Source organism: Dermacentor variabilis, chromosome 1 (assembly GCF_050947875.1).
Source record: "Dermacentor variabilis isolate Ectoservices chromosome 1, ASM5094787v1, whole genome shotgun sequence".
NCBI lineage: Eukaryota > Metazoa > Arthropoda > Arachnida > Ixodida > Ixodidae > Dermacentor > Dermacentor variabilis.
In genome coordinates this window covers 28,595,745-28,656,692 of record NC_134568.1, presented here as the reverse complement: position 1 = coordinate 28,656,692, position 60,948 = coordinate 28,595,745, and the positions used below count along the sequence as shown (strand labels likewise).

At 48.1% G+C, this 60,948-nt stretch overlaps 1 protein-coding gene across 1 annotated transcript; it reads right to left on the bottom strand.

Moving 5' to 3' along the window:
* Positions 1 to 9,687: 9,687 nt before the first annotated feature.
* Positions 9,688 to 25,905, bottom strand: LOC142570513 (uncharacterized). Its single transcript, XM_075678919.1, has 2 exons — positions 24,226 to 25,905; positions 9,688 to 9,711 (listed from the first exon to the last, which is right to left on the bottom strand). The coding sequence occupies exons 1-2, from the start codon at positions 25,903 to 25,905 to the stop codon at positions 9,688 to 9,690; spliced, it is 1,704 nt and encodes a 567-aa protein (XP_075535034.1).
* Positions 25,906 to 60,948: the final 35,043 nt, after the last annotated feature.

The following is a 60,948-nucleotide window of genomic DNA, read 5'->3' as shown; positions in this document are numbered from 1 at the left end:
GATAACTGCCAGAACAGAGGTTTCCTGAGCTGCACTGGCGTCATCCACATCCATTGTAAACACGGAGGCAACGGAGGAAGCTGAGGCAAGCAATGGGCGCGTGACCACGTGATCAAGCATGGCGGCGCCCACGGGATCACCGTCAAAAGAGTCTATAGTTACACCTTCCTGCCATTATTAGCTATGTCGTGCACGTGCGCTTTGAGGTATATTCAGTAGGTGCGGCAGAGACAACGAAGAAAGCAAAATGACGCCCAAGGTACACCAAGAGTGCACGTAAGCTTGCGGGCAGCGTAGTATGTTGACACTCGATGGCTTGCAGGTCGCCTCAGGGCCCGTGCTTAGGCAGTTCAGTCAAAGAAGGGGACTTTGAACAGGGTCACAGAGTCGGACGCATGAAATATTTCTTTCGTGTTCGTTATTACTTATATTTTCAAATTAAAAACAGCCAATATTGTGATTAACGCAGACGTTTATAGTAATACCATAGACGACCATGTGAGTATCTATGCTTATTCTTAACTGCAATCGGCGCTGAAACGCAGAGGCATTCCACCTTGACACGCAAAAACATGGTTGAGAGCACCGCGGCATAGTCATGTGTCATTGTGCCATAAAAATCTCGCAAAACGCCGACACTTGACACGTTCGCTCGTAAAAATGACAGAATCTGGGTCGAAAATTTTCTTTCTGTTGGCTGATATTTCCATTTAAATGGCGAAAGATACTGTGGTGATGTAGCGTTCTTTCTAGTCTTTGAGAAACAATTGTTCGGGGGGTTTGTACTGGTGCAAGACAAATATAAAAATTGAAAACAGGCTAGACTATAGAGGGTTACAAACAAAAATTGTATATAGGACTGGACCCACTCCGACTATATCAAGGTAATAACGGGCGAGAGAAAGTGTCACTATAATAACGATGGTAAGTGAACGAATATGATGACCTAAATGTATGCAAGTATCGCTCCACTAGGGTGGAAGGCATTAGATTAGCCAGCTGTGATTGTCTAATCAGATATCGCACAGGAGCTTGTTTATACTAGGGCCGCAATTTCCCTGTAAATACCACCTTCTCACGTACTCACCACCTGACATAACTTTTCTTCCTTTTCTGGAGCACGGACGTTTCGGAAAGAAGTCTTATATAGGTATCTCCTTTGCATTAACTCGAAACGAGTAACAAATAATTGTAGCAATGAAAGAAAGATCTTCCAGGTTCTTTCCCCTAAACTAGCATATGCACGCAAAATGAACGTGTGCTATGCAGTGCGACTGCTTTAGTGTGGCGTCGGTTCCATCCGTAGAACTAATTAGGGCGAAGTCGTTCTGCTTGCATAATCGTACGTATAATTGCTTGCGCCGTTCGGGCTGCCAATACGAAGATTTGCAAACCATGAAGACTATAGTATGAAGTTTCCAAAATCTCATTTAAAAAGCTTGCTATTGCAAGCCATTTTCATAAAGTCTGCTGCACGGAAATTAATTTTTATAAGTTATCCTTAGAGGAGTAATGAAAGTATACTTACTGTAAAGGTAGGTTGACCGCTTTGGATCCGCGATAACCATACACCAATTATCTGCGAAGTGAACGGTGTATTCTCCATAAGAATAGTTCCCTGGAAAGAAGTAGAATGTAAAGTGTCGAGGTTGTCATTTCACGAATGAAAGAGACAGAGAGAGATACAAAATAACAAAGGCAGGTTGTATAACCACAGAACAGCTTCCAGTTTACTACCCTGCACAGGGATGAGCGAAATTTGATTAAAGAGGTGGCAAAAGGAGAGAGAAAAAAATTTGTGTAGGAAGAGGGAAAAAAAATGTCGATGCAGGTCCAACGCACATGCTTGAATCTACGTGAAATGAAGCGGCAACTTAATGCTTTACAACCAACGGCGATGCGTAGAATTTTGTTTGCTTTCATCCTATGCAATGCAGAATTACATGGAATGTTTAGTTTATCCACACACAAAGGTCATAACTGTATTCTTATGGCATTTTTTGTTTTGTTTATATGCCGAAATACAAACTCCGAATTACTCTGTGCCGAAATACAAACTCCGTATCAGGCGGATACACTGTGTGAGGCGCCTACGCAGTGATGTCACGGGGCGGAAAGCGATGTGTGATGCTTGTGAAAGGAAGAATTCTGATGACAGGTGTGTGGATCTATAAGTAAAACAAGAAATATTTAAGGATTCTGTACCTAGTTGTGTCACTGTGGCACATACCCAAACTGTATGATTGACCAACCACGGGAGGACAGTGGCAGATACCGAATGGCTAAGTCAAAGAAAATAAAGTAAATCACTGAATCCTAGATATAATTCACAATTCCACTGACAGGTCGGTGTGCTTTAGAGATAACACTTTCAAATGTTGTCGGCTCACAGATATTGTAAACCGATTATATTTTAAGGTGTGACGTGGGAAGTAGCTTTCTTTCTTTTTTTTTTACGCAGAACAGGTGGTTCGCTTATTTGCACTGCTACGTCATTGTGCAATCAAGAGACAGAGAGACAGAGAGAAAGAGAAACAGTAAGAGAGAGAGAGAGAGCTCTTTATTTAAAGAAACAGAGTGGTTAACCAGCATATTTTCACCTACATGCTACCCTGTAGAGAATGGGAAGAAGGAGAAGACAGGCCCTAGAACTTGGACGTATTTACTAGCTGGGCGGGCAGGGGGAGCACTTGGCCCCTGTCAGGAGTGGAGTGGCAAACTATACCATTTGCCATCTTAGTAACGCCAATTTTTATTACGTATCCGCTGTTAGGGCAGCCAGGTTTGTCTTTCGCAGCTCGCCACGAAGAGCTGTAGCCAACGACGAATAGCGTGTGCCACACATTCTGGTATTTCGGAGAAGGCTGGCGCTGGGTAGTTCCCGCCATAACAAATTTCGCGTTGCGCTTCTTGCATCATGCCCAGCTTTTTTAGGCCGCGCAATCACATTTCAAAACACAAAATTAGCTTGCTATATTTCACCTAAGGGTGAGGGAAGGAGTGCCAGATAAAGTGCTATGAACAGCCGCGCTCAACATGAAATATCGCAACTATTCAATATATATATATATATGGCACCCCCGTCACATAAAAAGCTTCTCTGCACGACTTACATTCGCCCGCCATTCGAATACGCATGATCTATCTGGGATCCCGGTGGTGCTACACTGAGAAACGAACTGGAAAGAGTGCAGAATCGTTCCGTTCGCTTCATTTTATCGAATTATGACCGCACAGCCGGTGTTACCATGATGAAGTCACTACTTAACCTTCCAGAACTTACAATTCGGCGTAAAATAGCCCGGCTCGCTCTTCTTCATAAAATTTACTATCACAGCAATCATCTGCGCAATTAGTTCATTAAATCCCCTCCTTTGATTTCATCTAGAATTGACCACCTCCAAAAACCTGATGTTCTTCGTTGTAGAACTGTAACCTATTCACATGCATTTTTACCTAGAACCACCTGCGAATGGAATCAGCTGCCAGAAGCAGCTACAGCTATCACGGATACAGCGCGCTTTAAGGATTTCTTGAATAACATGCTTAACATTGTTTAATTATTTGTATTGAATTTGTTGTTCTCTTTTTTTGCTTATTGTTGTTTTAGTTTTAGATGTTCAAATTACTGTGCTTTATCTTGGTTGCGGCTGTTTCAGTTCATTTTTGTATTAAGCTGGTGATTGTTCATGCTTCTTATTGTGATTGTATCAACTGCTTTACCAATTTTCGTCTGTAATATGCCCCTCCCCTCTGTAATGTGCAAACCCTGAGGGTAAAATAAATAAATAAATAAATAAATAAACAAATAAATAAATATTCAATAGTTCCGATATTTCCTATTATGCGCGGCTGTTCATAACACTTTATCTGAAACATACGCAGCGGCTGCCAAATTTCATTCTGTAATCACTTATCTTAGGTATGTTGGCAAAAATGACCTTTAGAAATATCGGCAGTTGGGCGTGTTGGTGACCGATCATTTTGGCAGCTAGCGTTCGTCCTGTGCGGCCTTTCGGGGTTCCTGTGACGCGTTTTTGTTTTGTGCTCCATACGTTAAAAAGAAAACGACATCGTGGAATCTGCAGAGCCATTACAATACTATTACTATACCATCACAGCACTGCCTTGATTTCTTTCTTTTTTTTTTTTTTTTCGGCATGTGTCATTTCTCACGTTGTCTGTTCATTTTATTTTTAGGTTGTTTCAACCTAAGAGTTGCGCTAGCACACATTCCCTTGTAGCACCAAAAAAAAAAAAAGAGAAAAAGTAGAGACTTCCACTTTTGAGGAAATGGGGACCACGTTTTGGGTGATGTATATACCGAAAGCTTCACCTCTGTAGGTTATTTATGTACATTGAAAATGTTTACTACATACCTGCTTTTTCCCAACTTTTACACGCTATACAAAAGAATTGAGTTGTTTTCCCCGGGTTCCTCTTTAAATATGCGGGGTACGATGTTTATATTTCTTTGACGCAGAAATACGGTTATCAGTCACGAGCGATAAATGCTTAATCTGTGTGGGTTCATTGCAGCCTTTGTAGAAAGTTACTTATTCAAGCGTTCCAAGGTGCTATACTGCCGTTATTTAATATGTTTCCCAGACTCCTAAAACAACTGCACGAAGTAGCAACTTCAAATTCCGTGTATATAGGGAGAATTTTTCGTGTAAAGGCTGTTTCACATGGCGCGATTTTCAGTCAGCGACAAAGCGAATTTCGTCGCTCAGCGACTGCCGCGACGTCATGGGCTCTCCGCGACTGGATTCCAACAAGTTGGTCGCGCCAACAAAGTGCCGTTAAAACAGGCGCTTTCCTGTTTTACCGCGCGTTGGTAACTCTGTGGAGCAATATCGCGCACCAGTTTTAGTTATGTTTTAATAGGGCGTACCCACCAGCGCCTGAGGGTAATAAACATTCTTTTTCTTTCGCTTACACAATACGTTTAAAAGGAGAAGCTGCACGGTATCCAGGTCGGGCGAAGGACGCCGCTTCAACATAAGGCACCTACCCACTTGATCGCCACCGTCGTCAACCTCTTCGTAGCTACAAATTGTGCCAGCTGTTTCTTATACATGCGCACGCAATAGTAGCTTGTTCTTGTGCAAAAGCAAATACTCATTAGGAAGGCAGTTGTGGCTTCCACAGTAGCAACGAAACTAGAGTGTACTAAAGGGAACCACCCCACCGACGCCGTACAAGCCGCACGCTCATACTTGCGGTGTTGTGCAGCGTCTCACTCACCGCATCTGCAAGCTGTCGTAAAATCTCCATGCTTTTAAACATTTAAAAATTGTGTACTTATTCTATTATCTAATAATAATAAGAAAAATTCGAATATTTGATTGGTTCCCATGTTGTTTTCATTTAACGACGCAGGCATGGATACTTCGTGAGCAGGGGGCAACCTTGCGCATCATTGCGACGGAAATCGCGCTGCCGCAAACGCATGTGACAGCTCTCAGCGAAAATCGCTCTGCGACGTGCGCGGCAGAACGAGTTTTTTCGCCCCAATCTCGTCATGTGAAACAGCCTTAATGCTTTGGGAGACTCTCACGTACTCGCTTTAATTGTAACGTTATAAATAATTACTGAACTCTCATTTTCCCCCTATTTTTGTTCATCATAGACGAGGCTTGCAGTTTGTTTTTCCGCTGAATTCGGTGAATTATACATAGGGCACCTTATTCATATGTGGAGACAATTAGAGGCACAGTATTGGTAATATGGAGGCAACGTTCCAAATAGGTGGGCAAAATGCGCCTTTCTACAATAAGTTACGTGTTCGAGTGGTTCGGATAAATATTAGTGTGTCTTAAGAGCGGTGTAAAAGTTATATCGCTGCCCTGGCATAATTATATACTTACAACCGGCGACAAATTTTTCTAACATAGGGGGAACGCTATGCCAAGCTTGTGTAGGACGCTAAATACAGCTTTTTAAAAAAGATCTTTAGCGAGCGTTGGAAACCTTGAAGCTGCGGTTACAGGTATACGTTTGCTTAATTCCTAAGTTCGCATTTCACAAACTATATACTTTGAAGGAATGGCCGCAGCTTAAGTGCAATGTGTCGCGAAGTTTTACCATTTCTGGCTTATGTAGAAGCGTTACGAATAAAAATTGAATCCCCGTTTCTGATATTTTTTTTGGAGAGGGGAGGGGGGTTACGCGCGGTACGTGCATTAGATACACCTGGTGTCGTCATTGAACAAATCGAAGCAGCCTCTTTATGTTTGGTGACACTAAATACGAGCTAATGGGGGTTGTGTAATGGGTGGGTAACTGGGGCTGTGGTAGTAAATTCTGTTTGCAAACGCCCTAATGCGTAATGAGCGGCTCTAACGAACGGATAATAATTTAGCCCGTTGTACTGGCAGGACCACAAATGCCACGGAGAGGAAATTTAGCGAAAATGGGTGCAGCGTTAGGAAATATTTTTGTGGCCGAGTGAAATGCGTTGGATCAAGCACAGCTTTTCAAAAAAAAAAGAAGAAAATGAACTAAGCAAGTTTTAGAACGTGTGGTACGGCCGCTGGCAGCTATGCTTCCAAATATCTTGACATAGCTATAGGTTACAGCATATTTATATTTCGTGGAAATGGGAGGCGTGGTAATGGTAAGTGCCATGTCAGACAAGAGTTTTGCGTTCCTGGTTCAGTTAGAAGCGTTAAAAATAATTACGGAACTCGCGTCGTTCCCCCTCTCCCTCCTTATATCCATGGGTCATAAAACGTTCGTAGTTGGTTTCTCCTAGGTCCTCTGAGTAGGACCTTGGAGTAACAAGGCACCTTAGTTATATTTCGCTAAAATAAGGAGCGCGTTCTGGACAATGCGCAAGCTAAGTTCAAAGTGAGGGAACAAATTACAACACTCGCAGTAAATTACGCACGCAAACGATGTCTAACAATGTCTTTTCCAAACAAAGCAGCAGAATTTATCCCGCTGCTCTGGAAGAATCGGAAATGATACCGAATTCAAAAAGAGCAAAAATAGGAAGGGAGGCCATGGTTAATGCATGTGTTGATGAATTACTGGCTTTTAAAATGTTCCTAACAATGGGTGCTCGAAAGCGTTCCATGTGGGCAAGGTTTCAGACGGAACCGTCATATGCGGTAACTTTATAATGTGTAATTAAAGGAAACTGAAAATTTTAATTCAACTGCTCGAAGGAAATAGATTCGCTCGAAATTGGTTTCAAACATCTGATGACGGTTACTTCTTTTTTTTTCTTGTGAATATTGCGAGTCTTTTATGTTGATTGCACTTTGTTTTGTATAACCTTGACAATAGTATTGCCTTAACTAGCGGTAAACTTGTGCCGTGGACTTATACATGAAGTAGTATTATTCGCTGAAATAGTAAAATTGTAGCAAATGTCTATCTTTATATGCGCTGCACTACTGCTACTCTGCGGTGTCAGAGACTTCTGTCAGGCATTCATTTCCTTTTGTCACTGTATCACCTTGAGATTTTATATAATTTCACAAATACATTAAAATAATGTTTGGTCCGCCATGGTTCACCATATGTAATTGATGCAGTTTGTCCCCCCCCCCCCCCCCCCTATTTGAGAAAAAATAGTTAGTACGCCTCTGCCCTAGAAGAAGGTGGGCAGAAGAAAAAGGGAAGAAAAAGTGCAGGTCTTGTAATGTTATCGGCAGGAGAATAAGCGTCCGAGCTAGGCGATGAAGGTAAGTAGTCTTGTTAAAACTTGCCGGCTCATGAAAATAAAATAAAATGACAGTCTTGATGAGACGACGGGTGTAGTTGATAGTTTAGGGAGTAAAATTATTGAATCAATATAAAGAAACTTGCCTATCAAAACAGCTCTGCGCTGTTTTGATGAGCAAGGCCAGAATCCGTGTCAACGTCAAGGGGCCTTGGTGGAGTTTTTCCATGTTAATTTTATATCGATATCGCTCGTCTCTGTAAGCTGGGCACTCAATCAAGATGTGCTCTAGCGATTACACGGTACCGCAGTTCTCACAACACATGCTTGTAGTCTGGTCCTTGCGAAAAATAAGACTGTTCGCGTATGCAACGTCTAGTCGAAGCCGGTGACAGATGGTCTCCAGATGTTGTGGTAGACATTGTGGTAACCTTGTTTAGAGTTCTGGGTGGATGTTGAAGAAACAAAAATGTAATTGCCTGAAGGAGAAGACTATCTTCTGTGCCCTTCATTGACTGCATATCGCTTCTCCAAAGCTGAAGTCTCACTTTTAGTGAAAAACACTTTTATAAATTTTGTGAGATTATGGCCTTTGCGGGCTGCCGTATCCACTCTTTCCTTAACTATTACACGACAGTGTTGCTGAAGACACTGAAATGCTATCACACTTCCAGCGTCAGATGCCAAGTGTTGTATAGGTGTGCTATGTCCTGGACCAAATATAATTGCTTGATCTAGTGCTTTTTGTCCTAAGGCTTTCCAACGCTGTTTTGGAATATGTGAAAACTGTCCATTGTTGCTGAAGCTGCCCTATTACGTATTTCATGGCCTGTTTTCTTGCCTACATTTAAGACAATGTTGATGACGTTACTCTATCTCTTCTACAGACCAGACATTTTCATCGTCAGCATATAAATCAAATCAAATCAAATTTAATCGTATTTTTTTCACATCTATACATGATGTAAGTGGCACAGGCAAAAAGCCAAAATCAATTTGGCTTGACAAGGATCTGCACCCCTCTCGAAATTTGTATACAAAATATAGGAAGACAAGAATTAGCAACACCAATCGGACATTGTTAGGTAGCATTATACAAATGCACGAGAAGAATCTAAATGTACGCAATGAGAAAAGAGAAAAAAAAGTTTGTTTCAAGCAATGTATTACAAGGACAATCATCATTGTTGCACAGAAAAAAGAAACAATTCGAAACACCAATCGGACATTGTTAGGTAGCAGTTCAAATAGGACAAGAGAGGAATCTAAATATACGCAGTCAAGAATCGTAATCAAAGCAGTATAATACAATTTACATTCTTCATTGTTGCAGAAACATAAGGAACGAAGTGAGTAATCAAAAACCAAGTGAATTTAACAAGGACGGTAATGAGTAAGAAAGTAGTTGCGTTCCATAATTGGTGCGTGTCCGTAGTATGAACCAGGTGATATTATGACGAGTATTGTATTTTTTTATGCTTTTGGATAAGTTGGATAGATGTTCAGTAAAGTGATTTCCTCGCTTTTTTTCCCGTAAGGTACCGTTGCCAGAGTAATCCATTGAATAGTAAATTTACAGGAGCAACTAGAAGTTTCTTAAAAAGCGGTTCAGTGTGTTCGTCATAGGCTGAGTTGCTAACAAGGATTATATTTCGCTGGTACTTTAACTCAGCGCACATATAATATTAGTGTATATATCCACAAATATCCGTCTAGATACCGAGTTATTCAGCAGCCAGCCTCCTCGCCAAATCCGGGAAGGTAGGCAAAGTTTCGCTTTAATAAACAGGAGGCGCCTTGCAATTATAATGGCGTTCGCAGAGGCCGGTGGACCGCAGAAAGCACAGTAATGCTTGCAAGACCTTCTGCTGAAGAATCATGTCAATGGTGTGAAGCACAATTCTTTATTCCGACAGATGCTGGTATGTGAGAAAGTTATTCGTCAGCGGGAATAAGTGGGTTTCGTGTGTGTATCTACGTTTTATACTTATACGTTTATACTTCTGCGTTCCAGCTCACAAGTGGTAAACGATGGCCGTCTGCACAAGGCAAATGATAACAGGGGTGTTTGAAAACTTCATTTTTCTCTAGTGCTGTACTCATCGATTTCATAATCATGGAGAACTGGTGTGCCACGATCAGCCCGTTCAAGTGCGTGTACCTTACGCATCAAGTAAAGCCTCAAGTATCGAAAAAAAAAGCACGCAGCACAGTCACAGCGTGAGCTGCAGAAGCTGCCTCCTCGTAGGTCATCGTAAACTGTTTGATGATGTCTACTGCAATACTGATCATTAAGTAAGTTGTGTAATGTCCACATATACATCGTTATACAGTCATATATGGTTTGGGATGGGAAAAATACGACGCGTAGGACGTGGCAGTGTCCTACGGCAGCGAGCTGCGGCTTGTGCGGCTCTCTGCACAGTGGTTTGTTAAGACCGACGCTACCCGGCTGTAGACGCGTGCGTAGCTTTCTTCGCTTCTTAGCGGCAGTCCGCGCTTTGCGAGGAGGCGCAATTACGTGGGTCGAAGAGACATGGTAGTCTCAGCCTGCGCAATTCTATCGACGTTATAAAAGCTAGCCGAGCCACGTAGTCAGTGCGCTCAGTTGACATGGCGTGACGCCTGCGGCTACAGTGTGCAACTGCAACTAGTGCATGCAACTACGTAGCTGCACACACGACACCTCGCGCGATAGGATGCCTCTAAAAGCACAGCGTTAGTATGCCGACTTTAGAGGAAAAGTTGGTCGAAGAAAGTGGTGCTTGTGCAACACGTCGCGTGCGGCTGGTTGATCGTGACATATTCACGGCCCTGACATCAGGTCGTTTTATCCATTTGAACAACCCTTCTCGTCGACTTATTTTACAGTTCTTTACTTTGTAAAGCTCGATGCCCCGTTTCCAGATAAGCAATGCTTAGAAAATTGTACCACGAAAATTTTAGGAGCTGGTAGTAGTAGCGAATAAATGTATGCAAAACATGTTTCTCCGGAGCTTCTCTAGTTACATGAATTGGGATGTACGCTGGTGCGGCACACCGCCTGCAGCATGGAGACAGCTCTGATTGTTGCCACCTCAGTGATTGATACCTTACTAGAGTGAAAAGTTAGATATACAGTAATAACACGTTGCACATATGTAGCCTATCGGCAATGTTCAGAGTTCACTCGCCTCCTGCTGCAATCGCGGGCAGAGCTGTACAAGCGCCTCAGACCCGTCGCCGTTCGATATGGGGACTATATGCTAGCTCAAAGCTTAGCAACGACACACTAAGTTTCCCAATTGCAAAAACTTGTTGACACCTCTCAGGAAAACGCGAAAGCTTGCCACTCGTCAACAGCACGTTCTCCGTGTACTGTCCAACGCGATGCCACATACGAGCAGGGCGCCGGACGGTAGACGACGCTGTGATTGCAAAATGGCATCGCCCTCAATAAAACGGTCTGTACTGACTCTGGAGAAAAAGCTGAGCGAAGCAAGTGACAAGTGACAAGCGTAAAGGTGCCGCCATGTTGCGCCATGTGCGCCATCTTGTAATGCTAAAAATACACTAAATATGGTGCAAGAACAAGCATTTACAGGTAGCACGTACGTATTGACAATGTGTAAAATCAATTCGATATCGTTTTCAAAAAGATCTAAAGGTTATGTATAAAAATTTTATGTAACATTTACGGTGCGTGAAAGGGTGTGTTTGCAGTCGCCTGAACTAGATGGTGCCACGACACTGAGCGAGGCTCGGTATCACGTACGATTTCCCGTCTCGTGTGAATGGGCACCGAGAACGTTGAGAGCGCCGCATGCGGGGCAAAATTCAACTAGCGGGTGGTACGCCTCTCCCATCTCTCGTTCGCACTAAAGCTAAAGCCCCTCCATCCACGCGCCACCGCCGCTTTCTTGGTCGGCGGAAACGTTATAGGGACTTCAGTTCGCACCGCCTTGATTGCCTCTTGCACTGAGCGTGTTTGGGCACGTTTCGTACCGCGCGCGGTGTGTGCCTACGTGTGTGTGCTTGGACGCTTCATTCGAAGGGTGATGTACAGTCTGTTTCACATTTAGGGGAAAACTCGGAGTGCATTGCATCGCGATGCGGCGAGCGCTTGATTCAGGCGGCAGCAGCAGCTCGCGCAGGTGCTCGAGGGGCGAGATCTCGAACGGCGTCGTCTGCTACGGCGGCGCGCGCTGGCCGCATTGTCGGGAAGCGTTCGGCTATCAGTTGCAGTGCGCCGATCTCATCGTTACTGCGTGAAATGAGCCGGTATTCTTTACTAAGCGTTGTGCGACGCCCACTGGTACGCCTCGAAGGTAAGTTCATCGCTGAAAGGTGCAGGGCAGTCACAGACGACGTACTGAGTTCATACATTCTTGACGGCCCGTTCCTTGAAGGCGACTTTATATTCTAACACGATAGGCTGCCGATCCACACTGATCGTGTTGTGCAAGAACAGCTGGAAGAGCACGCCGTCAATCTCTTGGAGTAGCCGCCTCAAGCCCCGGGCGCCGACATCATTTAAAATGTCTGGGGCTCATTGAAAGTATCTCTGGCGCACGATGCCCTCTATCAGTCGCCCGAGGATAGGCTTCGATCCACCATCGTCAGCGACTGAGACGTGCTGCGAATGAACACATCCCTGATCAAGTCACTCTACACTTCACTGCCTTCCAGGATGAGCGCTGTCATCGCTGCCGCTGGGGACATGACGAGATACTAACTGAAGTTCGGAGCGTGACGTGTCCAATTCCCCGCCGGTGGCCAGGGTCTGTCGGGTGTAGTGATTGATTGTCGAGAAAAATCACTTCCAGCTCATTGTCTTAACCTAAAACATTCCTTTAATCATATCCGTTTGTTTCATCGTATTCAACCCCCATAGTTATCATTGTTGAGTGCTTTGTTTTCCTTTCGAGTCAAATAAAGACCGAGCACGTTGCGCGCACACCATGGTGCGTCTTGTCGCTGCTTATTACGGTAGCACACACAAGTATACGTGCACGCGCTCAGTACCCCGGCCTTTCGAAAGAACAAACGAAGCATGCTGTCAAAAGAAGTTTGTGGAACTCCATTATCGGCAATGAAGGCTCAGAGTTTGGCGTCGCACAATGTTTAGTAAAGAATATCAGGTCAGTTCCCGCAGTACCGATGAAATCGATGCACTGCGCCTGACAGTAGCACGTTTCCCAACAATGCGGCCATCGCGCGCCGCCGTAGCAGACGACGCAGATCACGACTCCGTTCCTCGAGCGTCTGCGCCTGCTCGAGATGCCGCCGCCGCACGACTCCATTGCTTACCGCATCGCGATATGCAATACGTTCCGAGTTTTCCCCTAAGTGCGAAACAGACTGTACACGCTTCTATTTGCCTTTAAGAAGATTGGTAGGCTTGACGAATATTTTTATGGCTGCAATGCGGCGAAAGGGCAGCGTCTGCTTAGCCATGTAAGTGACGCTGAGCAGGTAATAGGAAACGACATCGTATGTGCCGTCGGAAAAATAGTCGGCACATACGGTGCGGCGCATACGGGCTAAAGTCATTTTCGCAGTTTCTCACAAAAGGTTTGCTACAAATCCGTGTTGTCTCTGATGGCGACAACGGACTTCCATCGACACTGTGCAGAAATAAACAAAATATATCGCTGCATAGCACAAGCACGACATGCGCACACAACTTTAACTATAGTCGGATACAACTTTAGAAAAAAGGGGGCGTTTACTCCTCCGAGGCGGATGCACACGAGCATCCACCAATGGGCGCGCACTCTGGACCGACGTCATGCGCAGGACGGCCGCCGGTGACTTCGCCGCTTCGGTCATCTGGGCGGGGCCTCCCCTTTTTTCTAAAGTTGTATCCGACTATAGTACGTCCCCTACAATATAGAATAGAGGCAGCAACGTAAATAGCCTGGCCATTTTTTAACAGTGCTCAAGGGACAGAAGTTGAAAGGATTAGTAATCTTTGCTGCTTCAGCAATGCCGGCGCGATCAAGACGCGGGCGTGTATCGTCCAGTAACTCGATCGATCGGTGCAGTGGTGATGCAGGAATGAACTCCGGTCATGTTCAATGCATCGTGCACATATTCAATTTCTCGGCACGCGTGAACCTCGGTCACTGTTAGTGCATACAACAGAATTGGTTTCCATTATTGGGCAGCGCACACACAAACGAAACACGAGAAAGAAGACAGGACAAGCGCTGGTTGAACAAATGAAAGTCTTTATATGAATAAAAGGGTTATATACCGAGCAATTATTAAATTCATGTGGCTTGCATATAAAAACCGGCGTACACTCAGGAGTGATCAATGAACGAGCTCGCTCCGTTTGGCAGTTGTTTACTTCGTTCGGCGCACCGCAGTATCCATGTCTGTCGTCTGACTTTTTTGTACCATTTTATTTGTGAATCGGCAGAATTTCACTGGTGGCATCAACCTTTTCGTGTTTACATTGCTGTCGTGAGAGTTAACAACACAATCATAATTTCCGGTCATCCGAAGAGGCGACGCGTCGCAAACGAGACGTTTCGAGCGCAGCGCGAACTGAACGCGGGTGCGATCGTGAAAGGAAGCGGCGGCGGAAACCTACACCCGTAGGAGGTGAAATCGTTCCGCCAGGGGAGAAACGAGCGCTGGCGTCTAGGATGAAACTTGGCGTGCGGGCGTCCATGCCGTTTGTTCAATGGGGCTGGTTGTTTCCTTAGAATAAAAAACAGGTACAGCGCAACACATGACGAGCGAGTAAAGAGCAGAGGACAGGGCGCTTAAACGGAGCGTTTAGATAGTTGTTTAGCTCGTCTTGCTCCAGAACAAACTCGCATTGGTTGTTACGCGTCAAATCTATAGCTTCTTAAGCGCTCCGTGCTGGAGCTTTGTACGTACTGCGCTTCTTCCTGCGCCAAGATCAAGAGGCAAATGCTGAAGCCGAGTTAACTCGTGCCGATGCTTTCTCGCGCTTAGAACAACAGAATTCAGGTTGGAGTACAGTGCAGTACAGGTCGAGTGTTCCGAAATTAGCATTTATCTCGCGTACGCTAGCGCATATTTGTTCAGTCTTCGCGTTGATTAATCTCAGCTAATTGCTGTCTATGATGCTTCAGCGATAATGCCCTCTCACATTCGAGCCCGAACGACAATACCAGAATATGCTCGAGGCAATTTGTCAACGGAGAAAAAAGCACTTACCTGCCAATTCGCCAAAACCTCTACAATTGTGAAGTGCAAGGCACGCTCCAAGTAATGAAGTGACAAATGACAGTTGAAACGCGTCGACGGCCGTATTTGCTCACATAAGTGGCATAAAATAATGATTGGTTAACTCACTTTGGGTTCGACGTCGTAAGCATGCTTGCTTTGTTGTGACAAACACTTCGCAACCTGCGGTGGTTGCTTAGTGGCTATAGTGTTGGACTGCTAAACACGAGGTCGCGGGATTAAATCCTGGCCACGGCGGCCGAATTTCGATGGGATCGAAACACCAAAACACCCGAGTAATTAGATTTAGGTCCGCGTTGGAAAACCCCAGGTGGTCCAAATTATTCAGGAGTCCCCCACCAAAGCGTGCTTCCTCATCAGATCGTGGTTCTGGCACCTAATACACCATCAACTAAATTGAGATCATCGCTGTGATGTCCGTGCTGTTTACTTCTTTGACACGATATACATGGTTGTAGTCGTAAATTTGACGTCCTTTCTCAAGCGTCGGTGGTCCGAAATGGTCCTCGATGTTTTCGATTGCCTTAAAACCGCAATTTAGAACGTCCGACAGGTTTCAAACGAGCGCCGCAAAAGCATGCCTCCGCAGCAGTGACCGCCTCGGTGTTTCGCGGTACTGACAAGGTGGCGCTGACGGCTGAGCCGATCGCTGCGCCGCCTGACCATTGAAGGTAGCCCATTGGAGTGAGTCCAGCTTACGCTGTAATAAGCAAACGGTAATTTCTAGAATAGGTGGTATGACCCGTATGCGATTTACTGTAATATAAGACTCCCAAATTCCAGGCGACCATGTAGTAGCTCCTTTCAATATTGTAACGATGTTAATAAGACAACGATATTTATTAAGGGCGAACTTGTGCCCACAAGTAAAAGTCACTGCAGTCTAGAAGAAATCCCTGGCAGTCGCGTTCTCAAACTGGCCTCGAACCGTCTTCCTCTTTCTTCTCGCGTGACACCCTGTGCGCGTGACGAATGCGAGCTGGGCCCAACCCGTGCCACGAAGATCGCTGCTGTTGCTGAACAACACCACGGTTCGGCGTGCACAGTGTCCAATACGAAGGGCGTGCAACTTGAACGTGACCAAGTTGTCGCGGCACTATCCCCCTCCTTACCGCATGGACCCGATGCGTGAGAGGAAGTAGGGGTTGCTGTCACTTTTTTTTTTGTTCATGACCTTTCCTGGTAGGGTTTCATGCGGACAACATGCACAACTTCGGTGGGCTCTCGTGTCTAGCGGATTTTACTTCGTAAGTAACGTCGCTTATATGATGAAGTATTTCGTAAGGGCCGAAGTATCGGCGCAGAGGCTTTTCAGACAGTCCACGGCGTCGCACTGGGGTCCATACCCCCACCTTGTCACCGGGCTGATAATGAGCTTCACTACGGCGCTGGTTGTACCGGCTGGATTCGATGCGTTGTTGGCGGCGCATTCGGTACCTTGCCATCTGTCGTGCCTCCTCGGCTCTTTGCAAGAAATCATCGAGGTGAGATGAGTTATTGCTTTCTTCATCTAACGGCAACATGGCATCCAAAGTTGTGGTTATTGCTCGGCCAAATACAAGTTCAAAGGGAGCGACTCATGTTGTTTCTTGAGCGGTCGTATTATATGCGAAGGTGTTGTATGGCGAAATTTCGTCCCACAGCGTATGTTCAACGTCGACATACATCGAAAGCATGTCAGTCAGTGTTCTGTTGAGGCGTTCCGTTAAACCGTTTGTCTGAGGGTGGTACGCCGCAGTTCTCATATGATCACTATGTGTCATTTGCAACAAGCATTTCATTAGGTCCGCAGTAAAGGCTGTTCCACGATCGGTAATAACAACTGTGGGGGCACCATACCTGAGCAAGATATTGTTGACAAAGAATTTAGCAACTTCGACAGCCGTTGCACTGTACAGGGAATCAGTTTCTGCGTAACGGGTCAGATAGTCCGTGGCCACAACTATCCACTTTTTGCCTAAAGATGATGTTGGGAAGGGTCCCAGGAGGTCCATACCGACTTGTGGAATGGGGCTTTTGGTGGCTCTATTGGCTGGAGGAGGCTTGCCGGTTTTACGGATGGAGTCTTGCGCCTTTGACGCTCGCGATAAGTCTTGACATAGTGCTGCACTGTTGCTAATAACTTAGGTCAGTAGTATTTCAGACGAATCCTGGCGAATGTACGGCTCACGCCCATGTATCCAGATGTCCGTTCATCGTGACATGCATGCAAAATTTCTTCTCACATAGCTGTGGGTACGACAAGTAACAACTTTGTCTCGCTGTTCTCCAAGTTTCTCTTGTAGATGACATTTCCTCGCAGACAGAACGAGGATAGCCCTCTAGAGAAAATACGAGGGAGTTGAACGTCGAGTCCCTCCAGGCGCTGTATAAGTGGAAGCAATTCCGGGTCATCTCGTTGTTCTTGAGCGAGTTGCGACGCGTCAACAATGCCAAGGAACGGGAAATACTCTTCTGCTGACACAGTTGTCTCGAGTGGTGCGGCGCGTGAGAAGCAGTTGGCATCGCTGTGTTTCCTCCCGGATCGGTATACGACAGTAATATCATACTCTTGAAGCCTAAGGCTCCGTCTTGCTAGTCGTCCGGATGGATCCTTGAGATTTGCTAGCCAGCAAAGCGAATAGCAATCACTGACTGCTCTGAATGGTCTACCATAGAGGTAGGGCCAAAATTTACATATTGCGCAAATGACTGCAAGACACTCTTTCTCGGTTGCTGAGTAGTTTGGCTCTGCTTTAGAGATCTTACGGCTGGCATAAGCTATTACTTTCTCCTGGCCGTTCTTCCACTGTACTAGTATTGCACTGAGGCCGACGTTACTCGCATCGGTATGAACTTCAGTGTCGGCTGTCTCATCAAAATGGCAAGGATTGGAGAAGCTTGCAGGCGTTTCCTTAACTCGCCAAAGGCGTCTTGTTGTTCGTTTTCCCACATGAGCGGTTGATCTTCTCTTGTTAGTATTGTTAGGGGCTCAGCAATCTTTGAAAAGTTTTCCACAAATCTTCTGTAGTATGCGCATAAACTCCAAAAACGTCGCACTGACTTTTTGTCTGTGGGCGTCGGGAACCTCGCAACAGCTGTTGTCTTTTCGGGATCTGGCCGAACGCCTTCAGCACTGATGACGCGTCCGAGAAACCGAAGTTCATCGAAGCCGAATTCACATTTTCCGGCTTAATTGTCAAGTCTGTTGCGCGAATACCTCCTAGTATTAGCGACAGGCGCTCTAGATGTTGGTCAAATGTGGTGGAAAATACGACCTCATAATCAAAATACACTAAGTACGACTGCCATTTCAATCCTGCGACCACAGTGTCTATCATTCGCTGGAACGTTGCAGGTGCGGAACAGAGGCCGAATGGAAGCGCTTTAAATTCGTAGAGACCATCAGGTGTTACGAATGCTGTCTTTTCACGGTCCCGCTCATCCACCTCTATTTGCCAATATCCACTCTTGAGATCCAGGGAGGAGTGTGAGTAAGTGAAAAACTTTATCAGCTCTAGTTTCACTGGTCTTCTGCGGTCTTCAGATGGAATCGTCCATCTTCTAGCACAACGGTCGGTTGCCCTTAGTCCAGGGCTCCGCTGGATGCTGCTGCCAGTTGTGCTCGCCGAATCAGACCTTCTTGGTCGACCTGGCGATCGCTGGAGAGCACTCCCTCCCATTGCTCCGCACTCGGGTTTGGTATAACGGGTACCACGTCTATCTTCTGGCATGCCCACGTTATGTGATACAGCGTGGGCGTTTCGTGGCACCAGGGGCATTTGTCATTGTATTGTGTGGGATAAATTTTGCTGAGTACGTTTAGGTTCGGGTACGAGCCCGTTTGTAGCTGCCTCCACGCCACAGAGTCCTCTCTGCTAAGGGAGTTGTGCGGTGGTGAAAAACTTTGCACATCGGAGCCGATCTAACGTATCATCGATACGCGGAAGGGGGTATACATCCCGCTTAGTTACGCTGTTCAATTTACGGTAGTCGACGCAGAATCGAAGTGTTATCTTTTTTCTTAACGAGCACTACGGGAGACGCCCATGGACTGTTGGAAGGCTGATAATGTCATCTGAAAGCATCTCCTCTACTTGCTTCTTGATGATCTCCATTTCTTCTGGTGAAACTCGATACGGGTGCTGGCATACCGGTCTTGTGGCGTCCTCTGTTATGATTCTGTGCTTTGCAACAGACGTGCGCAGTACCTTCGAGGAAGTGGAGAAACAGTCAGAAAAATCCTTTAGCAGGGTATATATCTATTTCTATTGGGCTTCCGGGAGTGTCGCGTTGACGGTAATTTATCTGTTGACACTGCAGGTTCCTGGCAGGGCAGTGGACGTTGTCGTTAGGCTGCATAATTCGGTCGCTACACAGAACTAGTGGAAATAGGCAATAGCTGTTCCTTGTGCGATGAGTTGGAATTCATTTCCGAAATTCGTAAGTGCGACATTTTCACGGCCATCACTTAAGTGAACAAGACCCCGAGCCACGCAAATACCTTTGTTGAAAAGGAGCTCTGTTTCCATCCGCTATGCCTTCGCGGTCGTAAAATCTTTCATTCTCCACAAGAACCATTATACTGCAGCGTGGCGGCACAGTTACATCATCATCAACGACGCGCAGTGCAGCGAGACGTCGCTCCTCCGATTCTTCCACAGGTATAGCTTGTTTTGTCGAGAAAGACACACTGGACCTACGTAGGTTAATTATGGCGCCGTTAGCGTGTAGAAAATCCATTCGCACTATAAGTTCCCGTGAACATTCTGGCAGTACAATAAAGTCAGAAACGTAAGTGAAGCCTTTTATCGTAAGCCTTGCGGTGCATCGGCCAAGAGGCGTAATAAGATGACCGCCTGTCGTGCGTATCTGCGGACAAGTCCACTGCGTCACAACTTTTTTCAGGTGCTTCGCCATCTTGAAGCTTATTACCGAATAATCAGCGCCGGTGTCGACTAAGGCATTCAGCTCGCATCCGTCTATTATCAACCGCAAACCTGACGTAATCGTTTCGTTCCTGCACCTGTCTACTGGAATTATCACCGCACTGGAACCGCGTTCGAGGATCTTCGTAACTCTGATTATCAGCGGCCTCACCTCCACATGTCGCTTGCTTCAGTTTTCCTGGTGTGGGCTTGGTGAATGACGCCTAGGCAAGATTGGAGACGCGCATGGGCTAGGCGATCGGTAGCGCATGGGCGACGGTGACAGTGGTTGATGTTGGCGAGGAGTAATGGGGCTTTGGCGTGTGGACAAGTATTCTTCGATCTCCGCTGGCCGTTCACCGTTTCGGGGCATGGTACGCTTAAGGGAAGACCCCTTAATCCAGCTTGACGCTTCGGGCAGAACCTATACAGGTGACCCGCTTCTCCGCAGTGAAAACACAGAGGCCTGCGCTCGTGGTCACGCCAGACGTCACTTTCCCGGGGCCTTTGTTCCACAAAACGAGGTGCACTACGTGCTGAAGGCGGATAGGCAGCCGGTGGTTCCAGCAGACGAGGTGCACTGCGTACTGTGACTTCCGTTCGTGGGGCTTCGACTCATACCCCGCACCTCCACCAGAAATGTAACGGTGTAAGCAAAACAACGATATTTAATAAGGGCGAACTAGTGCCCACAAGTAAAAGTCACTGCGGTCGTGATTGGATTGGATTGGATTGGAGAAACATTATTTATGCCTGCAGTTGGGCGCTCGTGCACCCCGACGAGGGCCTACGTCATCCTCGAAGTTGCCGTTACTCGGCGCTGGTCTCCGCTCGCCGTTGCCGGCTCGCTGGGTCCGTGCCTTTCGAGCGCCTCGAGGATCTGCTGGACGGCCCAGAGCTGATCGTCTCGGTCGTATCTCTTCGCGGCTGCCTCGAGCCGCGGTGGGAGTGTTCTTGATTTAGCGTCTTCTGGATATTTAATGCAGTCCCACAATATGTGCGTGCAGTCTGCGGTCTCCCTCCGGCAGACTCTGCACATATCTGTCGGATATGTCTCGGGGTACATGCGATTCATCAGTTTCGGGCTCGGTAGCGATCCGGTCTGGAGCTGTCTCAGTACTACCGCCTTCGCTCAATTCAGTCTCGGGTGCGGGTGTGGGAGAGTCCTGCGAGCCAGGCGGTAGGCCTTCGTGATTTCATTGTAATCCGTCATGCGGTCCTTGGTTCCGAACCACGTCGGACGGTCTGTCGCCGGGGCGCGGTTGGTTAGCGCTCGCGCCGCTGCGTGTGCCGTCTCATTATGGTTCTCATTGCGTTCCGACGCATCGCCCGCGTGCGCCGGGAACCACTTGAGTCGTACTTTTCGTTCTTCTAGTTTTACCACTCGCAGTACGCGCTCAGCCTCCCTGCAGATTTGCCCTTTGGCGAAGTTTCGCACTGCCTGTCTTGAGTCACTCCGCACCGTGTGGCAGTCTGCGTCGGCGATGGCCAGGGCGATGGCTACCTCCTCCGCTTGTTCCGCTCCGGCGCTTCTCACGCTCGCTGCCGTCCTCGTGGCGCCGGTTGACGCCTCTATGACGACCGCTGCGAAGGCGTTCCGTTGGTATTCGGCCGCGTCCACGTACCGCGCGTGTTCGTCGTTGGCATGCTGGTCGAGGAGAGCCTTGGCCCTCGCCGCTCTTCTTTCTTTGTTGAACTCGGGATTCATGTTCTTCGGTATGGGGTCGATTCTGGTCTGGCGTCGGACCTCTTCGGGGACGGGGAGCTTCATCTCCACCTCGTTCGAGCGTCTAATTCCCAGATCGTCCAGTATCTTCCTCCCGGCTTTGGTCAGGGACAGTCGCTCCAGTTGAGAGGTCCGTTGCGCTTCGGCTATTTCTTCGAGCGTATTGTGTAGCCCGAGTTGTTACAAGCGGGTCGTGCTTGTGGACTCGAACAGGCCCAGCGCCGTCTTGTACGCTCTTCTGATGAGCACGTTGATTTTGTTTCGTTCGTGTTGCAGCCATCTGTGGTAGGCTGCAACGTACACGACGTGGCTGATGACGAAGGATTGGACGAGCCTAATTAGGCTCTCCTCTCTCATGCCAGCCTTTCGTGAGGTGACTCGTTTGAGGAGTCGAATCGCGTTGGCTGCTTTTGCCTTGAGACGGGTGATGGTTTCGCCGTTTCTTCCGTGCTTTTCGATGACCATGCCTAGGATCCTAATTTTGCCGACCTCTGGGATCACGTTGCCGGATTTGGTGACGATTCTGATTTTTTCGTTTTCGCGTTGTCTGGTCTTGCCTCTGCTGTTTTTGGTAGGTGGGAGTATGAGAAGCTCCGATTTGCTCGGCGAACATCTCAGTCCGGTGCCTTCCAGCTGGTCTTCTATTGCGTCGACGGCGGCTTGCAGCGCGCCCTCGATGTGGGCGTCGCTGCCACCGGTCACCCATATCGTGATATCGTCCGCGTAGATGGTGTGCCTGACGTCTTCGATGTGCCCGAGCTTTTCGGCCATTCCGATCATTACCAGGTTGAACAGCATTGGCGAAATCACCGATCCCTGCGGTGTGCCGGTGCTCCCGAGCTTCTTCTCTTGCGTCTGTAGGTCGCCTGCTCGTAGCTCGACGGTCCTGTCCGTGAGGAAGTCCTTGATGTAGTTGCAGGATCTTTCTCCCATGTTGAGCTTGGAGACTTGGGACAGAATCGCCGAGTGTTTCACCTTATCGAAGGCGCTCTGCAGGTCGAGCCCTAGGATTACTTTGTTGTCGCGGGCGCTGCCGCCATCATCGATGATTTGGTGTTTGAGCTGCAGCATCGCGTCCTGCGTGCTGAGGTGCTGTCTGAAGCCGATCAAAGTGGCCGGGTACAGCCCTTCTCGTTCCAGGTAGTCTTGCCACCTGTTGAGCAGGACGTGAGCGAGATGGGCCGGAGGTTATCCGTGTCCGGCGGCTTCGCCGGCTTGGGGATCAGGATGGTCTTGGCTGTCTTCCACAGCTTTGGCAGCGCGCCCGCTCTCCAGCACTTGTAGTATTTTGCGAGCTTTTCAATCGAGCCGTCATCGAGGTTCTTGAGCGCCTTGTTCGTGACGAGGTCCGGGCCGGCTGCCGACCGGCTGTTGAGGTCGTGCAGGGCCGCGCGTACCTCCTCGACGTCGATGTCACGATCGAGCTTCGCGTTAGGCAGGCCGCTGTACGGCGCGTGTTGTTCGGTAGGTGTAGTCGGCAGGTATTTGTCGTTAATGCGCCTGGTGACTTCGTCGACGCCGTGTGCTGAGACCGCCCGATGTATGAGCCTGGCGAGTCTGTCCCTTTGGTGCGACTTGGTCTTGGTTTCGTCGAGCAGGTGCCTCAGTAGGTTCAACGTCTTCCCGCTATGCATCTGCCCGTCTTCCGCGTTGCAGATCTCGTTCCACTGTTGCGTGCAGAGAGCGCGGCAGTGATCCTCGATCGCTCGGTTCAGCTCCGCCACCTTCTTTCTCAGTCTGCGGTTAAGCCGTTGTTTCTTCCAGCGATTGAGTATTGACTGTTTGGCCTCGATGAGATGCGCAAGCCGGCTGTATACTTTGTCGATCTCCGCGCCCGTTTCAATGTCTTTGGTCGCGTCGCGTACGCTCTCGGTGATTTCGGCCGTCTACGAGTCGATGTCTTCGATCTCGTCGTCACCGTCGCTCTTCTGGCTTCTGGCGTCTCGAAAGGCATCCCAGTCTATCCATCTGTGTGTTTTGATGCTGGTGTCGTTGTGTTCCGGTATGCCGATTTCCACGATGGTGTGGTCGCTGCCTAGGTCGATCCCCGTGTTTCTCCAGGTGATCGCGCCCCGGATGTCGTTCTTGACGAACGTCAGGTCCGGAGTGGTGTCCCGGGACACGGAGTTACCAATTCTCGTCGGATGTGTCGGGTCCGTGATGAGGGTGAAGTCGAGTTCCCTGGCGTCTTGGTACAGGTCGCGGCCCTTTGCTGCGTACTTGTTATAGCCCCAGGCAGGGTTCATCGCGTTGAAGTCTCCGCACGCGATCAGCGTGTTGCGGCCCGCTGCGGTGCTGGCTCTGTGCAGTAATGTCTTGAATCTCTGTTTTCTCTGAGATGGGTTGCTGTAGACGTTGAGCAGAAATATGCTTCCTTTTCTCGTCTTGCCCGGGATGATTTCGGTGAGTGTGTGCTCGATCTTGATGTTGCTTTGCAGCTCATGTTCGACGAACGTGAGTCCCTTCCTGACCAGGGTGCACAGGCCTCTGCCGTCGGGCGGTCCCTTGTACACTCTGTAGCCGGGGAGGGACGGTGCGTTGGTTAATGTTTCTTGTAGTAGTATAACGTCTTGCTTGCGGGGAATGTACGATGTGCTGTTGGATGACTGCCTTCTTCCTTCCGAAGCCGCGACAGTTCCACTGCCACGCGGTTACACCTGCTGCTGCTGGTGTTGCGTTGGCGGCCATGATTGCGTTGGCGTGTACGGGGCTGCCTGGTTGGGTGGATGTTGCGTGAAGAGGGGCGCAAACGTCGGGTGGCTTACCATCGGCTGTGGGGTCCTTTCGATGCGGGCGACTCTGTTCCTGTTCTCGGCTTGGTAGGTCTCCATTGTTTGCTTCAGTGCTGTCACTGCTGCGATGTTTGTCGTGATTAGCTGTTCGAGCTTGCTGAATGTCGCTTCGAATTTCGCTTCGAGGCTGTCGATGCGATCGTTTTCTGTTTGCGTGCACGTGGCCTCGACGGCTCGCTTCTTCGGTGCCGGTTCCTCTATGGCTTTCTCCTGGATGTTCGTTGTCGTTTCCTCGGTCTTGCTTGTGCTTGGCGTGGGTCTCTGTAGAGGCTCGTTGTTGCATAGCAGCAACTGACGGATCTCGGCGATCTCTTTCGTGAGGTTGTTGATGGTCACTCGCAACGCCGCGTTTTCTTGTCTTAGGATCTCATTTGCCTCCCGCATCTTATTCATATCTTCTTTCATCGTGGTTTCGGTGATTTTCTGCGCGTTCCTTATAATGTTTCCTTTCGCTGCGTCGACCCAGCTCACTCGCTCACGTGATGGTGATGTTTTCCTGCTGAGGCTTCTCTTGCAGCAGCTGCTGTCTCTGAATTTGGGCGCGCGGTTTTCCAATGGGGTCCTTGACTTTCGCGCATCTGCCGGCTTGTCGAGTGGCGGGAAATCGCTCTCCGACAGCAGCTGGTGTTCGGCCTGTCGGCGCTCCCATTGTCGCTTGCGCACTACGTAGGGGATCTTGTATTTCGCCTTGCACGTTCGGTCTCCGGTCAGGTGTCCGTCTCCGCACAACTGACATTTCGGGATACAGCGATGGTCTTCTGTAGGGTTCGCGAGTCCGCAGGCCAGGCACGTCTTGATTGTAGGGGTTGGGCACACGTCCTTGCGGTGTCCCACTCGGCCGCACTGCTGGCAGACGTCGATCTGTTTCTTGTAGAGGCGGCACGGTATCAGGGTGACTCCGTATCGGACGAAGTTCGGTACCTTGGGCCCCTGGAACACCACAATCACAGTGGTCGTGCTTCCAATCCTTTTTGCGGCCACTGCTAGCGGGTTCCTCTCGTTGACGATGTTTCTATCGAGCTCTTCGGCGCTCGCGTCGATGGGCATGCCTCTGATGACGCCCTTTACGGTGTCGTGAAGTGCCGTGCGATATGCGCTGACCTCGTAGGGTTTGCCTCGAATAGATATTTCCTGGATTTTAGCGTACGTTGCCGCGTTGTCTTCGTTCGATGTACTTACGACCATGATGTTCTGTTGTGTGTTGGGGCAGATGGTGTCCGCGGCGCTTTCCTCGCTCGCGATCTTGGCCGCAGCGAGTATGGCCGCAGCGACGGTGGTGGTGCCGGTCTTGACGATGTGCAGTCCCCCTCTGGGTCTAACAACTATCTTGCTTTCTTCTAGTGGCATGGCTGGCATGCGTGCTGCCTTGATGGCCGAGGCTCTGACGTTCTTGTAGAATTTCGACCTCGTGCTTGTTCGACTCCCGCCGGGTCCGTCGGGCTTGCCGCTGGCGGGGGTCCGCTGGCGCAGCCTCGACATGCGTTCCCCCGCGAGCGTCCATCCGGCGTCGCTGTGGTATTCCTCGGGTGATATCTCTTTTCCTTGAACTCGAACGCACAAGTGGTTGTCCAAGATCATTGTTGTTTGAGAGGGCGCCTGCATCTCGGAGCTGACGAGCGGCAGCCGCCGGGATGTACGGCAGGCCGCTGTCGGTGCGACGGTGTTGGGCCGAATGTCCGCGGAACACGCCTAAGCCTAGCAATCCTTCTCACGGCGGCAGTAGAAGTAGTCACGAAATGTGGCAAAGAAAAACGCACCTCTGGGGTCAGCTGGTATCGGTCGATGCCGCTCGCCTTGACGGACACATTGTTACAAGCAAAACTTTGGTTCGAGGTAATTAGCACTGCTGGAATCTTGGAAGAACGCTAACATAATCCTAATTCATAAGAAAGGGGACGCCAAAGACTTGAAAAATTATAGACCGATCAGCTTACTGTCCGTTGCCTACAAACTATTTACTAAGGTAACCGCAAATAGAATCAGGAACACCTTAGACTTCTGTCAAGCAAAGGACCAGGCAGGATTCCGTAAAGGCTACTCAACAATAGATCATATTCACACTATCAATCAGGTGATAGAGAAATGTGCGGAATATAACCAACCCTTATATATAGCTTTCATTGATTACGAGAAAGCGTTTGATTCTGTCGAAACCTCAGCAGTCATGGAGGCATTACGGAATCAGAGTGTAGACGAGCCGTATGTAAAAATACTGAAAGATATCTATAGCGGCTGCACAACCACCGTAGTCCTCCATAAAGAAAGCAACAAAATCCCAATAAAGAAAGGCGTCAGGCAGGGAGATACGATCTCTCCAATGCTATTCACAGCGTGTTTACAGGAGGTATTCAGAGACCTGGATTGGGAAGAATTGGCGATAAAAGTTAATGGAGAATACCTTAGTAACTTGCGATTCGCTGATGATATTGCCTTGCTTAGTAACTCAGGGGACCAATTGCAATGCATGCTCACTGACCTGGAGAGGCAAAGCAGAAGAGTGGGTCTAAAAATTTTTCTGCAGAAAACTAAAGTAATGTTTAACAGTCTCGGAAGAGAACATCAATTTACAATAGGCAGCGAGGCACTGGAATACATCTACTTAGGGCAGGTAGTGACGGCGGATCCGGATCATGAGACGGAAATAATCAGAAGAATAAGAATGGGCTGGGGTGCGTTTGGCAGGCATTCTCAGATCATGAACAGCAGGTTGCCATTATCCCTCAAGAGAAAAGTGTATAATAGCTGTGTCGTACCAGTACTCACCTACGGGGCAGAAACCTGGAGGCTTACGAAAAGGGTTCTACTCACATTGAGGAGGACGCAAAGAGCTATGGAAAGAAGAATGATAGGTGTAACGTTAAGGGATAAGAAAAGAGCAGATTGGGTGAGGGAACAAACGCGAGTTAATGACATCTTAGTTGAAATCAAGAAAAAGAAATGGACATGGGCAGGACATGTAATGAGGAGGGAAGATAACCGATGGTCATTAAGGGTTACGGACTGGATCCCAAGGGAAGGGAAGCGTAGCAGGGGGCGGCAGAAAGTTAGGTGGGCGGATGAGATTAAGAAGTTTGCAGGGACGGCATGGCCACAATTAGTACATGACCGGGGTCGTTGGAGAAGTGTGGGAGAGGTCTTTGCCCTGCAGTGGGCGTAACCAAGCTGATGATGATGATGAATTAGCACTGCGTAATAGGCTAGCAATCACGGAGCTGATCTCTGACTAAGGACGAGCGCTTCTTCTTCGTCGTTAAGAAATCGTCTTCGTTTCTTCGTCGTGAAGAAATCCCCGGCAGTCGCGTTTTCACAGAGGCCTCGAACCGTCATCCTCTTTCTTCTCGCGTGACACCACGTGCGCGTGGCGCATGCGAGCTGGGTCCAACCGGCTACCCGTGCAGCGAAGATCGCTGCCTGTTGCTGAGCAACACCACGGTACGGCGTGCACAGTGTCCAATACGAAAGGCGCGCAACTTGAATGTGACCAAGTTGTCGCGGAAATATTCTGACAGACTCCCGATCACGGGTGGTTGACAGCGCAGCCTACTATGTAACATGTACTGACATCCTCGCCAGAATGAAGTGATGATATAAATATCATAAAGATGGCTTGAGTATTCACTGGGTCAATTTAATAACTAACATATTTTTGACAGAATAACATCGATGAATTAGGAAGAAGTAAAGCAACAGGCTTTTGCAGTTTCTGTGAAGTCCATATAAGAATAAGGCAATTATAGGTACTCTTCCTGAGAGGCAGCACGGACAGTTCGCTGAACCTTTCGGTTAGGCAGCTTGATCTTGTGATCACGTTAGTTTAGAGAGAGCGGTTCACAGATTCTCTGCAGTGTCGCGCAATCTAATGGCATAGATATTGGGCCTTTTGTCTATGAGCAAAACCCGATTTCTGACTACCTTCGCGCTAGCAGCCATCTTTTTAGAGATCAGGTTAAATACGGTCCCCAGTCCCCCAAAACCATTTCCGAACTAAGATATATGTGACGACTGTGCGTGCTTCAGCTGCCTTGTAATAATCCTGGAAAATGTCACTGTCCTGTACCTTTACTGTAACCGCAGCAGCAACCTTTTGACAAAAGTCTGCAAAGATGGTCCTGACAGTGCTGCCTTGTCATTCTGTTGTAGAAAGACATGATACCAAAAAAAAATAATTTTGAAAAAAAAAAACATCAGTGATGAACGTGCACAACGTACGAGGCTTCGTTCCCGCATTGTGTCTACTAGGTGTCTACACGAATATAAGAAGAAGGTAAGAAAAAGAGTGGAAAATGCTCGCTACGCAGGGCACACACTTGCCTCTTCCTTTAAGATAACGATAAGTATGTGCGCATAACATAAAGACCGTGCGGGTATACACAAATACTGCGTATACAGCTGCTAACGCGCCTGTGCATCAATTTGTTCTTTTTTTTTACCTTGTATGAACTATGAACCGGAAGGTACAAGTTCTCGTTATTATCGATATTTTCCAATGACAAAATTAGCCAAGAATGACAGAAGTTCCAATTGGTTTCGGGGAAAACCAGATCTATCCACGATCATGGATTTAGAAAATATCGGTTGTTTTTTTTTTTTTGCTTTTTTCCACCACCCCCTTTCCCAGATATAAATATTATCATACCCCAAATCCAAGAATCCTAAATAATGAGTAAAAGAAAGTTGATATGGAAGCCGTTGTGCAGTCTTCAAAATGTTAAGTTCGTAGGATAACTCGGATGAAAAGAAATGTTTTTGAAGTTTCTTTACAAAACCGAATAAACGCAGTCTACACGGCAATAATTCGGTTTCGTTGTTTCCTGGCTCTCACAATTTTCCTTCTCTCTTGCTTTCTTTTTCTTTGTGTGGCCTCTGAAAAACGCGTCAGCGAGGTTGCTACCAGATGCTGTTGTTGCCTGTAGTAACGATAAAATAATGACTTTCTTACCTGACTCGGTTATGAGAGTGGTGTTAACTTTCGTATATTCGTTAGGTTTGCGAACCACATCGTACCGGAAGGTGAGTTTCCTGAAAGACATTTTAGAAAAAATTTATTATATTGCATCTCGGTACACTGAACGATTTACAGTTCTACTGAAAGAACTGCATCAATTGGGATGTGCTGTGGAATGAAATCTTGAGCACGTACCCCGGCTGCTTCTTCGTAGTGCCATTACTGAAATGAGAAAAATAATAACAGTGTAACAAGAGCAATGCGCCGAAAACTTCTTCACTTTTTTTGGGTTCACTATTTCTAATGCGGACACCTTAAAGTTATTTTTAAGTTGTGGAAAAAACAAATTGTGCATAACGGTACCTTCCACAATTCCTAAAAAGTTTAATTGAAGCGGGCAAGCTTTATACTATTTTCGTTAAGTGCTCACTGATTGCGAAGGAATTAAAAATTTGTAGCAACTTTAAAGTCAGCGTCACATTATGCTTGCGCGCGACGTAATGCAATCAAACTGAACCAATAAAGAATTAAGAAAAAAAGAAACCGGGCCTATTATTCGGAACAGATGAACTGTATGCAAGCGGAGCTACGTTGACAAGACTACAGCTTTATGTTTGAGCATTTAGATAATTACGAATAGCTATTCAATATTAATTAAAGTTATACTTAAAGAACCCTTGCTCAAACTCGAAAGCCTAAAATCGTCGTTGAAACGAGGCTGAAATAATTAATAAAAGTATGCATAAAACTGAGTCAGCTGTACTTGGTTCAGTTCTTCGTTCTACGATTCCAAAAACTTCATTCCAGCATGCCATAAATTAGCGAACTTTGCTTTTATGCGGTACAAACCAGCACCAGTGGCCGCAGAGCACGCCGCGAACGGATTAGCTGGCTCTGAGTGGCAAAGGTATGGTGACGCCAACCCTTGTATCACCAAGACTTTTCAGTAAGTGTCGTTCCGGCCGATCTGCGTGCTATTTTGAGCATGGCAGATCACGAACTAATTGCGACTAAAGAAAATTTTTTGACCGACTTTCTCGAAGACCGTGACGCGTTCCCGCACACCATGCTAGGATTCCGCCGCAGCTTCTCCTCACAGGACGTATTGCTTCAGCTCAAACACCAGATCGTAGACAACACTACCAGCTCCACTAAGGCAATCCTCGGCTTAGATATTAAAAAGGCCTTTGACAACGTTAAACTTGAAGCAATCTTAAAAACAATTAGAACATTAGGACTAGGCCAAAGAAGTATAATTACGTTAGAGATTTCCTCGCGTGCACGCGTGCATGCATCGTCGTTGGCGACGAGGAATCGCCGGAATTTGAGACGGGTCCGTCCGGCACGCCGCAAGGATCCGTCCTATCACCATTACTCTTTCATTTAGTTCTACTCGGTCTACCCGAGAAATTAACAGAAGTAGAAGGATTACACTACAGTCTATACGCGGATGACATCACCCTCTGGGTTCACGGGGATGGATGTGACGGTCACGTCGAGCGAACGCTACAGGCAGGAGTAGATGCGGTCCAGAATTACTTGCGTGGAACGGGCCTCGAGTGCTCGGCTACCAAGTCCGAACTGTTAATCTACAAACCCACAAGGAGAGGTCGTAAAACCCTGCGCGACGAAAAACGGGAATACTCCAAAATACGTATTATATTGGCAGATGGTACTCCCGTACCGCACGTAGATAAAATTAGAATCCTGGGGTTACACCTGCAGGCAAATGGCCATAACGGAGAGGCGGTGCGAAGACTTCGTCGTTCGGTAGATGACACGATCTGACTCTTGCGTCGCATCACGAATAGACACAATGGTATGCGTGAAGACTGCGCGATCCGTCTCGTGCAGGCGTACGCGATAAGCCGCATAACGTATGCTGTCCCCTTCCTTAAGTGGTTAGGGTGCGAAAAAAACAAGGTCGAATGCATGATACGAAAGGCTTTTAAGAGGGCGGTTGGCGTTCCACTCAACGCGAGCACCGACAAGTTTCTGGAGCTCGGGCTTCACAACTCACTTGACCAGTTAATCGAGGCGCACGACATTGCGTAATACGAACGATTATCTAATGCAAAGACAGGTCGATGCATCCTCGAGTCACTCGGAATCGCGTACCACACTCAGCATGGAGAAAATATGGCGGTTCAGGCCTCGGTCCGCGACCGCCTGATCATCCCGCCGCTTCCCAAAAAACATGCACCCGACGCACCACGCGGCGAGACGCAACAAACGAGCAAGAGACCTTCAGAAGAAGTTTGGCAACAGCAGCGAGGCGGTGTACGTAGACGCTGCGCGATATGAAGGAGAGAGAAGCGCACACGCGATCGCGGTTGTAGACCGCACCGGTAAGTGCCTCGCGAGCCACGGTGACCACGGGACACACGGAGGCGGCCGAAGAAGCCGTAAGACACTCGCAGGCGGCAATCCGCGGCCTCGCGCGCGGTCGCGTCTCGCGGGAAGCGGTTCGCATACTCCAAATTTGTGACGACGGCGACTCTTCATCGCCCTCGCAACCCCAAAATTCTACGGTCTTCCTCCTCTGAACCCCGGCACACACCGATGTCCCGCTCGCGGGCAACGAGGCGACCCACGCCATGGCTCGAGGTCTCACACGCCGAGCCGCCGCAGACTATTTGGCCGCCGCCCCCGCGCCCCAGAGCGGGGCATCGGATATGCCTGATCGGGACACTACAACAGAAATGCGGCAACAAAAATCACAATGGGCGTAGCGCGATCGCCTGACCACGTTCAGAGACCTCACCCAACACTACAGACTCCAAAGACGCACATTCCCGCCACCACACGACAAGTTAAACAGGAATGAGGCCGTAACTTTACGCTTGCTCGAGACACACACCTACCCTAGCCCCGTGGTCCTACATCACTGCTACCCGCGTTTATATCCAACAGCTGCCTGTAAAGCTTGCGGACAGCAAGCAACGCTGAAACACATGCTCTGGGAATGTGCAGTCAACCACGGTAATGGGACCACATCCGTTCGCGACGCGTCCGTAATCGCGGCCGTTACCACAGTACAGGAAGCCTCGAGCTCGCTTCTTCCCGACGCCGCCCCGGCTGCGGGGGCAGCCGGGGACCTTCTCCATCGGCGTCGCCGCCGCTGGGAGGCGGCTCTCAAAAGTTCAGAGTTGGCACACCCGCTCTGGGCCGTCGGGCAAGCCAAAGATGCCGCCCGAATCCAAGGACTTCGAGCCGCCACCTGAGGCCACCACAACGAAAGTGCCGGACCATTCATTAATAAAGTTTCTTCTCTCTCTTTCTCTCTCTCTCTCTTCTAGTGTTTGCAGCTGCCCCACCGGTGCTTAAATCACTGAATCGTGCATAGAGCAGGTAGTTGTACAACTACAGCCGAACGTGCTCCAGGCAAGAGCGAAGCACCACGCCGCTTTTTGCATCGGAAATTGCGATTCCGCAAATTTATCCAAGCTGCAAGTAAATCATACGTTTGCGACTAGGCAGAAGCGATGCGGAAAATATCTCCTTGGAGGTGGAACTCGTACATCTCTCTTCTAAATGGCGACAGCTCACCCCATATCATATTATAGATGGAGATCTTTTAACGCACAAACATAGGCGAGGAGTGTCTCCGATTATATATTACGGAGTGCCTCCAGACAGAATGATTTCTTACGCTGCCAAACTTTCATAACCTAGGCGAAGAATTCGCGCGCTAGGTGATCTTCTAACTAATAATTAACGTTGTAATTAATAAGTTTCCTGGGAATTCGCCGAATGGATGTGAGCCAGTACGCAAAGAAGAACCATTTGCTATAGAAACTTGGCATTCTAGCACGCACGATCTCCTTGGCAGAGTGGAACGCCGCACATACAAGGCGCACAAGACTGCAAAGACTAAACCCGTCACTTCAACTCAAACCTCCAGCGGGTCTACACCGACGTGAAGCGTCTCTTCTGTGCCGGTTATGGCTTGGAGTTGCCTTCACGAATGCCTACTCAGCACTAATTGGAATGACTAATACTCCTGCATGTGATGTTTGCGGATGCGAAGAGAACATTGACCACTTATTGTGCCATTGTCCTCAATTTCAAGCACAAAGACAGTCTTTGTCCAACACATTGAGGAAACTAGATGATCGTCCTCTTAGTGAACAGACCATATTAGAGCACCGTCCCGACCGATCATCGGCTCAGAAGGCAGTGAAGGCACTTTTGTGTTTTCTCAGAACTTCTGGTTTGCTCGAGCGACTCTAACTGAAGTGCTGTCCGTACACGTATCTACACCTTCTCTCTCCCTTCTTTCTCTTCCCCTTCTCCCATCCCCCAGTGTAGGGTAGCCAACCAGACTATTGACTGGTTAACATCCCTGCCTTTCCTGAACTCTCCTCTCTCTCTCTCTCTCTCTTGCTATAGAAAATACCTAGCATCATTTTCGGGAAACACGACCTCTAAATACGTGGCCAAGTGCGTTGAAATTCCAGCTAATATGTTTTCGCTGTGCTAAAGAACGCACTACGATAATATACTTGCTGATAGAGCAAAGCATTCCTCTATGCATTCTGTGTCCGCATTTCTTGAAACTTCCTATTAGCCCCAAGAACGACCTACAGGGGCGCTGCGAGCGCCGCTCGCGTCACGTAATTGCACGGCCTCGCGCCTGTCGTCTGCTGCAGTTCGGGCGGTGTCCAGGCGCCTTCTGCAGTCTCACGGTTTGTTCGATATCGTCCTCTATGCTTGTATGTTTATGACGGTCGTATAAAATATATTTTTGCGACGTCTTCGTTGGCGAAAATTTATTCAATGAGCTTATTTACTCAACGACAATATGTTTCTCAAAAGTGACGCTACATTGCCAGCCGAAGGAAGTCGGACAAATTCATTGCGAGTTTTCATGCTCGGATCTGCACTTTGCAGCGATAACTCACGTGAATAATAAAAGCATAACCGCAAAAGCATAGCACATAAAAATCCCGTTAGAATATCATACCTGCCGTGATGCAACAAGAATCTCACAAACGCCGGCTACATACATGACTTCTACAACATTTACCTTGATTTCAACCCGCTAAAACCTGTTTGCTCACGACGAGTAGTTCATGGTATATCGAATTTTTGAATTTCTTCACAGTAACGGTCGGCAGTAACACGAGAACTTAACAGTGCAGTTTACATTCCACCAGCATCACTTGCTTCTTTAACTGCTTCTGAAAATTAGGCCGTTCTCCATCGGTTCATGTGAAGTGGCGGTAATATGAAGTAAAGCTAAGTGAGGCTTACAGCACTTTGTAGCACACGGAAAGGAGTGTACCAATATTTCCCTTTTCAATGCTACGCGTTCAACTCACTTGATCAATTTACTGGTGTTTGTTGCTTGAGGAATATACATGACCAGTCTATTTGGTGAACTGACACAGGTCGCTGGGCCCAAATTTTTTAGTTAAATATGTCTTTTGGAACCGTATGACTTTGACTATAGCCATAAAGACTCCGAAGCCTCAATCATTAGTAGTATGGGACATATTGATTATATCATTGTTTCCCGGGGGAGGTCAAAAATCAAGTGAGGCTTGTGGCGTCTTCCTTATGCGGCAGGTATGCGAGATTCTCTTTTATGTACTCATGAAGCTACTAGTTCTCAGTTTGTATAATTAACCAACGCAGGACAGGCAGAGAGTGCCTGAATTTTCATTTTCAAGGTAGCCTAAGCTGCGCTGCAGTCCCTCGAGTATACTTAAGGCATTGCAGTTGGATGGATGGAAAAACTTTATTGAGGTCCATCGGAACGTGCACTAGCACGTAGCGGGCCGTTCGCACGTCGGGATAGAAAGACCTAGCCTCTCCGCCCGGTCGCTGGCCGGTTGGACTGCTCATAGTTGGGCTTCAAAATCCAGACTGCGTAGGGCAGCCTTCCACTTGGACGACGTAACGTCTTCCTCGCCTCGTAACACGGGGCACCACCAGAACATGTGATCTACGTTGACAAAGTCTTAGCAAAGCGTACAAGTGTTTGACGTTTTCATTTCGGGATAGATCCGGTGTAAGAGGGCGGGGCTAGGGTATGCCCCGACTTGCAAGAGTCTGAGTGTCACTGCCTGAGGTCTGTTCAGTTTACTGTGCGGTGGTGAATACTTCCGCCTCCGCAGATAAATGTAATTTGTGAGTTCGTTGTACGAGGCAGGGGGATCCCTATTGTCCGGAACCTGAGCGCCGCGCCACCCGGTAGCTACGCGGTCGACGGCTCCTCGTGCTGCTCTTTGGGCCTACCCGTTGAGGTTGGACGGGGCGCCCTTGAACAGTCCCAGGTGGGCGGGGAACTAGACGATCGTGTGTTGCTTGATTTCCTTGTCCCGTAGGATCCGCAAGACCGGTTTCGAGACGGTGCCCTTGGCGAATTCTCCTGTCGTCCAGCAGGGCCAACGCTATTGCGGCCTGTTCCGGAACTTCGGCCGCCGTCATCCGGACCGTCAATGAGTTTGTGATTTTGCCTTCTTGATCGACGCTGCCTGTAGCAAACGCCTTTTCGACGGGGTACCGGGCTGCATCGATGAAACAGCAACTCTGGAGGGTTGCCCTCTTCCAGGAGGGTTTTAGCCCTAGCCCTTCGTCTGCCCACGTTGTACTCAGGGTGGACATTCCGAGGAATGGGGGCAACGGTAATGCGCTCTCTCTGTTATCGAGGTATGCTACAGAGACTTGTCTCGATCTCCGTTGGGGGAACACCAAGCTCTCTCAGGATATCTCTCCCGGCCCTGGTGGTAGACAGTCTGGTAAACTGTGCCCTCTCCTGTGACTCCGCTATTTCTTCTAGCTTGTTGTGCATGCCGAGGTAGAGCAGTCGCTCCCAGCTCGTGTGCATGGGAAGCCCAAGGGCTCTCTTAACCGCCTTTCTGATCAACGCGTCCAGCTTGTCCCGTTCCGACCTCTGCCAGTTGTGCATGACCACGACCTAGGTAAAGTTACACATCATGGAAGCATGAACCAACCGGATGAGGTTGTCCTCGCTCAGTCCTTGGTGCCGGATGATAACCCTTCTTATCAATCTGATGGCATTGTCAGATATCTCGGTGAGCTTCAGTACCGTCTGGTTATTGGATCCGTTCGATTCGATCGTCATACCAAGAACCCGGAGACAGTCCACCCTGGAGATGAGACAGCCCTCACTTGACCTTAGAGTGATGCCGATGTCCTCTACAGGCCTCCGACCTTTCGGTTTGGGGCCCCTGCGCTTGGGCCTGTATAGTAGTAGCTCCGATTTCCGCGGCGAGCATCGGAGGCCGGTCGGTCTCAGGCAGTCTTCTATGACCTCGATGGCTTCTTGAAGCGCAGCCTCTCAGCGTCCGTCGCTACGGCCGCTGCACCATATGGTGACGTCTTCTGCATATTGCCACATGTAGGCAGTGGGTCGAGCGCAAGAGTGGGTCGAGCCCAAAAGAACAAAAACCGCGCGCCTTCCCTGCTCGCGAGCCAACCCGGTCGGACGCGCTTTCCTAGAGCCAGATGCTCTGCAGTTTACTAAACCGCAAGAGTACTTCTGAAGGCTCGTGACAAACTGGTGGAGGTGCTGGGCAGCCTTCACGGATGTTGCAAACCCCTCTATGGATCCGCATGATGAATCCCGTGCCAGTCGACACTCCTGTGCATAGGGCCAGCCGCAGGATCAGGAGACTAGCCCCGGAAGTCGTCGACGCTACGCGGTTCCGACCACTTCAACCAGTGTGAGCAGCGATTCCGCTCAACCAGCCCCAACCGGTACGGAGAGCCCGATGTTGAACCGGTAGACACTTGAGAGCCCACGGGTTCCGACGACGTTCCATGGTGCAGTGTTCGAAGACGTCGAAGTCTGGATGGCCGACTTCGAGCGCCTGGCCACCTCGAACCATTAGAGCGACGCGGCAAAACGGAGACACGTCTACTTCTACCTGGAGGACGGCGCGCGTGCTCGGTTTCGGAACGTGAGGTGCAAACTGACGTCGTGGCACGAATTTTGTCGTCGGCTTCTTGAGACCTACACCAGTGCTGATCACTACGAATGAGCGGAACGAGCGATTAAGGCCCGCGTCCAGTTGCTAAACGAAACTGCTACCACGTGCATCGAAGACATGACGCGCCTCCCCAGACGAGCTCATCCATGAATGACGGAAGAGAAGAAGCCACGCCATCTGATTCGGGGGGTCAAGGAGCAGCTCTTTGCTGGTATCGTGCGGAGCCCTCCGAAGATGATCGCGGAGTTCTTCTCCGTGGTCGTGACCACGGAAAAGGTGCTCCTGCATCGGTCGAACCTGTGTGAGCGGCGAGTGAACAGCATGTGCGCTGCTGACATTTTCACGACCATCGGAAGCAACAGTAACTGCCTGAGAGAGCTCATCCGCTCTTTAGTGCGTGAAGAGTTGCAAAAGCTCGGCGTCACACCAACACCATGCACCCTACGGTAACCTCCCTTACAAGCGTCATGAAGGACGAGCTGCTCCAGGCCCTCCATGATACCTTGCCACGTGATAATGCTACGGCACCACCTACTGAATACAACCCTGCGACCTACGTGGAAGATTTAAGGCACCCTGCTTCCTCTCCGCCGCTGTTCGTTCGTGCTTCTCCTAGAGTGTCACTTCAGTCGGCGCAGACGATATTGTACTGCGAAGCTGGGTACACGCCGCCGCCCTTTGTTCATGCCGCTCCAGTTGCCCTTCGTCCGGAGCAACTGGTCCATTACGTCGACGATAGACGCTCATCCCCTCGGAAGTCGGATGTTTGGCGCAAACCCGATCGCCGGCCTCTGTGCTTTCACTGCGGTGAGGCTGACCACCTGTACCGGCCGTGCCCATACCGGCACCTTGGACTTCCCGGCCTTTCCGCATACTCGCCGCCGCCCCGGTACAGCCAATGACCCCGGGACACTGAGGAATACTTCTCTCGGCAGCGCTCGCCACCGCCTGCCGGGCGGCAGTCGCGGTCGCTATCTCCGAGACATTTTCACCTCCGCCCCAGCGGTATTCTACCGCGCGGTCGGCCAATCCCTGCCGTGAAAACTAACTAAAGCGATCTTCGGGGGCGAGGTCGCTGACGATCGAAGTGCTGAAGACCCCCGACTGATGCAGATACGGACAGATCCCGATCCGACACCACCTGCAGCTGAACAGGACGACCGGCTTTCTCTCGATATAGCAGTGACTATTGACGGTTACGTCGTTAGCGCTTTAGTCGACACCGGCGCAGACTATGCTACCCTAAATGGGAAAATGGCAACGCAGCTGAAGAAAGTAATTACGCCCTGGTATATAACTCGCAGATTCGGACAGCTGGCGCCACTTCCTTACCCCACTGGCCGCCTGCACGACTAGAGTTGAAATTCAAGGATTTACATTCGTAGCGTTTTGCCTTGTCTGACGCGAATGCTCCCGCGATGCGACTTGGCGTTGACTTCCTCCAGGAGTATGGCGCTATTATTATTCTTCAAGAGCGTCGTATCACATTCTCAGCTGACTGAGCAATCGACATGGATGACGATCAACTACGTGCCTCGTCAGCGTCACATGCTGTGGCTTACGCGATGGCTAAGAGGTGGCCGAAACTAATTTGGAACACCTCTTGAAGCAAGATGTTTGTGTGGCTAGAAGTATTATAGAGCTTCGTGATGGCCAGTCACAATTGCCCGTTACCAACTTTAACAACGAGCATCGACATATTTTCCGCGGTACTTCGATAGCGTTTGCAGGCGAAGTAGCAAACGTTAACAACTGTTTCACGTCGGAAGTAGCGGAGACAGCAGACACGCCTCTGGGCCATATCAACATCAATTCTGAACTGTACACCGATAGCCAGACAGCACGGCGCAAGCCCTTGCATGAATTCCGGACATGCTTTGCGAGTTCTTCAATGGTACGCCAGACTCCCATCACTAGAAACAGGACCATGACGTTCGAGGGCGCACGCACAATACAACAGAAGCCTTACCGCGTGTCCGCAAAAGAACACGAAGCCATAGGTACGCAGGTACGGGAGATGACGATGGCGTCATCGAACCTTCCAACAGCCCGTGGTCGTCTTCGGTTGTGTTGTCAAAAAGAAAGACGGAACGCTCCACTTATGTGTTGACTACCGGAAACTTAACAACATGACTAAAAAGGACGTGTACCCCCTGCCGCGTATCAACTTCTCGTTAGATAGGCTACGGCGTGCACACTATTTTTCTTCTCTCGATTTAAAAAGTGGCTACTGGTAAATCGAGGTAGACGAACGAGACCACGAGAAAACAGCCTTTGTGACTCCAGATGGTCTCTACGAATTTCGAGTCCTTCCTTTTGGCTTGTGTTCAGCCCCGGCTACTTTCCTGCGAATTATGGACACGGTGGCGTGATAGGGAACGAACAGGCAGACGCTGAAGCGAAAACTGCTTTAGATAATGCTTGTGAAGTACGCATTCCGTTCTCACGAACAGACACAAACGCCCTACTTTGTCGCGTAAACCGCAACTCTACGTTGGAACACTGGACCCAACCAGATCGACGACACAAGCGATTACACAAATGGGACCAAGAAATGAGATTTCGTATGCCTCACAAGTTCAAAAAAAACCACACGAGCATGGTGCACCGGATTCGCCTTGGTGTCGCATTCACCAACCGTTATAGAAATATGATAGGTGCCAGTGATACTAGCCCAAACTGTGAATGCTGTGAGGTGCCAGAAACACTTGAACATATATTTTGCGTGTGTCCCGCATACGCGCAAGAACGACAGCAACTTGTCTCTTCCATAGCAAACATCCATGAAAGACCGCTATCGGACGAGTTTCTTTTAGGTCCTTGGCCTAATGCAACCAGCGCAGCCCTGGTAACAAGAGCCGCTGTAGCTTTTCTCCAAGCCACTGGGCTGGACGCACGCCTTTAGAGATACCACAGCTCTGTGAATTTGTATATACGCATCTCTTCCTTATACCATCATCATTCATCAGCCCTTTCCCTCCCCGTCCCTTTTCCCCAGAGTAGAGTAGCAGGCCAGAGCAAGTTATAGCTCAGGCCGACCTCTCTGCCTTTCTGTAAATAAATTTCTCTCTCTCATGGACACTGAATTATGGACACTGGACTGAAGTGGCAGACTTGTATTGTGTATCTTGATGATGTGGTCGTACATTCTCAAAAGTTCGAACAGCATCTTCACCGCCTGCTGAGTGTTCTGGAAGTCATCCGATCGGTAGACCTCAAACTTAAGCCGGAAAAGTGCCACTTCGGTTATTAAAAGCCCAAGTTCCTCGGGCATGTAGTAAGTGCCAAAGGGGTCCGACCGATCCAGACTAGCTTGCCGCTGTGGCCGCATTTCCAGCTCCTGCTGATAAGAAGGCCGTCCGGCGCTTCCTGGGTTTGTGCGCTGGTTATCGTGGGTTTATTAAGGGCTTTCCGGAGACAGCGGAGCCTCTGACTCGCCTTACAAGGGACGACCCGCCGTTTGTTTGGAATAATGAGCAACAGGCAGCTTTTGCTTAATTACGACAGCGCTTACAGTCAGCACCTGTTCTTGCACATTTTAACGATGATGCCGATACAGAGGCGCATACCGACGTCAACAGCATTGCCCTTTGCACAGTGCTCGTCCAGTGTCATGATGGAATGGAAAGAGTTATTGCCTATGCCAACCGCTCACTGTCCCGTGCCGAGGTGAATAATTCGACTACGGAGAAAGAATGCCTCGCAGTCGTGTGGGCGATTATCAAGTTTTGCGCCAACCTCTATGGTCGTCCCTTCAAAGTAGTGACGGACCACCATGCCCTCTGTTGGTTGGCAAACATGCGCGCCCCTTCAGGACGACTGGCACGGTGGAGCTTGCGGCTACAGGAATTGGACGTCACTATCGTTTATAAATCTGGCCGTAAGCACGGATACGCTGATACACTGTCCTGCGGATTCATTGATCCTGTCAGTCAGGAAAGAGAGGACGATGAAGGTTTCCTGGGCGCCATTAGTTCGTCGGGCTTGATCATACAGTAGCGTGACGACGCTGAGATTCGACCGATCATCGATTATATAAAGGGCCGCGGCACTGCCATACCACGCCATCTCTCCCGTTCGTTCACATCCTGTCTACGAGACAACGTGCTGTATAAGAAGAACGCCCGTTAGAATAGCCGTGCTTACCTCCTGGTGGTTCCAAGAGACATGCGAGACGACGTCCCCTTCACTTGTCATGACCAACCTACATCTGGCTATTAAGGCTTCTCACGAACACTCGCTAGAGTAAGCGAGATGTACTAGTGGCCCGGTCTTTCGGCAAACGTAAAACAGTACGTTATCATCATCATCATCATCATCATCATCATCATCATCATCATCATCATCATCAGACTGGTTACGCCCACTGCAGGGCAAAGGCCTCTCCCATACTTCTCCAACTACCCCGGTGATGTACTAATTGTGGCCATGTTGTCCCTGCAAACTTCTTAATCTCATCCGCCCACCTAACTTTCTGCCGCCAACTGCTACGTTTCCCTTCCCTTGGAATCCAGTCCGTAAACCTTAATGACCATCGGTTATCTTCCCTCCTCATTACATGTCCGGCCCATGCCCATTTCTTTTTCTTGATTTCAAATAAGATGTCATTAACTCGCGTTTGTTCCCTCACGCAATCATCTCTTTTCTTATGCCTTAACTCTACACCTATCATTCTTCTTTCCATAGCTCGTTGCGTCGTCCTCAATTTAAGTGGAACCCTTTTCGTAAGCCTCCAGGTTTCTGCCCCGTACGTGCGTAGTGGTAAGACACAGCTGTTATACACTTTTCTCTTGAGGGATAATGGCAACCTGCTGTTCATGATCTGAGAATGCCTGCCAAAGGCATCCTAGCCCATTCTTATTCTTCTGATTATTTCAGTCTCATGATCCGGATCCGCATTCACTAACTGTCCTAAGTAGACGTATTCCCTGACCACTTCCACTTTTGTTGCTTTCTTTATGGAGTACTACGGTGGCTGTGGAGCCGCTATAGATATCTCTCAGTGCTTTCACATACGGCCCGTCTACACCCTGATTCCGTAATGCCTCCATGACTGCTGAGGTTTCGACTGAATCAAACGCTTTCTCGTAATGAATAAAAGCTATATATAAGGGTTCGTTATATTCCGCATATTTTATCACCTGATTGATAGTGTGAATATGGTCTATTGTTGAGTAGCCTTTACGGAATCCTGCCTGGTCCTTTGGTTGACGGAAGTCTAAGGTCTTCCTGATTCTATTTTCAGTTACCTTATTAAATACTTTGTAGGCAAAGGGGAGTGTTTGGATCGCACCGCTGGTACGAGTTGTTGTGGTCGTACCCGCTGGTACGATTTGTTGGGAACTCGGCGCTGACGCCCGTGGTTGTCCCTGGGTCGCAAGCCCCAAGGGTAGCGTTGGCCTGGCGGCCTGGGGTACAACTGGAAGCATCCGAAGGTCCCGGCAAAGCATGAGTCGACTGGTAACAACAAAACAACTTGTTTATTTTAACATCGCAAAGAGTTGGCGGTCAGGTTGACCGAAGTAGAGAGACGGGAGAGCACTTTACTCAACAGAAGAAATCGGAGCCCTCCTTTTGGCGTCCGGGGGCAGCTGTTTTTATACTCTCGCAGTTGAGGGCAAGAAGGAACCCCTCAATAGACGAGCACGTGAATGTACAATGGGCTAAGGGTGACGCACACTGTCGTAGCGCTGCCGGTCGGGCACAATGACTGGAAGGAGAGGGTGCCCCTGCTGTCGCATCGCCTGGTTCAGGCACAATGACTGGAAGGAGAGGGTGATCCTTTGCGGTCGCATCGCCGCAGTCGCGCCTGGAAACACCTGGCGGGGAGCGTTGCGGCGACGACGATCGGGCCAAAATGTCTGCCGCCCCGCCGCAGTCGCGCCGGCAAAACCACGTGTCGCAGGCGAAACGCAACAGACCGCCCCGCCGGGGGAAGGAGATCCCGATGGACAGGGGACTGCATCCGCTGTCCGGAGGGATGTCGCTCGATGATGCTCATAACCGAAGTCGGGCGTCCCTCGACGTTTCTTGAGCGCAGCGCACAGAGAAGGCCTCGTTCTCTCGTTCAGGTTCGCACGGGACACTGCAAAGTGACTTCGGGAGAGTTCACATTTTTGTTCTCGTTCCCGGCAAGCGTTAGAACTACGCTGAAACTCAACCGCTCAGTCAGCAAGCACGGCACAACCCTCACTAAGCCCTGCCAGGCTCTTTCCCCTTTTTATACCACTGCCTAGTTCCTTACAGTAGTCTAGCATCACTCAGAACGCGTCCACAAATTGGAAAATTGCACTAGAAAGCATATCATCACTTTGAAAACTAAACAAAAGCAATATGTTAAAAAAAATCCTGCCTCAGGAAGAAAAACATCAGTAACCAACAATTTTGAGGCTGATTCCTACGTTAGGGGCTTCGACTTAAGCCATCGGCGTTACCGTTGAGACTCCCCTTTTTGTAACGCACCTCAAAGGAATATTGTTGTAAAGCGAGGCTCCAGCGCAGGAGGCGGCCATTTTTGGGAGAGATGGTCTGCAGCCATTGGAGAGGGCAGTGATCCGTCTCAATGATAAACCTCGAGCCGGCTAGATAGCATGACAATTTCTGAACGGCCCACACGAGACATGCACACTCTTTCTCGGTGGCGCTATACGCCTGCTCACGACTGGTCAGCTTACGACTAGCATACAGGACGGGGTGTTCTACTTCTCCCTTTTCCCGTTGGCACAGTACAACGCCCATGCCTCGCTCACTAGCATCGCACTGAACAATGAACCCTTTTGTTTAGTCTGGCGATCGTAGCACAGGCTGGTTTGTTAGGGCACTCTTTAGGGCGCTAAAAGCTCTTTCCTTTGTCTCGTCCCAGACGACTGTTTGAGGCTCTGTCTTTCTTAGAGCATCCGTCAGGGGAGCCGCGATATCAGAGTACCTAGGGATGTACCTCTGATAGTAGCCGGCGACACCTAAGAACGACCGAATATCGGTCTTTGTGCGCGGTTGCGGAAAGTCTCGCACAGCGGCCACTTTTATTTCAGAGGGGCGGCGACGACCCTGACCAATCACGTGACCGAGGTAGACAACCTCGGCCTGTGCTAACTGGCACTTAGGAGCCTTTACTGTCAAGCCCGCTTCGCGCAGGCGGGTTAGCACTGCCCGCAAGTGTGTCATATGCTCAGACCAGGATGCGGAGAATATCGCTACGTCGTCTAGATACGGTAAAGCGAATTCTTGCTGTCCCCGCAACACTTTATCCATGAGGCTTGAAAAACAGTATGGCGCGTTCTTCAAACCAAAACTCAACACTTTAGGACGGAATGTTCCCATTGGTGAAATGAACGCCGCATACCTACTAGCCTCTTCTGTAAGTGGAACCTGCCAATAACCCCTGACAAGATCTAGGGTGGAAATAAACTGAGCGCTACTAACTTTCTCAAGGCGCTCCTCGATGTTAGGGATCGGATAAATTTGATCCTTAGTGATGGAATTAAGCCTGCGGTAGTCGACGCAAGGACGAGGTTCCTTGCCCGGTACCTCAACTAAAATCAAAGGGGAGGTATAATCACTCTCACCTGCCTCAATAACACCGAGCTGTAGCATTTTCTTTACCTCAGCCTCCATAATATCGCTCTGGCGGGGTGACACCCGATACGCCTTGGATCGTACTGGCTCTGGGGAGGTAAGTTCTATATCATGAGTAAGTACAGAAGTCCTACCAGGCCTCTCAGAGAACAGACCTTGAAACTCTTGTAATAGCTGGTGTAGTTCGGTTTTCTGCTCGGGCGACAGCGGTGCTTTACTGATAAGGTCACTAATGACTTGACCGGTGTCTTCCCTGTTCGTCACTGAGCCTAGTCCCGGAAGCTCGACCGGAAGCTCTTCAGGAACGTTTACCATCATGCACACCACTGCTTCCCTTTGTCTATAAGGTTTGAGCAGATTACAGTGGTAAACTTGCTGTGCTTTCCGCTTTCCTGGCAGACTTACCACGTAGTTAACGTCCGACAGTTTCTGAACAATTCGTGCTGGGCCCTCCCACTGCACGTCTAGTTTGTTGTTTAGCGATGTGCGCAATATCATGACCTCATCGCCCACCTCAAAACGACGGGCCCTGGCTGTCCGATCATAATAAACCTTGGCCCTCTGCTGGGCCTTTGTCATTGCTTCACCTGACAACTCCTGTGCCCTTCTTAAGCGTTCGAGGAGCTTAAGTACGTACTCCACCACGACTGGGTCGTCGCCCCTACCTTCCCACGATTCTCGAAGCATGCGAAGCGGAGATCGAAGCGAGCGACCGTACACCAGTTCAGCTGGCGAAAACCCCGTAGCCGCATGCGGCGCGGTCCTTAATGCAAACATCACCCCAGGCAGACACAGCTCCCAGTCAGTTCGATGTTCAAAACACAAGGCTCTCAACACGCGCTTCCTGACGGAGTGGAGCTTCTCAACGGAATTCGACTGTGGGTGGTACACTGAGCTGTGTAGCAGCTTTACCCCACACCTTTCGAGAAAAGTTGTCGTCAAAGCGCTAGTAAACACTGTGCCCTGATCTGATTGGATTTCCGCAGGGAAACCAACTCGCGCAAATATGGACAGTAGTGCATTAACTATCTCAACTGAGCTGAGTTGTTTAAGCGGCACTGCTTCAGGGAACTTTGTCGCTGGGCAGATCACAGTCAAAATGTGTCTGTACCCCGTGGCTGTTACCGGCAGAGGTCCCACTGTATCAATAACGAGCCGTCTAAAAGGCTCCGTTATGATAGGTACCAATTTCAACGGCGCCCTTGATTTGTCCCCTGGTTTGCCCACCCGCTGACAAGTGTCACATGTCCTCACGAAATGGTCTGCGTCCCGAAAACACCCTGGCCAATAGTACTCTTGCAAGAGACGGTCCTTAGTTTTCTTAACTCCTAGGTGTCCGGACCACGAACCCCCGTGTGACAAGCGCAACAGATCCTGACGATAGCATTGAGGCACGATCAGCTGATCGAACTCCACTCCTCGGCGGTCTAGATACTTCCGGTACAGGACTCCACCTCTTTCCACAAAACGCGCAGTTTTCCTGGCGATACCTTCTTTGACATTCCAGCGTATGTTTTCTAGGCTACCATCCTTCTTTTGCTCGGCTATCAAAGCCGACCGGCTGACTTTTAGCAACCTATCAAGTCCGTCTGACGTAGGCGCGATGAGCAAATCAGTAGATAGCTCTTCTAACTTTCCCGTGTCGGGCGTTTCCTCTCCAGTATCTGGCGCCTTTAACGTTACAGACTCAAGTTTATTCAGTTCGGGCGTGCTCTGAATATCAGCTTGCTGCGCCTCTGACCCTTTTTCGTTGTTTGATAACGTCGGCCCCGCAACTACCGCCTTTGCAGCGAGCTCCCGAACCTTCGATCTGGTTAAGGCCTGAACACTAGCTTCACCAAACAAAAGCCCCCTCTCGCGCAGGAGGTGATCGGACCTGTTTGAAAATAGGTACGGGTACTGGGGGGGGCAGCATAGATGACACTGCCGCCTCCGTCTCAAGCGCTCCGAAAGGTCCTTCAATAAGCACCTTTGCTACTGGCAGACACACGCTATGAGCTTCCACGGCTTGCTTGATCCATGCGCACTCGCCCGTGAACATATGGGGTTCTACGTAAGACGGGTGAACTACATACATCGTAGCTGCGGAATCGCGAAGCACTCGGCACTCTTTCCCGTTCACGAGGAGGTCTCGCATGTAAGGCTCGAGAAGCTTCATGTTCTCGTCAGTGCTGCCTATTGAAAAAAACACAACTTTTGGTGTTGTTTCCGGACACTGCGCCGAAAAGTGACCCGGCTTCTGGCACGTATAACAAACGCGCGCTCGCCTCATCTCGAACCGCTTTCTGCGTTTGGCTGCCGCCGTTTCTTTACGTTTGGTCGGACTGCTTTCACTCGCATCCTCCCTACGCGTGTCCCCCTTTAATCTCATGGGCGTGAACCTCGGCCTCTCAAACTTCGAGCCAAATTCACCCTTTTGACCGTCCTTAGCTCCGCGAGCCCGACGCGTCACAAACTCCTCGGCTAGCTCAGCGGCTTTAGCCACCGTACAAACGTCTGGCCTATCCAAGACCCAGTATCGCACGTTCTCCGGTAACCGACTATAAAACTGTTCTAGCCCGAAGCACTGCAGAACTTTATCGTGGTCACCGAACGCTTTCTCTTCTTTGAGCCACTCCTGCATGTTTGACATAAGCCTATACGCAAACTCTGTATATGACTCACTTCTGCCTTTCTCATTTTCCCGAAACTTCCGACGGAACGCCTCCGCAGACAGCCGGTACTTTTTTAGCAGACTCGATTTTACTTTGTCGAAATCCTCTGCCTCCTCTCTATCCAAGCGAGCGACTACGTCGGCCGCCTCGCCGGGTAACAAAGTGAGCAAGCGCTGTGGCCACGTTTCCCGAGAGAACCCCTGCTTCTCGCACGTTCGCTCAAAGTTAACCAGGAACAAACCAATGTCCTCTCCAAGCTTAAACGGCCGCATCAGGTCAGTCATTTTGAACAATACGCGTTCTCCTGCACCGTGTGCCTGACTTCCATTACGAGCGCGTTCCATCTCTTCCTCAAGACGCTTCATTTCCAAAGCGTGTTGACGGTCACGCTCTTGTTGCTCTCGCTCTTTCTGTTCTTTACGTTCACGCTCTTCTTTTTCTTTTGCAGTCTCCCTCTCTTCAATGGTCTCAAGGCATTCCGACAGCTCGTCATCCTCAGCCTCTAACTCAAGAATAGCCTTTAGCAGTTCTGGTTTTCTGAGTTTGTCTGAGACATCCAGACCCAACTCTCTTGCAAGCTCCAACAATTTCGGTTTGCGCAACGACTTCAAATCCATGGCTGCTCTGAATGCTGCTTTCTCTACTGCTTACTATTGTCTTGCCGCAAACTAACCCGGCAGCAACGACAACCACAATTACCAGCTCTGTTTCTGACACTAACAAAAGCCTGGCAAAGCTCAGAAGAAGAAAGTCCCGCACTCACCAAACCTCGCAGCCAAGAGTCCAGCGCAGTCGTTCCGCTGCAGGCAACCAGTCATCACACAGGGCTCGTTGCACTGCTCCCGGATCGTTGTTGAGCTGCTCAGCATACAGTCAACTGCATCTCTTCGCTGCTGGCCTCCGTTGTCGCGATCCCACCGCTGCCACCAGATGTTTGGATCGCACCGCTGGTACGAGTTGTTGTGGTCGTACCCGCTGGTACGATTTGTTGGGAACTCGGCGCTGACGCCCGTGGTTGTCCCTGGGTCGCAAGCCCCAAGGGTAGCGTTGGCCTGGCGGCCTGGGGTACAACTGGAAGCATCCGAAGGTCCCGGCAAAGCATGAGTCGACTGGTAACAACAAAACAACTTGTTTATTTTAACATCGCAAACAGTTGGCGGTCAGGTTGACCGAAGTAGAGAGACGGGAGAGCACTTTACTCAACAGAAGAAATCGGAGCCCTCCTTTTGGCGTCCGGGGGCAGCTGTTTTTATACTCTCGCAGTTGAGGGCAAGAAGGAACCCCTCAATAGACGAGCACGTGAATGTACAATGGGCTAAGGGTGACGCACACTGTCGTAGCGCTGCCGGTCGGGCACAATGACTGGAAGGAGAGGGTGCCCCTGCTGTCGCATCGCCTGGTTCAGGCACAATGACTGGAAGGAGAGGGTGATCCTTTGCGGTCGCATCGCCGCAGTCGCGCCTGGAAACACCTGGCGGGGAGCGTTGCGGCGACGACGATCGGGCCAAAATGTCTGCCGCCCCGCCGCAGTCGCGCCGGCAAAACCACGTGTCGCAGGCGAAACGCAACAGGAGTAAGCTGATCGTCGGTCTATAATTTTTCAAGTCTTTGGCGTCCCCTTTCTTATGGATTAGGATTATGTTAGCGTTCTTCCAAGATTCCGGTACGCTCGAAGTCATGAGGCATTGCGTATACAGGGCGGCCAGTTTTTCTAGAACAATCTGCCCACCATCCTTCAACAAATCTGCTGTTACCTGATCTTCTCCAGCTGCCTCCCCTTTTGCATAGCTCCCACGGCTTTCTTTACTTCTTCCGGCGTTACTTGTGGTATTTCAAATTCGGAAGAGGGGATACTGCCACACGTAGGTAGTGGGTCGAGGGCAATAGTGGTTCGGGCCCAAAATAACAAAGAAGATCGCGCGTCTTCCCTGCTCGCGAGCCAACCCCGACGGACGCGCTTTCTCTATGTGATATGTTGGTGAGTGAGGACTCGGACACTATTTTGAAAACGCACCATGTATACAATGCTCCGTTTTTTGACGTTATTGTCCTGGTGGATTTGTGCCGTGATTGTGACTCAGCGTTCGTATCGTCTCTTGTCGAAATAAACTTTTTCTAAACACACAAAGAGCCAGCTGCTCTCCGCTTTATTAAGCCCCAAGAGTACTTCTGAAGGCTCGTGACAATATATCGTGTGGTTAATGCCGTCGACCTCGGAGAGTTTCCTCGACAGACCAATCATGGCGAGGTTAAAGAGGGTCGGGGACATGACCCCTGTGGCGTCCCTCTAGTGCCAAGCGTAACCGAGTTTGACGCGAGGCTTCCCACTTGTAGGATGGCTTCTCTGTCCGCCAGGAAAGATCTCGTGAAGTCATGAAAGTTTTACCCAAACCAAGGCTCGAGATCGTTCCCAAGACAAAGAAATGGAGGATGTTGTTGAAGGCCTTATCCAAGTCCAGGCCAAGTATGGCTCGCGTGTCTCTCGTGTTTGGATTGATTACCTGATTCTTGATCAGCCTCATGGCGTCTTGCGTCGAAAGGCCGTCTCTGAAGCCTATAATGTTGTGGATATAAACTTCCTTGTCCTCTGTGATGCAGGTTCTTTTGTTGAAAGGTTCAGACGGTTCTCTGAGGCGGAGCCTCCGAGAACCCTATTCAGGACAAAGCCGTTCGTTTCAAAAACACCCATACAAACATTTAATAAAACTAGAACGAGGATAAAAAACCTTGTACCGGGAGACCCTGTTGTGGACTGCGTGCTCGGCCATCTTTCCCACACACGAAGTGAGCAAGATGGATCTGAGATTGTCGAGATTGGGCGGCTTGCCGGGCTGAGGATGGTGGATGGGGATGGTGGTGGCCCTCTTCCTTATTCCTGGAACATTGCCGCTGCTCCACGCCTGGTTCACGTCTCGGTCAGGTACTCTATTGATTTGTCGTCCAGGTTCCTCAGGGCCTTGTTTGTGATCTTGTCAGGATCGGGGGTCGATCTGCCGTTTAAGTCGTCTAGGGCCTGTCTGAATTTTTCACCCCCAAACTTCTGGCCCAGCTCCAGGTTGTCGGAATCCCCATAATCCTTGAGGGGGGTAGTCACCGGGCCGGAAACCACCGGTAGGTACTTGTTCACCAGCTTCCCTAGGACATCGTAGTCCAAGGATTCCTGCGTGCCACTGTACTTGGTTGGTTCTACTTAGTATTCGTCTCGTCTAGCAAGTGCTTGAGCAAGTTCCAAGACCCCCCTTTGCGCATCTGATTGTCTATCGAATTGCAGACATCGTCCCACTGTTGTCTGGAGAGGACCTTGTAATGCTTCTCTATTTTCTTCTTGACTTCGGCAATCTTCTTTCGGGGCCTTGTGTTGAAACACTGCCCCTTCTTCCACCTGGAAAGCAGGGACTGCTTGGCCTCCAGCAGATGAGTAAGCCTGTTATCCATCTTCTCGATCGGGAGATCCGTTCTAACTTCCTTTGTGGCTCCTGGATATCTCTTCCGATCTGTTCAGTCCAGCGTTCGAGATTTAATTTTACCTCCACCGTCTTCCGCATATTCATGCCTAAGGTACTTTTGCACCAGTGTGGACCCAAGAAAACCGTCGTCCGCGATATGGCATGTTGTACGAGCCCTGCCATCTTCTCCGCAACAACTACGTTCCTTCCGAGCTTTGGCTATCGTTCAGTTGCGCAGTGAGAAGGACATCGCGGAAGATTACTGCTTGCACCTTTACGGTTCTACAACAGCGATAGCTTCACTGCTCAGGTACACTCCTCCAATAATGGGCGATCGTCCCGACCTTCCATTCACGCTACAAGAGAGACGTGCAGCGATTTATTCTTCGAGACACTCAAGTGAGCCTGGGCCTGATGGCATTACCTGTGCGCCATCTAGGCCCTCGAGTGACTGAAGAGCTTCTGACTTTATACACTGTCTCGCATTTCCCTCGGCGTCCCACAAAGAAATGTCCTGTATTCCTTGCTTTTTAACTTTCATTTTCAGAAAAATCAAGACCCAGACGCAAGACAGTTATATAGGATTTGTGTCTACTCGCCTGATCCAGTTCTCTGGTATCCAGTAGCGTTGATCTCGAATAAACGTCCTATTGAGGCTTTCAATACAGCCCATCTTCGACCTCATGCATCTCCAGTTGTTTATATGCCACTGGTATCCTGACACGAGCAGCAGTACAAGGTCTTGAGCATTTCCCAGCAGCTGGAATACAGAGTGATGTAAATGAGCTCACCATATGCACTCTAAAAACAGTTGCATCCTTTGGGGTGTATATTTGCCACGCAACAATAATCGTCATCTGTCTTGTCCGCATTTCCCTTCTTTAACGCGGTGAGCCCGGTACTTTCCAGTAACGAACGGCATGTGCGTTATCAGCATGACAGCATCCCTACAGGAAAGTAAAGAGCACAGCGTTTTCGAGAAAGGAAATGCGGGAAAGACAGATGACGGTTATCGTTGTGTGGCAAATATACACTCCAAAGGGTGTAAACTTTTCTTATAGTGTAGATATTACTAATGTAACAGTTGTTTTTCTTAACTTCGGAGTAAATTTTCAAATACATTTTTATCAAGCACATTGTGCAACCCTACCCATTCCCATATATTGAACCAAGAAGGTCACATTACTTACGAGGAAATTTATGAAGCCCAAGTAGCAATTAAGTAGCCGTTAATTACCTCTTTAATTGCAAAGTACGGGTGCTTTGCGTTATGCTTTAGTGCGATGAACATTCTTTGCATACTTCAGCCGTTTTTATCTATCTATCTATCTATCTATCTATCTATCTATCTATCTATCTATCTATCTATCTATCTATCTATCTATCTATCTATCTATCTATCTATCTATCTATCTATCTATCTATCTATCTATCCATCTATCTATCTATCTATCTATCTATCCTGTCTGTCTGTCTGTCTGTCTGTCTGTCTGTCTGTCTGTCTGTCTGTCTGTCTGTCTGTCTGTCTGTCTGTCTGTCTGTCTGTCTGTCTGTCACGCCGGCCCAGTGGCCCAAATTGTCTACCAGGTTGTGCCACTAGGTATTTGCTCGTGGTAGTGATGCCTTAGTGGTCATTCCATCTTTGTTATTCCAACTTCGCAATCTGACTCTCGTCATGCCCTCGTGATCACGCATTCTACGCCGACCTAGTGACCCAGGTTGTCTAATACTTTGCGCTACTGGGTACGTGCTCTTTATCATGATGCCGTCGTAGTCGCTGCATCAACGTCATTATAGCTTTGTCACTCGACTCTCGTCATGACATTATCGTCATGCCATCATCGCCATAGAGTCGTCATGCATTCTTTATCACACCACCATCATGATGCTTTCCTGGTCGTTCCATCGTCGTCACTACAGCGTCGTCATCTGACTCTACTCAGGCCATCGTCGTCATGCAGGCTTCGTGATACAGTCGTCGTCAAACTATTGTGGCTATGGTTGCGACTGGGGAGTCTAAAGATATGGAAAATACTTTGCTCGTCGAGGAGTAAGGGAAGGTGAGACTGGGACCGATTTGCAGGACGTTTTACAAACACGTTTATATTTACATATTTACAAGAAATTCAAAGTAGTACAGAAAAAGTTCATGCAGAAATTGTAGCAGCCAATCACTCCCGCCGTCCGTTGCTCTTTTTATGCCCTGCGTGGCCATTGTTCAGTCACTTCCCCCAATCCGGCGTCAGGAGACTGATGATATCAGGTCCCACCAATCAGGAGGTCTATTGCCCTTTCCCTCCGAAGGGAGCTTTGTCGGAAACGCGCACACATCACTGGGCACAAACAGGGGAAACGGGATCGTACACTGACTCTGATCGTACACTGACTCCGTCCCCGGCGTGTACATGCCAATTTGGACGGCTGACAAGTGATGGACCGTATCCTTGCACTATTTTCCCAAACCTCTCCTGACCGAGGTACTCCCGTGCTGTCCGTAAATCATCCCATTTGAGAAACATTTTGACGAGGCCGTCGGCCCTTTCCTCATAATCGCGTTAGCCGTGACCGGAGGTGGTCGCGGGGTGAACGGCTGATCACAACAGCGCGTCCACCACCAGAAAGAGGGATCGCAAGGGGGCAGCTCATCGGTGCCCTCTGAAGAGGCCTTGGCAGCTCAGCAGGCCTAGCTCCGTCTTGAAGTCCCGGGATCGCCGGGAGGATCGCGTCCAGCGGCAATGACCATCTTGGATGGAGGATTGGCTGCAGGTCGTAGGCTGGGAACTGGCATTTAGCGATCAAATCCGCACAGCGCCCGGACAGCGACAAGGCAAACACACAAACAGCTTTCGAGATATGCCAGGTAATCATACCCACTCCCATAATTAATCCCGCAGTTAGAACTGTATAGCGAGCGCCAGAAAGGCAGCCATAGAGGAGCAACCGCGTTAATGACCCTAAACAAAGTTGAAAGGGTAGCGTGACTAACACTTTGATCAATTTGGTTTCAATCGTGTCTCAAAGAAGGCGCAACCCACGCAGCTCTGAGGCAAACGATAAACAACCGAATATCGTTTGGAACAACAACAACAACAACAGCAGCAGGAAAACTCTTGATTTTCCCTATCGAGGCATAAACACTTATCAAAAGACATAGCTCATGAAAATTACAAAGAAAGGAAAAGAAAAAAAGAATAAATCAAGGGACTGAATCAAGTCAGCTGTGCATTTAACTGAAAGGCCTCAGCTGAAGACAACCGCGTTTTGGTTAATTCCTTGCCCCGCTGTTCACTGAAACTCGAAAATAAGCTCGGCTGAGTCACCCTGTCGCAGTAGGCAACCATTTAGGAGACGTACTCCACAGCTGTCAGAACGGGCAATTACTTCAAACGCGTGCCAGCCAAGAAGCAGGCAAGCCCATGAGTAGGCTACATTCATCCACTGTAGCAAGCATGTGACGCCCCCTCAGGCATAATGTTCGTTCGCCGCCAGGCTCGATGGCCTGCCAAGCTGGGCAGGCAACATTGGTCACCGCACTGCAATAAACACCGACGAGCACGGCTGCTCGGCATTCCGTCATCGTTCAGCACCACCACGCTGTGGAGCGTTCGTCTATCGGAGGGTGCTTCGAGCCCTCCCCTGTTCACGAACCCGGGTGCATCGTGACAGCCACCTTGGTCCCACCCCTTGAAACGGCGCCAAGACCGCTGTTAGTTTAGTCACATCATATTTGGTGCGCTGTCAGACTAAACGCCGCACACAACAGCCGCGTCACATCAGGGGGAAGCTTTGCGCCGATCCTCACTCTGTTGCATGCGTAATTATGCGAACGGCAATAATCAAAAATTGGAGTCGGATATCTCGGAGCACTGACACGCCAGAAGAATTCTTCCAAATGAAAACTGTGTAGAAACACGACTGCCTCTAACTTTTCAATAGAAAAATACCCACTTATTGCAATCAACAAAAAAGTTAATTTGTCAATTTTAGTTAATTGGACTGTTGAGAGCGATAATTATCATCTCACATTGTGTTCCCCTGGCCACATAACTTATTTACACAGGTGGTCTTCGCGTGCCTCTCAGTGCCTAATTTTAAGAAAACCATAAAGCTTAATTTGGAAGACCCAGTATCTATATATATATATATATATATATATATATATATATATATATATACCAGAAAAGAAGCAGTTCTGGGTGCGTGTAAATATTCACAATACATAAGATAAACAAAACAACCCAGGTCGTCCCATCATTTCTGGTATAGGTACAGTCACAGAAAATTTGTCCAGCTACGTAGATTCCCTGATTAGTCATATCCCAGCTACGTTTTCCTCTTACGTAAGAGACACTACCCACTTCCTGTCGGATATAATCGATCTCATTATTCCTCAAGGTTCTCTTTTGGTCACACCTGATGTAGCATCTTTGTATACTAACATTAACATTCCACATTCTGATAGCATCATGGCAGTCGTCAATTGCTACGAATGTGTATCACCCCAGAAACTCATCGATAGCGACACATTGGCAACTTTGCTAGCCCTTATTTTAGAACTAAATAACTTCGAATTTGAAGGACAGCACTATGTGCAAGTTAGTGGGACGTCTATGGGTACGCGAATTGGCCCGAACTACGCCAATATAGTTATGGGTCAGCTAGAAGAAAAATTTTCGCTAACCAGGACGTTAAAACCTTTTTATTACAAACGTTACATTGACGATGTTTTTCTGATTTGGCCTCATGGGGAACAGGAACTGCTTTCTTTCATATCTAACTTTAACAATGCCCATCCATCCATATAATTTTCTCACACGTATTCTGCACCTGCTATTAACTTCCTTGACGTCAGCGTTTCAGTGCTAAATGATGAACTATCGACTGCCCCATACAAAAAGCCGACAGATAGATGTCAATATTTGCACTTCGATAGCAGTCACGTTAAACATTGCAAGACTAGCATTCCTTATAGCCAAGCCTTACGTTTTAAAAGAATTTGTTCTGAGCAATCAGAGTTTCAGAAGAATTGCGGTACCCTGAAAAACGCTCTAGCCAAACAAAATTACCCACCACAATTAATTGACGATGCAATAAAACGCGCAGACGTGCATGATCGAAGGACGCTTCTTTGCATTAAGAACAAACCGACTCCCTCACCCCAGGCAAATCTTGTCCTAACCCACACTGCGTCAGTTTCAAGTGTTTCGCATGTATTAAAGAAACACCACAATATTCTAATGCGAAGTGAACGCCTCAAAAACATATTCTCTGATCCGCCTAAAGCAGTATACCGTAAAGCTAGAAATATTCGAGACATACTAGCATCATCATCTAAGACTGACTGCCCTGATGCAATCGGCTGCATCCTTGTCGAAGACCGCGATGTAAAGTATGCCCCTACATGGTGACCTCGCAACATGTTACTAGTACGTCTTCAAACTTTTGTTTAAATATCAAAGGCGATTTCGACTGCGACACAAAAAACGTAATATACATACTTGAATGTACGCTCTGCAAAAAACGGTACATCGGACAAACAGAAGGGCCTTTCAGATTACGCTTTAACAATCATAAATCCCACGCTAACACGTTGCCCAACCTGCCCATCTCAAGACACGTGCATCTTCCTGACCACTCATTTGATAAACTGAGAGTCACGTTGCTTGAATATGGATTTCGTTCAAATTATGTTAGAGAAGCCCGCGAAAGTTTGATACCGTCGCGTGTGGTATGAATGAATGTGTAGGAAAATTGAGTTGACTGTCTTTGTAGCCCGTCACTTGTCCCTTCTTTTACTAGTACGTCGCTATTCCCCTTCTTCTGTGTTTGTGTTTGCTTGATAACATAGTACATATTGACGTTTTGTTGTCTCGTGGCCATTGGTTTTTACAATTCATTTCGGTGCGTTTTTATGCTTTGTATTTTAGATGATATGTTTGCAATCGTCACCGGTATATACACGTGTCAGCTATCCTTTGAACGGTTCGGATGCATTTTGTTCGCCCATTTTATTCGTTTTTCATGTAAACGTATCTTCATTTGGTTGATAGGCACATGTATATTAACTGTACTGACACCATGCAATGTATTCTGATGAAGACTGGACCCCGGCCGAAACGTCAATAAACCGCTTCATACGCTCGTCTACTTCACTGTGAATATATATATATATATATATATATATATTAGTCAGCAGTGTTTCTCGCTCTTTTTCATCATATAATTTATAGTTTCATGAAAAGGTGGAACCTTTTTGCCGGATGAAGCCTCTGTATACGGGTCCCCCAGCGGGAAAATTTTGCTTTTCAACTTCATACAGTTTCACTGACAGTCCAGTCCGTAGCTGGCTCCTAATAAGACGGTTCGGGTTAAAATTTCGCTCTTGGGGAGGCCCGTGTTTACTTTTCCCCGCCAAAAAGCTTTTGCGCTGAATTTAGGTGCCTATATTTTTGTTGGCATGAATCATATAGCACTTTCACTCAAATAAAGTGAAGGCAACTGTAGTTTGGAGGACTGTATGGAGAAAAACATCGTTTCAGACAAGGTGAAAGTGATGTCTTTTGAGTAACAGCATGTCTCAAAATATTTAGTACTTTTAAAATATCAAATACATCTTACTTTCTTTAGGACAATCGCCACTGTGAATCCAGAAAAGGGTACCAAGGTGGAGTGAACCAAGTAGCTACTGTAGTAACTTCTCTTAAGCAATATAATTTTTGAGTATTTTTATTTTTCTCCGCCTTCGAATAAAGCTGTTCATATTTCTATCCACAGTGTACGCAGTCCAAAGCATTTTGTAAAGTTTATGTGTGTATTTGGCAGTGGTAGCACATGAAATGAAGGAAAAAATTCATTACAGTAGGCAGCAAAGTAAATGAGGGGTTCTGCACACATTCCCCGAACCTGCGCTCTCACTCACAGGTTGTTTTCACATTCTTTTTCGCTTATTGCAGTGCCACGCTATAGCAAAGCACCACTTTGCCATGCTCCTTCTCTACCAAGGCTTACTATTACATTGGGGTAATCACCATGGAATAGGCCAATTACCACTTCTGATTTTGCAATGATCAGAAGAGGAAAACAAATTGGCAGAATAATATCTCGCTCTTGTGTTATGAGAAATTATCAGAAAAGAAGCATCAGTTGCCTAATATACTACGAGAAGTGCCCATACAGCAGTAAAAACGTATTTATTCGTCACTCTGGAATAGTACATTTATCTGCTTTTACCTCCCTTGATGCTAGGTTGCAATACTTTTGTCCGGTATAGTAGGATAGTGACTAATTAAAGCTTCCATAAGAATTCGTTAAACATGTGAGAGCTAAAGTGTCAGTTCTTAAATAATTTTCACTTGGTCAAGTTTCCCCAACTAAGCACTTTCCCGTCGTACAGGCGATTGGAGTAATAATCTTAGCCACTTTGAGTATAAACGAGGCAATGCATTTATACTAAATATACTTATTAAAAACGTTGTTTAGACATTATTTAGGATGAATTTATTTCTTGGTGTGTATAGATTCTGATTTCGCATTAGTTTTCTTAAAGTGGAAACAAAGAAAGGGAAACAACTAAATTGAAAACAGAAAACAGACGACTGGAGAAATTTTCTAGAAGCCCTGGCTCAGGAAAATTTCTGTTTAAAGACAAAATTTCCATTCCTGAAATTTTTCGTTTTGCATTACGTTAATTGTGATTTTACATAAATGTTTTGTAACTAACGTGAAATAACAGAAAATTAGAAAACAGAAAACGGGGAACAGACGACTGCAGAAAATTAGTTTTTCCTGAGCAATAATTTTTAAGAGAGCCCGGGATGTAGCTGTATGTTAACTGACTGATATACTTTTTTTTAGTTAAAATAATTTATGTACTTAATTATTTACAAATACCGCAGCCCAGAAGGGCTATTGCAGGAGTGGGTGGATATAAAATGTGGAAAATAAAAATCACCATACAAAAGAAGCATATGTGAGTAACATGGCTAAGGGGAGCACTCAATAACATCCTCAAATTCTCTATGTGGCAAACAACGTATGAAACCAGGCAGGTCGTTTCAGAGTTCAATTGTGCTAGGAAAAAAAACTGTATTTCAAAGTGTTAGTGCGAGCAAAAAAGACAGATAAGTTTAAGTCATTGCTGTTTCTCGTGATTAGGGGCTTTGCACGGGTCAGATATGTGTTAGAGGAAGCATAATGTGGAGAGTAAAATAGAGAGTGCAGAAGTTTCAGAGAATTAATATGACGACGGTGGGAAAGAGGGGTTCAACCGAGCATATTCAGATGAGATGACGGTGAAAACATTCTGTCATAACGGCAGTATATGAAGCGAACCGCCTTTTTCTGAACAGATTCAATTTTGTGGATGTCCGAAATTTTATAAGGGTTCCATGTGGTAGCCGCATATTCAAGAATAGGTCTTACAAGTGTTTTGTATGTAATGAGTTTACTTTCTTCAGGGGCAACACGTAGAGTTCGGGTTAGGTAACCAAGTTTTTTTAGTCCTTTGTTGAAAGTTGTTAGAATATGTTCTGACCAGGATAACCTTGGAGTGAAAAGGAGGCCTAAATACTTGTATTCATATACGCGCTGCAGAAAAGCGGATTTATAGGAGTAATTGAAATATGAGCAATAGCACGCTTGTGAAAAAACATGGCGATTGTTTTTTTAAAGTTAATGTTCATTTGCCAGAGCTAGCACCATTCACAGAAATTTATAAAAGATTAATTCAGAGTGGTTACGATCGTTAGGTGTAGAAATGACATTGTAGAGAACGCAGTCGTCAGCGTAAAGCCGAATTTTTACTGAAACAGAGTTTGGAATGTCGTTAATATAAAGCAAGAAAGCAATGGCCCTAAAATAGAACCTTGGGGCACACCGGAAAATACTGATGCGGCAGGAGAGTTGAATGAATTAAAAGAAACAACTGTGAACGATCATAAAGAAAACCACGGATCCAGTCAACGAGAAGAGGGTTATTAAAGATAAGGCTTAATTTATGTAATAGTTTAGGAAGTGGTACAGTATCAAATGCTTTGGAGAAATCAATGAAGAGCGCATCTACTTGATGACCTAAATCAAGAGCAAAACTGATGTCATGTGCAAATTCAGTTAATTGAGTCGCTGTGCTAAAACCACTACTAAATTCATGCTGAGCGCTGCATAAAATGTTGTTAGACTCGAGGAAAGTGATAATGTGTTTATAAATTAGGTGTTCAAGGAGTTCGCATGCATGAGAAGTTAATGAAATGGGTCTATAATTTAGAAGAGATTCTTTCTGCCCAGATTTGAACAATGGAATGACTCTATCCCGCTTCCGTGAACAAGGAACTGTACAAGTAGACACTGATTTCTCAAAAATTAATGTGAGGTATTGACACGTCCAAGAGCATAACGATGAAGGAACACATTGTTGACATTGTCTGGACTACAGCCTTTTTCGGTGTCAAGATTTAAAGTAAGATTCAGGACTCCTTGCTTAAATATTGTAATATTGATAATTGCACAGAACATGTTAGTTGTCGTGGAGCAGGGAGGAATTACGCCATTGTCCTGTGTAAATACAGACTGAAAATATTGATTGAATGCTTTAGCAATAGCTCCAGGATCACTTATTTCGGAATCATATAATAGAAATGTCTGGGTGGTGTTCTTCATAGGCGAAATCAAGCTCCATAATTTTCGTGGGTTGTTTTTAATTAAATTAGGTAGAGTGAACTGATAATAAAGTTTTTAGCTGCATGAATTTTTTCACGGAGTTCTTCCTTCATAAAGCGAAACTGGTCATTTGTTTCGGCATTCATGTGGCGCTTCCGACGTGCTCTGGCTACTCGACGCTTCAAATGCAGTATTTGCCTTGTCATCCAAGCAAGGCCAAGATTTTTCTTTTTTTGTATTTAATGGCACATAGCGCTCTATGCAAGTATGAACAATGTTTTCAAAATGGGATACTATAGTGTTGATATCACTAGTAGTGCATAACCGGGAGAATCTGTCGAATGAAATGCTTAATGTATCAAGTATGAACGTATCATCTTCATGATTATAATCGTAAAAACTAGTATATT

Bases quoted from the DNA above. Each gene is read 5' to 3' on its own strand.
- LOC142570513 (XM_075678919.1), bottom strand. From the start codon at position 25,905: ATGCAGGCGCCCTCTCAAACAACAATGATCTTGGACAACCACTTGTGC. The intron at 9,712-24,225 runs GCAGCCCCGTAC...TGCCTTGTGCAG, and splicing joins CGCAACATCCACCCAACCAG to ACGGCCATCGTTTACCACTT.